A 61,128-nucleotide genomic window follows, 5' to 3' on the forward strand; every position below is an offset into this window, starting at 1 on the left:
TGAGATTTCATTTCCTCCTTTCGATAAAAAAGATTAATTTCAATGAGGGGGAATAAGCCAGATAGTGGCCTGGCTCCTAGCTCGGGCTTCCCGAACGGTGTCCTTTATGATCGCTCTCTCCACACTGACATTTGTGCACAGAGAATCCTTGAGCTCCCAACAAGCTCCTGGAGAAAGGCTCCCTGGTTTGCAAGCAAGCTCATGGTGAGGGCAGAGATGGATAGGAACCTTGCTTATCCAGTGCCAGAGGACGTGGGGATGTCCTCCAACAAACCTCATGGAACGAGTCACTGCCACAGCATCTGGACAGTCTCCACCCTTCCCAACAGCAGGCCTGGCTCCACTGCCCTCAGGCCAAGACCCTGAGTTTAGGATGGTGTCCTCTGTCTTGAGATAATTGCTTTCAGTCACTGGGTTCAGGTTTCCTGCCCGATCTGTGCCCAGAACAGGGTACAGAGCCTTGGAGAGACCATTAACAGGGCCTCTGGGGACAAGAGAAAGCCAGCCCCCAGCACCATGCAGTGAACCTGCAAGCTCTGGAGCGATTGTGCCAATTCCAGAGAGGTTAAGCAACTTACCCAAGGGCACACAGCCTATACTCAGAGGAGTAAACCTACACTACAGCTGTCTCACCTCCCGGCCACATGGTGCCGGTTATGACATCACTGGAGGCTGAATTCGATGTCTTCTTTTTCAAGGCCGCAAGGGTGTTCGGAGACAGTTCAGCTGTGCTCCTGGCTGCAGAGGTGGGAGGCTGAAGCCCAGAGAGGTCACAGAGCTGTGCAGAGGGTTCTGACTGCCAGCTCAGGGCTTTCCCACTGCTGCCTCTGTGCCAGGTGTTCAGTGTTCTCACCTTTCATGGGATGACATGGTGTCCGGTTGGGTTGGGGCCTGCAGTCAGCCTGCAGGAGGGCCAGTACCACATGTGTCTGTTACTGCCAGGTGTCATAACCTGTTTGCTCATCCTCCTCTGCTGCAAACGTGTAAAATAATAATGCCTGGTTATTTAAGAATTTATCTATGCAACAAATTATGATATCAGAATTTAATAGGATTTAAGAATTTAATAGATGCAACATTAGGTTTAAGCCTGGCACACAGTAAGTTACCAAAATATTAGCTATTACTTTATTATTATCCGTCATATTTTAGGCGATATTTTCTTACTTACAAACCAGTAAGACAGGGCTGCTGTGCATAGCTGTGTGTCCTGTGTCGTCCTCATCAATCATGTGAGCATGTGCCAACTCCCAGAAAGGGTTATCCTCTTTCCCAGAAAAGCGGAGTTGGCACTTTAGATATAAAGCCATGATCTAGACTGTCCCTGTCCTTCAAAACGTTGCAGGAGGATGCCTAGCATTTCTGCTGTCACCTGCACTAGGATTATACTTAACATTTTGTTTTTGTTGTTAAAATAAATTTATTTATTTTTATTTATTTTTGAGTGCAATGGTTCTTCGTTGCTGCACGCGGGATTTCTTTAGTTGCGGCGAGTGGAGGCTACTCTTCGTTGTGGTGCATGGGCTTCTCATTGAGGTGACTTCTGTAGTTGAGGAGCACGGCCTCTAGGCACTTGGCCTTCAGTAGTTGCGGCATGTGGGCTCAGTTGTGGCGCACGGGCTTAGTTGCTCTGCAGCATGTGGGATCTTCCTGGACCAGGGCTCGAACTCATTTCGCCTGCATTGGGCAGGCGGATTCTTAACCACTGCGCCACCAGGGAAGCCCAAGACTTTTTATATGTATATAAAGTTCTAAAATTTTCCTTTTCCTCAGCCACAATAGGTCTTTCCCAGGGCTCCAAGGGAAGTGGGTTTGCTGACCTTTCGTCAGTGGTTTTGGGATATTATTTTTTTATTTATTATTATTATTATTATTATTTTTGTGGTACGCGGGCCTCTCACTGTTGTGGCCTCTCCCGTTGCAGAGCACAGGCTCCGGACGCGCAGGCTCAGCGGTCATGGCTCACGGGCCCAGCCGCCCCGTGGCATGTGGGATCCTCCCAGACCGGGGCACGAACCCGTGTCCCCTGCATCGGCAGGCGGACTCTCAACCACTGCGCCACCAGGGAAGCCCGGGATTTTATTTTTTAATGGAGAAGTGTCTGAGCAGAGCTTGAAGCCTGCACCCTTGAGGCAGGTTTTCTCTCATCTTACTACCTGTTCCCAGTATTTCTCACGGGTCCCTGATAGAGGTCCATGAGAAGGGCCTGTAACAAGTGTGAATTCCCTGTGGGTGTGTGGTTTTTAGGATTTCACACTCTCATACTCACCCACATTTGGCCTCTAGCCCTTGATTCCAATTTTTAGAGTAATTGTACTCACACATATGGTGACTCCATCTTCCATCTGTCGCCAGATGGTAAGCCAGTGTTCACTTCCCACCTCTCCTCCAAAATGCCCGTCTTCCCTGAGATTTCAGGGTAATTGTTTGCCCTGCAGCCTCTTTGAATGAGTCAGAGAAAGTCATGATTTTGAGGATAATCCATTTTTTTCTTTCTGTTAAGGTGGGAGTGGCATTCCTTAGAGCTTTCTATATCCCTGGAGGCAGAAGTCACCCCAGGGATTCTGAGTCAGTTTTCAGGTGACACTTCAGGGACTCACTTCAAGGTGGTCACTGCTTGGACCTGATGTGGTCCAGGCTGCAGAAAGGGTTCAGAGGAATTGCTGGAAGAGATGGCCTCAGGGAGGGGCCTGGGAGGATACTATGTAAGTTGAAGAAAGAATTGTAGACCTGTGGGAGGGTCAGTAAGGGCCACACAACAGTGCCACAGTGTCACCATGGCAAGTCCCCCTCTTTCCCACTCCAGGTACATCCTCGGTCTGTGCCCCCTCCATGTCTACAGGCGGCTCCACATGGAGGAGAGGGACACTGCACTCTGGTTCCCTCACATCCACTTACTGGAGTTGTTGATGGCCCAGAGACATGGAGCAGATGCAGTGTCCCCCTCAGCCCCTCCCAGGTCCCAGCCTACTGGACTCTTCCTGTCCAGAGGCCAAGCCACAGCTGCCCGAGTCACCTTCCTGCCAGTGGTGCCCTCTCTCATCCTTCTCTCGCTAATGAGGATGACTTAATTCCAGCCCAAGACAAAGACACTGACTTGGTCTCCAAAAGAACATTTATTTCCAAAATTGAGGCCACAGAAACAGAAAGTCCCCCTCCCTGACCTCTGCAACTTCCATCAGATAATTCTCCAGCCTCCACAATAAGATGCCTCTTTGGCCCACAAACACCTTCTATAGAATACCCCTGTCTGGGGTCCCACAAGCCCCCAAGGCCAGCTGAGCCTCCCGTTCACAGCTCAGCATGTTTTAACTGGGGTGGCTTCTTTGCCGCCTCCTTGGACAGGAGCTCGTTCCAGAAAGCCACCTCCTTGTCTTTCAGCTTCTCGGCTGCCTGGGTGGTGACGCCAATCTGAAGGTACCCTTCTTTCTGGTCATATAGTGGCCAAGGGGGAAGCCCCTCCCCGTTGGGATTCCTGGGAACAGAATCACATAAATTCCCCAAAGCTACTGTGTGGCCCCAACAACCCTCAGAGATTGTCAGGGACCCTCTGGCTTCATCTCTGCCAAAGGCTCATACGCCTCCAGAGACAGGAGGCTGACCATCTCCTGGGCAGCCTGTCCACTGAGGGGGCTCTCACATCAGGGGTCACAGGGCGGGGAGTTTGCCCAGCACACGTTGAAGCTCCTCCCACCCAGCAGACATGCCCTGCCCCTTCCCAACCCTGCTCCGTCTGTGCTACCAGCTCACCCGTTCCGAGCAAAGTTGGCCCAAAATTTCATCACCATCTTGCTGAGATTGGTCTCCTCTTCTGAGGCACCATCTGTGGGGAGGAGACAAAGCCATTGCTACTCAAAGTGTGGTTCAGGGGCAGCAGCAGCCCTTGAGAACTTGTTAGAAATTCAGAAACGGAGCCCTTACTCCAGACCTACTGAGTCAAAACCGCATTTTAAGAAGATCTTGGGTAATTCAAGTGCACTTTAAGCTTGACAGTTACCGACCTAGGTCGGGGTCAGTGAAGGGCTGTAGTCAATCCATAAACTGGCTGGGTCACAGGGCCACACCCCAGGGTTTCTGCTACGGTAACCCCACCTCCCAGGGTACTCTCCTTTGGGTCTTTTTTCAATCTCCTACACCCACACACATTTCATAGAATCTGAAAAATAACCAAGCTGCAAGGCCCCCAAAGAGTCACCCAACCAGAAAATGCCCAGAGGCACTGGGTGTCATGAACAGCCCTGGGGGGTGTCAATCACAAGTTGTCTCTAACTGCTGAGGGTTAAGACATTAAACACATCTGTGAGAGGTATTCTTTAAAATATTATAATCCTAAACATATTTAATTTTAAAAGATATGAGTTTTAGATAGATAGATAGATAGATGGTTGGATAGACAGACACATATTAGTCCTGATTCAAGGTTAAGAGCAATTCTAACCTTACTCTCACGTACCTTCTGATATGCTCTTGTGAGTGCGAAGTGAGTGGTGGCATTCTAGCCCTGAGCAGGGCCCCGCAGGTGACCCACCTCCTGTCTTACTGATGCCCAGGTCTGGATTCTTAGAGTGACCATGGATGAGGGCGCAAGGATACACATTCTCCATCATGCACATTAGAGCAAGAGAAAGGTTGGGACTCTTTGTCCTTCAACTGTGTTATGGTGAATTCAGGAAACTAAAACCTGGAGAGAAGGAGGAACTTTCCCAAGGCCACCAAACCAAGACTTGAACCCAGATCCCCTAACTCCAAGTCTGTAGTCACCAAAGGGCCATCACCTTTCAAAAATGGAGCCCCGAAGACCGAGAAGAGCTCATCCCCATGGTCCCCTATCACCGTCTTGGGTTTCATCGCTGATGAGAAGCTTGGGCGATACTGAAACTCATACATGTAAGTGGGGGCTCCGGCATCTGGAAGACATGGATTCATGCACAGTTCACTTCAGCAGATGCACACCTGGATGGTATCAAGGGCTCCAGAGGTGGGTGGGAGGGGAGCTGTGAGCAATCAGGAAATTGGGGGCATGCCTGGTCCTGAGTGAACAACAATATTAACAGAAGTTGCCCGTTGTGAGAAGCAACTGTGTGCCAGACCCTGTGTGTCCCCGCAGGAGGCCTCTGGTTATCAGCATAACAGAGAAAAACAGTTTGGGAAAAGTTCTATGACTTGCTTAAGGATGTACTGGTGGTGGAGGTGGAACTGGATTTGAGCCAGTTATTGAATGAATGAATGTTGAAACTTCGGGGAAATTGATTCAAAATAACTATCGTTATAGAGGCATTGGGTCGATACATATAAACCTCTTTGCCTATTGATGCATTCACACACCAGAACATCTAGATACATAGTTTATGTACACAGAAATACCACGACATTTCATTGCTAACAGGTTAGTCTTCATTCCCTTGGAGAATACCTGCAGCCTGACAGGTGTCTTCTATTATGCCCATTTTTGAGCGTTTCTGGTGTTTTTCACACGTATTCCAAGAAGAGCGAAGTAAATCCAAGTTGCTAGTCTGAAAGTGCAGATATTTAAATACAAGCCTATGCAGAAAGGGGACAGTCTATTCTTTGTGTCTCAGGAAACCACAATTCAGCATTTCCTTTTCCTCTGTCATCTCACAGGTCTTGCTTCCTGCTTGGCCCAGGGAGTGATAAGGTAGTGGCAGAAGGAAGAAGGGGCCGAGGGAGGGTACAGCTCCTCCCTCCTCCTCTCCCCTGCCCCTACGCTCACCACCCCCTCTCTAAGCCCCAGGAAGATGTCAGTTTTCCTGCTGATGCTTCAGCAGCGTTGCCCATCTTGCTCCTTCAGGGCTAACTCACGGGCCACCTGCCTGTGGAGCTCTGTGCTTTGCACTGATCATTATGCCCAGAGCGAGTGACTCTACCCGGGAAGGGTCAGGCCCCAAGTCAGACTGGTGGGGAAATATCACACTTTTTCCCTTCCTGGGGACAGAATCACATTTGGAAAATGCAGAAAAAAGGAATAAGAACAAAAAGGTCACATCTAATCCCACCGCTCAGAGAAACCTCTGTTAATATTTTAGCACTTATCTCACTTATGTATATAAAATAAGGATACTATTGGATGTGTAGTTTTGTAATGACTATAATAATTTCTTCATATCGTTAAATGTTTGTCCACTACCTAGTGTAACAATATATGCCATCCTGACAGGAGGATGTAGAATAATTTATTTAATTGCCCCCCCCGCCACTGCACTCTTGGTTTAGCAGGAGGCATTGTTTGGAAGAAGCAATCCGTCTGTGGTTATTGTTTGGAAGAAGCAATCCGTCTGTGGTTCCATAATCCACTTGCTAAACAGCTGCTTCAGGGTCAAGCAGAACTCACTGAAAGGAGGGTGTTTACCCTTGCCTCTACTACTCAGAAGTGTTAGAAAGGAACTCAGAACCCAACCATACAAAGAAAGACCTAGTGTGAATGAGAGAACTTAATTATGGCAGCATGCTGCCCAAAAGATATTCTTCTTTTCATTCCTCTTCTTTTTTTTTTTTTCAGTGTTTTGCCTTAAACCACTGAGATTTATAAAAAAAATTCCTACGGGGGGACTTTTCTGGTGGTCCGGTGGTTAAGACTCCATGCTCCCAGTGCAGGCAGCCTGGGTTCAATCCCTGATCGGGGAACTAGATCCCACATGCCGCAACTAAAGATCCCACATGCTGTAACTAAAGATCCCGCATGCCATAACTGAAGATCCTGTGTGCCACAGCTAAGACCCGGCTTAGCTAAATAAATAAATATTTTTTAAAAATTCCTACAATCACAACATATGTCTTCAAAGGAAAGTAGGGCAAATATTTCAATAATAACAATTAGGAGCAACAAGAGAAGCAGGGGGAAGGAGAGAGCTAGTAATAAAAATATGCGAATTAAAACAGTGTGACGTTCTTTTTTTGGTGAGGTAGGACTTATATAAAATTGGCAGCATTATTTTTATTCTTTTAATCTGACTATCCCAAGTGAGAGAGCTAAGAAATCCACACTCTGATACACTAGAAAGCAATTTCACAAAATGTATCAAGAACTTTAAAATTCTACTACAGCCCAGCTTAATAATTTCACTTCTAGAAACCAACTCTAAGAAAATTATTTGAGACTTGGTTAAAGATTTATGCACATAGGGCTGAGTATGATGTTTTCTGTGGCATCAAAATGAGCAGCCAGGCTAAATACCCAATAGGACAGGAATACTAAAGTAAATTTTAATCCATCATACCATGAAATAATTGATATTTTCCATGAATTTTTATTGACATTGAGGAAATGCCTACAATATAGTTGTCTATGAACATAAAATTAATTTTAAAATTATGTGTAAGACATGGAAAGGCTAATAGAAAAAAAAAATGTCAAAACTTTATAGCTGGGGCTTCCCTGGTGGTGCAGTGGTTGAGAGTCCGCCTGCCAATGCAGGGGACACGGGTTCGTGCCCTGGTCTGGGAAGATCCCACATGCTGCGGAGCGGCTGGGCCCCTGGCCGCTGAGCCTGCGCGTCCGGAGACTGTGCTCCGCAACGGGAGAGGCCACAACAGTGAGAGGCCTGCGTACTGCAAAAAAACCAAAAAAACAAAAAAACAAAACTTTATAGCTGATACTTCTAGGTGAAGGAATTATGAGTAATATATAGTTGCTTCTTTAACATGCTCCCATATTTTCAAAACTTTCTACAATGGTAAGATTAATTTTATACTCAGAAAAATACTTTATCAAAAAGAGATTGAGAGAAATACGACGATGAAAAAATAACATTGATAAACTCTGGGAAGTGCTGGCAATAAGACCCTGAATTCAAAGTCACGGGATGTCAGATAAAAAACTCAAGTCCAGTATGGCTGGAAGCAGCATGGATGCTGAAGGGGATACTACAAATCAAGACACGTAGCAAGAGGCAAGACCAAATTCATGAAAGAACAGATTTGACCCCAGGCAGTCCCTGGCTGGTCATCAGGACCCTAGGGAGGAAGAAATGGTAACCAGTACCTCCAAATTACTGTACTGAGTGCTCGGGGACACAGTAAGTCAGCCACAGCTACGTTTTATCATGCTTATAAAGTCTCAAGGTTTACAACCCTTTTAGCACCGTTAGGCAGAGAGGTTTGGACCCCAGAACCATCTCCTGGCTTGCAGACTAGGTGAATGAGGTCTCCAAGAAGTGAAGGGTCCTGTGAGTAACTCAAAAGGTACCCAAAAGGGACACCTCCTCTCCAGGTGAGCTCATCCATCCCTGACCTCACACCCTACACACAGTCTTGGGTCAATGTTGGAAGGTCCTGTGGTAGACACAGCACACACTGGGAGAAACAACAGCCGGCCACAGACATTGACATTCTCTAGCCCCCGTGGCCCCACTCTTCCACTACTCACTCCTTTCAGCTTTCTTGGTCCCAGACAACATCCTGATCCTATGCTTGGCCTCACTCCACCCCCAGCTCCACTGCTTAACAAACTAGTTTGTAGATAGCTCTGACCGTGGAAACCTCCCAACACCTATCTTCCAAGATTTCCCCTCTAGCCCCACAGACCACCACAATTCAGGTGAGGAGCCCTGTGGCAGATGCTATCGGTGCCTCCCCATATGCCCTGCTTCCGGGCATGCCAGCCTGAGTTCCACCTCCTGCATCCGTAGCTCTTTGCCTGAGGTCTTTGGCAGCCAGAGACCACTCTGCCCACGTGTGCAACAGGTCAGAGCACCAGGGAATTAACTGCCCTTGGGAACAGTCTTCAACCAATGACTCGTCAAAGTTGGAGGATAAATACCCCAGCTCTCTTGCCACTCACTAGGGATAACCCTGAGACATGTGTTCTGCTGGTTTCCCAGAGCTCCCCGGGTCCAGGTGTCCACAGTGGATGCTTTCTTGACAGTGCAGTGTGGACTGGCTTCCTCTCCATTCATGTCACTTCTCCACTCTTCTACTGGTGTTTTCTGGGATCACCCCCCAAAGAAACTCTTTGCATTTGGATCCTTTTCTCGGAGTCTGCTTCTGGTGGAAACCAAAATAGGACAGTGCCCCACCCCAGGCCAAATGCAATCAGCCTTGGATGTACGACCCTCAGCAATTTGCACATGTGTTTGTGCTGAGGGCTGGGCAGGACAGTCAGTGAAGCTGGAGCGGTCAGTGTCCCTCTCCCGTCCAACGTCTGGGACTCACCTCTGTGGTGACGGGCCACATTCACAGATGGGACACCAAACATCCCATCTGCAATCAAGTCCAGGAACAGGTCTTTCTTTCTGGCAGGGTCGTCCGTCCCTCCTAAATACCTGTCAGTGGCCACCGTGGTCAGTTCCTCAGGGATGCTCTGAAATAGATCGAGTGAAAGTGACCACTGTTAAAGTTAAATATAAAATGGAGACCAGACTTATGAATTATCTGTGCAGACAAAACCATTTAAGCCATGTAAGCAAAACTAACTCTAGCTTATTTCATGCACATAAGCAAAATCTAACTTAGGTTATTTTTTGTAAATCCCTCTAACATTCACAAAATAAACTAAGTCATCTCCCGAAAATAGTATGAGATAATCACTTTTAACCAATCCCTTGCCACCTGAAAGCCTCTATTGTAATAAGCAATCACTGAAAATGTTAACAACTTCCTCATTTTTACTTTATAAGCCATCTTGTAACTTCAGGCCCCCGAGCTTCCTACCAGTCTTTGAAGTTGGAAGCCCCCAGGGCGTGAACTATTTTTTATGTACCGTAAACTCTTACTAAATACTCTTCATTCATTCGGTGGTTTTAATTTAGCTATTTCTGGATTTTTGACTTCACCACCCCTGGTGAGTGACACAGTTTTTCTTCTTGTGTTAATGGTGAACTTTTTGAGCCCAGTGCAAACTTTCACCCTCCCCCAACCATGGGTAGTGATAAGAAAAGCAGAAAAAGTGGGGCAAAACCCCCAGCCCCAGTCTTCATTCTGCCATTAGTTGCTTTGCAATTGGGGACAAGCCTCTTCCCCTCTTGAGGGCTCAGCCAGTTCCTGTGATTCCTAGACTCTTACAAGGATGGGGTAGGACTTCCACATGAGTGACGTGGCCGTCTTCTGGTCCAGCTTGCCTTCAGAGAATGAGTAGCCCATGAACTGTTAAAACAAAGGTTAAGCAATTGTGAATCATCAGGTAATGACAGGAAAAACCAAAGTTACCAGCAAACCAAACCAATGCAGGCTGAAGGTCACTGTCATATCTTGATGGGCATGGGTTTATTTTTTTTCTTTTTGAGTCTTTTATTGTTTATTTATTTATTTAACATCTTTATTGGAGTATAATTGCTTTACAATTGTGTGTTAGTTTCTGCTTTATAACAAAGTGAATCAGTTATACATATACGTATATCCCCATATCTCTTCCCACTTGTGTCTCCCTCCCTCCCCGCCTCCCCATCCCACCCCTCTAGGTGGTCACAAAGGGCGGAGCTGATCTCCCTGTGCTATGCGGCTGCTTCCCACTAGCTATTTTACATTTGGTAGTGTATATATGTCCATGCCACTCTCTCACTTTGTCCCAGCTTACCCTTCCCCCTCCCCATATCCTCAAGTCCATTCTCTACGTCTGTGTCTTTATTCCCATCTTGCCCCTAGGTTCTTCATGACCATTTTTTTGTTTGTTTTTTAGATTCCATACATATGTGTCAGCATACGGTATTTGTTTTTCTCTTTCTGACTTACTTCACTCTGTAGGGCATGGGTCTTTGATGAGTTGGGCAAAATCAATGAATCAAATGGACTTTTATATCTAGAAATCAAGGAATGCAAAGAAGATAAAGTAATTGTTAAGGGAAGCTGTCCCAGTCTTTGTGTGTGTGTGTGTATGTATATATATGTATATATATGTGTGTGTGTGTGTGTATATATATGCGTGCATATATATGTGTGCATATATATATATATATATATTTAGGCTAGAGTCTCCAGAGTGGTCATCAAGACAGAGAGGGAAGGTTTCAACCAGCCAAGTGTTCAAGTAGAGGGCTCTGGGGCAGATGACACGGACCTCACAAATACCCCACCTGTGTTAGATAGCAGAGAAAGCCCCAAATTCTGCCATTATGGTTTTGGTCCTTTGGTATAACCTCTGAAATCATTATGAAGAACTGCAGAACTCTGCACATAATGACTCCATCAAAATTCTGCACTAAGTGACTTGACCAAACTCTAGCACGGCTACAAGCAGCTTAAGGCCATGTCCCCAGGATGACCCCAGGCCCCCTTATAAAGCTCTGTGCTGCCAGGAGATTTTACTGTTTGTTCTAGCCAAAACCTGGTGATAGGCAGGTATGTCCCTGACCCTTTCTTAGTGCAGTTACTTTGGAAAGCTCGTCATTATAAATCCTTTTTCTGCCCTTTGGCATGTAAAACCACTGCTCCAACCTGTTTTCTCAAGGACCTGAGAGCCAACTTTTATGAAAAGCAAACATTCAGGGGATAATTCTTGCTCTCTCCCCCAGTCCCTGTGGAAAGATAATGCCTAATTTCAGTGGGAGCCTTGCTTCTACTTCCACCACAGTCTCCTGGCATACAGACAGAGGTTTGTTTCTTCTCCAGATAAATGCCAGCTAACAAATCCAGGTGGCCCAGTTTCATGGACAAATCCCCCCTCCCCACGCCCGCAGCCTTAGATAGGCTCCAGCCTTTTGTTTCAGGGATTTGGGTTCAGTTTACAATTGATCTTTTCCCTATAGCAAGAGTGTCACTGAATCAAACTTATTACCAATGCAACTAGTGTCCGGCTTTGTTTATTTTTGACTGAAGGGAAAGCTCTTCCTAACTTTTAGAAGTCAATTTTAACTCAGACGGAAGCAGGCTCCTTTGAATCTTTCCAGTTAGATGAATGAGAGCATGAGGTGTGGGTGGGTGGAATTTATGGAGAAACTATGAAAGCACCAAGCCCAGGGGAGAGGCTGCAGGTCTGAGGCCTCACTCTCCTTAACTCCCAAGCCCCGTCCCCTTTCCAGGCCTTGGGTTTCTCATCTGCCCAATCCCTATCTCTACCAGCCCTCCTGGCACTGACATTTCAGGATTCTTGGATGGGAGGACAAGCAGAGAGTGTGTGGGGATGTGGCTCCCCAGGGCCGCACCACCCAGGTGACAGCTGGGCCATCGTGGAGAAGGTTTCCACAGAAACGTCAAGGTGTACGAAGGTCCCAGAGGGGGGTGCGTAGAAGGAGGGGTCCTGTGACCAGAGATGGGAGGGGTGATGTGACGGGCAGGGGAGGCGAGTCTAAGAGGCCTGCACTTTCTCACCATTGGCAGAAGCCAGCCACACTCCTGCTTGTTGATTCCCACGATGTAGGGAACGGGGTGGAAATTCTTTTCAGCCAGAATCTCTTCGGGCGTCTTTGGCAGCAGCGCTCCGTCAAGCACGGTGGGCAGGAAAGGAAAGCTCTGGGGAAAAGTACAGCGTCGTGTCTGTGCCTCCCCTTCGAGGTCACACCCGCGTCCCCCTCTCCACGTGCCTGAGCTCACGGCCGGCATCGCAGACCTGTGTGCCCATGGGCGGTGGCCACACACTCAAGGTCCTAACAAAGGGGGCTAAGTCTGTGGACCCCAGAGGGCAGAACTCTGACGAGGGCCAGCGGTGGTTAGGTGATGCAGGCAAATCTTCACTCAAGTTGGTATAAACTATATAACATAATGTGTATTTAATTTGAAGGGTATGTATATCTATATGCAACTCTCGATCTATAGTCAGTTCTTGTAAGCATCTTACCTCTCTGGGGTCTCCATGTAAATCAAGAGCGAAAAATTTCTGTGAAGACAAAGGCAGAGGTTGTGGGTGAGAAGGCTTCCTGAGAGAAAAGCTGATCCTGGTGAGCTGTGCGTCAAAGGTACAAGTTCTCCCTCCTGGTGACACCCTGGCTGGGCTGAAAGGAAGCGGGCAGGGCACCAGCTCCCCTGGGCACGGGCACAGGGTGGAGGTATGGGACGGGGGAGGGGAGCTCTGGAGAGGACTGTTGCTTGTGCCTGCCCTGCCCTCCACCCATTTCCTCTTCTTGTTCCTCCAGGCAAAAACACCCCAATTTTCCTTTGGGGGACTCCCTCTTCCCCAGCCTCACTCCATGATTCCAGGAATCTATATGTGACCTGAGGTGCACCATCTCCCTGAAGACAGGGATTACTTCAGGGATGGACATGTGCCCATGGCAGTTCAATAGAGTTCACCCAAAACTTTTGCTGGAATTACTGGGAAAGAGGGTTTCTAAGCAGATGGGATGTAAGTCTAGAATACTGTTGTTGTCTAACCTCACCAGGGGACAAACCTGCCTGAGAGTGAAGCCAACACAGAGAGGTAAAAAGCTGAGGGACAGAGACAGAGCCTTAATGATATCATATGTGCATCTGGATCCGGACATGCCTGAAGCCATCAACTCCTGGACTTTTCAGTTAGTTACCTGAAGATTCTGTTACAACATACCCCTTTCTAGTTTTCTCATCTTGCATTAGAAAATCCTGACCCATACAAGCTCACTGAAATTCACCCCACCCCACGCTTCCCTTTGTTGTGAGTTCACCAAGATTGTGCTGATTTTATTGTGACACGGCAGCTAACAGGCCTGACCAGTATGCAGGAAGTCCCAGTAAGGGTCCCTCCGTTATGGGTTGTACCCCACAATCCAGGTGTGTGTGTGTGCGCGTGCGCACCCACGTGTGTTACTGGGGAGAGAGGATAATCATGGAAACACTTCCACGTGATCTCAGAAGATCTCAGAAGGATAACATGGGCTCTTGGGATCTCTGGATTCTCCCAAAGTCACCGACTCTCCCCTTATAAGCGGATCTCTTGTGCCACATGGAGAATTGCTGAAATAAATTTACCTCTTTCCAGGCATCAGAAAACAGATGTGTTTTTATCTTTGAACACATTGGTCACCTTATTTGAGCCTGAGAAACCAGGATCCAAGGCTACACTGGACTTAACCCATGGAAACAGAGCAGAGTCCAGTGCTGGAGGCTGGCCGCTGGGGGTCCAGGAGCATCCTCAGGGGTCCAGGGTCCAGACTCTCCCCTTATAAGCGGATCTTGTAAGTGTTGATCTCTGGGTATATGTTGTGCTGTAGCTTCCTCTGATGACCCACTACCATAGCCATCCACCAATCCTGAAATGTCACCTTCTCTGTGAAGCATCCCTGCTTACTATAATGAACGCGTCCCCTCTCTGTATTCCCACCACACTTAACCCACTACATATATGGGCGTGTTTCTCCTGGAATAGTTCCTTATGAGCAGGGACTATATCCAGTTATGTCTGCATCACCCACACTGTTACCTCCCCCCATACACTTAGCAAAGACACATGGATGGGTGGATGGAATTAGTCAATATTTGGAGTATTGAATTGGGGGGATAAGTGGATAGATGGATTATAGCTAGTGCATTAGGTGATGGATGGATCATTGATTTTAGAGAGATGGATGATGAAATACAGATATATGAATGACTGATAACAGATGAATGAATGTTATAGATGAGTTGATATTAGATTGATGAAAAGATACTGATGAACTGGATTCATTGGTGGATGGACAGATGTATAATAAGATGATGAATGAATGGATGGATGAATAGATGGATGGATGGTTGGATGGATGAATGGGTAGATATACGATTATGTGAGAATCACTATTGAGGCAGACATGCAGAAAATCTAGAAAACTGAGCCACCACTGGATTATAATTGAGGTGGTTTCTAAATTAACCAAGACAATTGTGGCAACCTTTCTGAAAAGCTTTGTTCTAAATAACCCCATTCCTAAAATTCAGGATGGTAATCACCTCTGAGAATGTGTAATGTTTAACTCCTTAAAAACCAATCAGATTCCACTTATATGAATGAATCTAGGATGGGCAAATTCATAGACAGAAAGTAGATTAGAGGTTTCCAGAGACTGGGGGGAAGGGGAGAAGGCAGAGTAACTGTTTAAAGAGGTAGGGATTTTTTGTCTGGGATGATGAAAAGTTTTGGAAATAGTGGTGATGGTTGCACAGTACTATGAGTGTAATTAATGCCACTGAATTGTACACTTAAAATGATTAAAATGGTAAATTATATGTGACATATATATATTTACAATAAAGAAAATAGTCACATATAAAAAAATCTATCAGAAAAACAAGATTGGAAAAAGTAAGTTTTGACAGATATGAGGAGTTATTACACAGTTGTTCATTATGTTATTTTTTATCTTTGCTAACATCTGAGATATCCCATAATAAAAAAGAAAGAAGGAAATTCCCCCTTCAGATCCAGTCTGACACTGCTCTTGAGAGGTGAGAAACTGTCCTAGGTAGTTTTTCCAGGGCAAGGGGACAGCTGAAATGATGAAGCCTGGGGCCATATTTACAGGGCGGGGAGCTTGTGTGGCCATGAGAGTGGATGTACTCACCATCTTCAGCGTTATCTCCAAGAGCTCGTCCTCTGTCTTCTGGCGCAGGCAGTGAACGAGGACAGCCGAGGTGGTGGTTTTACACCCAGCAAAGACAGCAATTTTCTGCAGAGATCACAGGTGACAGCAGAATTCAAGAGCCCTGTCTCTTCCCTCCATCAATAAAGAGGTGTTCTGTTCCAACCTCAATTTCTAAAGTCAACACATGGCAGCGGAAGATACTCTAGACCAGTACGTCCTGGATCCCAGACGTCCCAATTATACTCCTCAGCCTCTGCTGCCTTATCTCTGTTCAAGTGGACATAATGATCTCAAAGCTGAACATCTAAAGAGAGGCAGCATGGAGTGGGGCTTAAGAGCATGGAATCCAGAATCCACTGTCTAATTTCAAATCTCAGCTCACCCAATTAATAGCCTTTTGGCCTCAGGCTAGACACTTGCAAAGTGCAGCCAGAGGGGAAGATGCAGAAGGAGAGAAGTCAGGCTCCATGATGGCGGGACCATGGAGAGTGCACATGGGCTACCCAGAGCCTGGTCCAGTGTCTGACATACAATCAATGCTCAGTATGTATTTGGTGAAAAATTAAATAAAAAGGTACATGAAGAAGTAGAGGGGAGAGAGGGAGAGAGAGAGAGAGGGAGAGAGGGAGAGAGAGCGCACAAGAATATGAGTCTTGGATTCTTCATTCTGCCAATTTCTGGTCCTGTGTGATAGCAAAATCCAGCACCATTTCTGCCACCTTTGTTTCCTTTAAATAAACTCCCCCTTCTTGACTTAAGCCTGATCAATGGGCTTCTGCTGTTAATAGCCAAAGAATTCTGAAAAACAGTCTCAACAATTTTTAAAATTCTTGGTGTCTTATCTCCTCCCCTCCTGCTTACCAGTGGCTGCTGCCCCCACCCGTCCACCTAACCAGCTCTCACAGCCCGACGAAAATGCTCCACATCAATGACTTCAGCGCACACTCCTCAGCAGAGCCTCCCTGTTGCTCACCCTTCCTTGGCTTCCTAACACTCTCCAAATAAAGACAAAGTCCTCACCAGGTCCTATGCAGCATGGCCCTGCCGATGGCTCCATCCTCACTTCGCTCCAGGTTCCGTCTGCTCTTTCTGCTCTGGCCACAGCAGCCTTTCTCACTCTCTCTCACTTGAGATACCTGCTCCTGCCACAGGACATTTGCACAGGCTGTTCCCTCTTCCTGGATATTCTTTTCTTGTCAAATAATTTACTGCTCATCCTTCTCATCTCAACTCGTTGATCACTTTTTTTCATGAAGCCTTTCCTGAAAACCTCCCCCTATCCACTGGACTAAGTGCTCCTTTTGGATTCTGTTATAACATCAGGTATCTCTCCTCTATTGCTCTAGTCACAGTTGACGTTTTGTAAGTTGTGCAATTATATAATTATTAATCTGTCTCCTCAACTATAACAGAAGCTTCACGAGGTTGCGAGATGTCAGATTATATCAAAACTATTTGTTGAGTGAATGAATGAATCAATGGATGAATTCTTCAGGAACCCACCCCAGTCACAAGCCCCCAGGGAGAATCCACTCCAGGCCCACATAGTACCAATGAGTTCATCAGATTTCAGACCCTGAGCGAGGCAAGATAGGATGACAGTTCACTGACCACTGTCCAGGCCAGCACCCCACCTGGAACACTTTGGGAAGCGTGTTCAGTGGAAAGTGCATGGGGCTGGCAGTCCAGAGTCATGAGATTGAGTCCGGCTCTGCTCTGATCACTCGCAGACCTTGGCAAGTGCTTCTGCTCTCTGCCCCAGTTTGCTCAGCGGTAGAAGGTGGAGGTGGGATGAGGTGTGTCCTTGCCCTCCCTGCTCAGCCACGCTCACTTCTGTGATTCTTTGAGGATGTCAGCTGGCTCCCACAGCAAGAAAGACCCTGACAACTCCAGGAGAGCACAGCAAAGGGTGTGGGGACAGTCCAGTGTGAGACCTACCTTAGCTACGGCCTTCATGTCCTTCTTGACCAGGATAGAAGTGAGGGCCACACCACTCTCAGAGATGGCCCGGTGGAAGAGATTCTTGGCCAGGGGAGATAACACCTGGGAGGAGGGTGGCGAGAAAGGGAGTTTACGCTCACGGGGAGGGGTCTTCAAGAGCTACCCCCATCCACAGCCCTATCCTGGGCTGTTCCCCTGGAGACCATGGGGCCTGGCTTCTGCAAGAAAACCTCAGCTGGAAGGAGCCAGGAGCAGAGTGAAGGACAAAACAGGAAGTGTGTGGCACACACTGATTATAACAATCAAAGTATCTGAAAGGCAGCTCAGCAATTCCTAGCAACACTTTAAAGGCACAGTTCTGATTCCCCATTTCCATTACTTAGGATTTATTTTAAGGAAAATGATCATGGAGGCACATAAAAATCTCTAAAATGTTCGTGTTATTTATAACAGTAAAAAGTGGAAATAACGCAAGGTTCTAATATATGACATTGGGTAAATAAGGTATTTTTCATTCTTACAATGAAATACTATACTATACTCGACTATACACACAAAAAATATGAAAGAATAACTAAAGGTTAGGGAAATACTTGTGTTATAATATTAAGGAAGCTTTTTTGTTTAAAAATTCATAGATACAGATAGATAGGTAGATAGATGACAGATGATAGATAGATAGATTCACGGAAAAAAGACTAGAAAAAAAAACTGTCCATGGTGACAATCCCTGGCTAAGGGGATTGTGGATGACTTTTTATTTTGGGGGAGTTATCTATGCTTTTCTTTTTTCTCCATTTTATAAACTAAAAACATTTTCCTCTGAATATTCAACTATGAACCCAACATATGTTTTAAAAAGACAGTAATAGTGTTAACCTTCTGCTCAACTGTGAGGCAGCTGGAGGGTTTCTAACAGCTCCCAGCACCTCTAATCTGGTTTTCCACCTTTGCTTCCCTCGGTGTCTCCCAACTCCCATTCCCACATCAGCCTCCCAGGTCGTGTCTGTGTTCCATTTCCCGGGTCCCATCCCCCCTTCCATCCTCCTTCCTCTCTCTACCCCTCCTCCCCCAGCCCAGCTCCATCCTCAGTCCCAGAGGCTGCTGCCCTCCTTCCTGAGCATGAACAAGCCATCAGACCTCCTCAGAGGAGGCCTCTGACCTGTTCTTAGTGCTTGTGTCCCCTTGAATTGTAGATCTGGCTTCAAGCCAAATAATGACATGGCACCCAACTGCATGGTTGCCTCTTTTTATTCAGAATTTACACCCACTCCTACTCCCCAAGAGGAGCAAGGTGGGTACTAATGGTAAAATGATTAGGAAGGAGAGTAAGAGCTCAACCAACACAGGACAGGAGGAATGTCTCCGATGCAGCCGTGGCTGGAGATATGGTCCCAGGATGCTAAGCTGAGCTCTGAGCTCCCTGGGGACCAAGGAAAGTTTGGCCATAACTTTTCACCATCTGACGCTGCACATAGTAGGGTCAGCCTTGAATCCAGGTCCCATGACTAGACTGGCTGGTCTGCAAGGGGTCCCATTGGTAGCCACATCAGGGCCAGGAATACTTACAAGAATAGAGACACTTTCCCCTCCTGCTGACTCTCCAAAGATGGTCACAGAGCCTGGATCCCCTCCGAAGTTGGCAATGTTCTCCTGGACCCAGTGCAGTGCGGCCAACTGGTCCAAGTGACCCCAGTTCCCCCGGCTGTGTTCATCCCCCGTGCTGTGAGTAAGAGGACAGGGTGGGGTTGAGAGCAGAGATGTCACAGCAGGGCCCTCAGGACCACAGATGGGGCTGGGGGGTCTGGGTGAGGCTTCTGGAAAAGGCTGGGCTTCCACAGCCCTGACACTGGGGTCTTCACCTGCCTCCCATCCTGCAGCATTGTTCCACTGTAGCGCTCTATACATCCATCCCACATCTATTTATTGAGTATCTACTATTCTACAGTTCCAAAGGGAATTCCAGGCAGAAGAAACAGCACATGCAAAGGCCCCGGCGTCCAGTGAACAAAAGTGTGAGTCTAGGACATACAGCTACAGAGGGCCCTGAGGGCCTTAGTAAAGATGTCAATGTCATCTTGAGTAAGTTAGGAAGCCATTGCAGGGATGACATGATTCCATTTATGTCTTAAATGATCACTTTGGCTACTGTGTGGATCAGACATGGTGTAAAATAGCAGGGTTATAAAAGTAGGTGTTATTACAACAATCCAGGGGAGAGACACAGAGTGCTTTGAACAGGGTGACTACAAGGGAGGAGGTGAGAAGTGGCTGGATTCTGAATATATTGTAAAAGTGGAGCCAAGAGGACTTGCTGGTGACTGGATGTGGGGTGTGAGGAAAAGAAAAGAATCCAAGTGCCCACAGGGTTTTATCCTGAGTAACTGGAAGGGTGGAGCTGCCTGCAGCTGAGCAGGAGGCCCTGTGGAGAAAGGAGGAGGGTCTGGGGGGAGGGGCATTGGGAGTCAAGGGTTAAGTTTGTCCGTGGAAGGGAGAGGCGCCCTCAGGTGTCCCAAGGGGATGGCAGGAGGTAGTTAATGATGTACCTGCGGGTTTCAAAGGAGAAATGGGCTAAAAATAGGGAGCTTGGAAGTACCCCCTGAGGTCACTTAGGGAACCAGTGGGACAGAGAAGATGCACACAGAGGCTGAGACGGGGAGGGGGAGGGGCCGGGAGGGGCCGAGAAGGAGCAGCCATGAGGGAGGAGGTGGCCAGGAGCCAAGAGAAGGACATTTTTCAAAAAGATTTGAGGGGTGACGTGCGGTTGCTGCCAAGGCTGGGCCGCTGGTGACCTGGACCAGAGCAGTGTGGTGTCTGGTCGGGGTGAAACCCTGACATGGTAGAGGAGAGCCTGGGGGAGAGGAAGGGGGAGTGTACGCAGTTATACTGTAACTGGGAGAAGCCGTGGGCCGTGGGGGAGGGAGATGAGGAGTCTCAGTGAAGGTGACACATCCCGGGACATGACTCGCCTGGGACAAGCCTCCTCCAGCCCATAGGTCTTTCCAGTGAGATGACCACCCCTCCCCCAGCCCACCCACCAGCCATCTGAGGGTAAGAGGTCCTGGGGCTGGTGCATTCAGAAAAGGCTCAGTAACTGTGCCTGCAGGAAGTCCGGTTCCTGTCCCCACGGAGACTCCATGGAGGAGACTCGAGCCTTCGCTCACGCATGTGCCAAACTCCACGAAGGAAATGGGGTGAGTGGGCCCTACGCTCCTCCCCGTAGACGTGTCCACTGGAGTCAGGTGCTCGTTACAGCCTCCAAGTTCCAGCCGCCCGTTCCTCCACCTACAAGACTTTACGGAGCTCCCACGTGAGTCCGCTCCTTCTTTACTTCCCCGTGAGGTAAGACGTATAAGCCTCTAACTGCTGCGCCGCATGTTAACTGTCATCTTACAGGTATGCAACATGCTGGGCAGCACAGGTGAAAAAGAGATCAGCATTTCAGACGAGGTAACATTTGGGTTGGGCTTTGCAGGAATAATAGGAGTTTGTCAGGCAGATTAGGCATTTTACATGCAAGTAAGTGGACCAGGGTGGCTGGGGAAGGAGAAGGTAGGTAGAGCCCAATTACGAGGGGACTTGCATGTCTTAGTAGGGAACCTAGCAAAGATCCCTTTGGGGGCTTGCAGGACCAGAGTGGGGTCCTAGCACTCCCACACTGAGGGTCAATGGGCCATGAGGAGAGTCCAGTGTCTTACCTGAAGAATCCCCAGATGCCCAGGCGGTACTGAATGGTCACCACCACCACGTTTTCATGGGCAGAGAGGGCCAGCCCATCATAGGTTGATGCCCCGCCCAACATCAGACCTCCTCCGTGGATCCACACCATCACCTGGATGGGGAGGAAGCAACCGTACAGGGCATAGGAAGCAGAGCTGGGAAAGACCTCAAGAGGCTGTCTGGTTTGGTCATCTACCCGTTCTCCCAGCTGTGGCCCAGGCCACCACCCCACTCAGTGCACCCTGGCTGCCCTCGCCGGTCTCCCCTGCCTCAGTGCCACCTCCTGCCAGTGCTCTTCATGCTGAGAACATCATCACGGGAACAGCCAAGGCTAAGAGCATCATCTTCTCCCCAACACTCCCACCGTCCTCACTCCTGGACCCCTCACGCAGCTCAGCACACTCCGCATGCAACAGCCCGTGGTTAGAATCTTATTTCAGCCTCACCTTAGTTACTTTTTGTGTGGTGAAATAAACTTCTCACGTGAATGGTGACCATGTCAAGAAGCACACGCCCCGGGTGGTACCTCTTCTTAATAGGCCTTTCCGCTGCCTCCTCTGTTCCCCAAATCTCACCCATCCTCCAAAGCCCAGCCTAAAAGCCACCTCCTCTAAGAAGTCTTCAATCATCTGATGAATATGATCTGAAAACCTACTAGGTGCCAGGGACTGTGGTAAGAATTAAGGATGAGAGTGGACATGACAATTCATAATGCATGGCCCTGAATTTAAAGAGTTCACATAGCAAGAAAGTGAGAATGGCTAAAATAACAGTATAATGATTTTGTTAATAAAAAAATCAAAGAACTCATACATGAACTATGTGTCAAGTACTGCTCTAAGCATTTAAAAATAAACCATCCACGAGATAGGGACTACTATTGTCCCATTTCACAGACAGGAAAGCTGAGGCACTTAACCACCCTGAGGTCACGCAGCTAATAGGTGGTGGAGGCAGGACTTGAACCCAGGCAGTCTGGCTCCAGAGTCCACATGTTGAGCTGCCCAGCACATGGCAGCCAATGGCCACAGTGCAGTAGGCTGGCTGTTGGGGCAGGAGGAATTTCTTCCCTTCAACTCTAACTAATGCATCAGCAAGACTTGCCTTGTGTGCTGTGTCAAATACTGACATAAATCTTGATATTCATCATTGAACACTTGTGTGTGATTATCCCTGATTTGAGGAAACAGAGCCAGGTCTCTCAGCTAGTAAAAGGCGGAACCAGGACTTACACCCAGACCCTGCGGTTCCGGAGCCTGTGTCCACAGTAGAGGTTCTCCAGCTTCAGGTTCCTGGAGCCCCTGCTCCTCCTACATCTCTGATCCCTGCCTACCTCCGGGCAGAGGGACTGAGTGTGCAGTCACCTCTGAGTCCAGGCTGAGCCAATGGCTGGCCAGCAGTGATTTGCTGAAGAAGCTAGTCCAGCTCTGTGCAACCCAGATGCTAAGATCCTCGAAGGCAGGGGCTGTGTGGTCATGGTTTTATGTTCCTCCTTTCTCTTAACCTCCAATTCTAGCTATGCATATGGGGGCACTGAGTATGTACTAGGGTAATGAATGAATGCATGAATGAATGAATTAACAATTGTCCCCACCTCTTTGAGCCCAGCATGTGCAGGGCCACCTTCTAGTCACAAGTTCACAGATGCCCTCCTCCACATCTGGGCACCATGCCAGGGGTGTTCCTGGGAGATGGCTGGGTGCTCACACCCCTCCTGTCTCTACCCCACTGACCCCTCCTTTCCCAGCAGACCAGCCCCACCCTCCAGCCTGAGTCTGGAAGGCTGCCCCATCTCTGGGCTTCCATTTATTCTGGAAATGCTGACTCACTGGGTCATCAGCTTGTGTCAAAGCAAATTAGGAAGTGAAATTATCTACAATAACATCTTGATAGTTGGCAAAGGCAAAGGAAAGTGCTTCTCTGTTGCTCCAGGCTCAGCACCCTCCACCTGTGACACTGAGACACTGAAAGTTTGTCAGAGAAGGTCTTTGTGTGCTGAGGAAAGGCCACACACAGGCTCCACTTGCTAGTGTGTGTGTGTCAAAGAGCGTGACTTGAAGATCAGGAGACTGGTGCTCTAGTCCTGCCAACCCTACTCTATGACCTCGCCTTCCCCTCACTGGGCTTCAGTTTCTCTATCTGTAACACAAGGGTTGGGTTGTTGGCTTATCTCCAAGATTCCTTCCAGCTCTGACTTTATTGGAAATTATGTCTTAGCCACCCTGGGTATCAGATTCCTAATCTAACAATTAAGAGTAATCCTCTTGTCCATCTATTAGCATGAGAGACCTTAGACAAATTAAAATGTTCATTACAGACGTACAGCAAACTCCCCCAGAGGCCCTATGTCTGTCACTATGGGAAACTGAGGTGTGGAAAACCTGTGTTCCCTGATGTCAAGTTTGGCTGTGGTGGTAAAGAAAGCCCTGGGGCCCCTGGGGAACAGCCTGGGGCCCCTGGAACAGCCTTGGCCCAAGACGCCCCAACCCAACACTGTCTTCATCCCCTTCCAGTCTACACCAGCCTTGACCATTTGTTCCCACTGCTTACCGGCAGCCTGCTTCTCTTCCTCAAGTCAGCAGGAGTGTAAATATTTAGGTAAAGACAGTCTTCGGAAAACGTGAGGTTAATGTTCTCCTTTCTGTTGGTAAAGAGCTCTGAGATCCTCTGCCCCGCCGCTGGGTCTTGGGAGCACCTGGGAGGGGCAAGGAGAGAGAAGAATTCTTGAAGTTCAATCAGAGCTGACCAAGGAGCTGTCTCCTGCGGTCAGGCCAGGTCTTGGACTGGCAGGTTTAGGGCAGTAAATAGAGTTGTTCTCACCAGACTCAAGACACTGGGTTAGGTAGGAGGCTACCAGGGGCATCTGATGGGGGCTTCTCAGGCTCACCAAGGTCTCCCCAGACCAGGTATGGTGAGGCCTGACCCTCTTCCCTTCCTGGGGCCTTTGGGATGTCCTGAGTCAAGGAAGGAGGCTGCCTATATGCTGATGGGCCGGGGAAAGGACCATTTCCTGCATGCCCTGGGTCCAGACCAGCTCTCTGCAGGGCGCTGTATGATGCCCGCTATAGGGTGACCATATTCTGCCAACAGGGAAACATGTTCTAGTCCACGGGACACTTCCATAAACCAGGAGAAATCACTCAAATGGCAGTTATTTACGGCCTACAACAGGTCAGGGGTGAAATATTTGTGGGGCAGCTTTAGGAGAACTATGTTCTAGTCCTGCCTCAGCCTAATTTGCTGGGTTTCCTTGGGTGAATTCTTTGCCTGCTCTGGGCCCCAGTCTGCTCCTCTGTGTAAATGAGGGGAGTGATTTCCATAACGGTCCTGCAGCACTGACATGCTAAAATTCTATCATCAACCCATCACAGGCAAGAACTACTGGTTGCCCTATTGGAGATTCTCTTTTTATCATTTTAATTTAATTTTATTTATTTTTTTATACAGCAGGTTCTAATTAGTTATCTATTTTATACATATTAGTATATATATGTCAATCCCAATCTCCCAATTCATCCCACCACCACCACCACTCCCCACTGTGCTTTCCCCAGATCACCAAGGCAAGGGGCATAATATTCATAAAAGAAGACAATCAAAAGTTTAAAAAGAGAAAAATAAGTCAATGTCACTAGTATTCAGATAAATGTAGAATAAAGAGAATAATATATATATAATGACGATGATAATAAAAATTACTGTTATTTTGCCTATTCAATGGCCCAAAATCATTTTTAATAACCCAAAACATTGTTAAAAATTCAGTTAATGGAGGTTTTCATATATTAATTAAAGGGGTGCAGTTGGAATATTTCTGAAGGGAAATTTTAAAAATACTCTTACTCGGAAATGTTATTTCTTAGAACTTATCCAAAAATATTTATGAACATGCATGAAGATTTAGCTACAGGATATTCATCATAGTGCTACTTATATTATCAAAATCATCAAGAACAGTTAATAATCCAAAATAAGAGGTGCGATAATTATGATTCAATATGCAATGTAATGCAGCTATTAAATGTCGGGGTGTGATATTTAATGACATAGAATGATGTTCATGATATACTTTCATGAGCAAAACAGGCATCTAAAGTATCTGTCTTGGGGTTTCCCAGGTGGTGCAGTGGTTGAGAATCTGCCTGCCAATGCAGGGGACATGGGCTCCAGCCCTGGTCCGGGAAGATCCCACATGCCATGGAGCACCTAATCCTGTGCGCCACAACTACTGAGCCGGCGCTCTAGAGCCTGTGAACCACAACTACTGAAGACCGCATGCCTAGAGCCTGTGCTCCACAACAGGAGAAGCCACCGCAATGAGAAGCCCACACACCACAACGAAGAGTAGCCCCCGCTGGCCGCAACTAGAGAAAGCCTGCATGCAGCAACGAAGACCCAGTGCAACCAAAAATAAATAAATTAAAATAAATAAATTAAAAAAATAAAGTATCTGTATCGTGTAATATGATATTGTGATATAAGAAGAAATATGTATATGATCTTTGTCCAGTTTCTGCTGAAGAGCTCTTAAAACCCTTGAAATCTCCTGAGTGGTGTATACTGTTGGGTTAATGAGGTCACTTTTGGACCTCATCTAAGAGCAGGAACTGGTTGCCAGAGGAACAATCATGTGATTAGAGGGTTGGAACTTTGTGCCACAGGCCCGACCTCTGGAAAGGGGAGATGGGCTGGAGAGGAATCAATCACCAGTGACTAATGTTTTCAATCATCCTGCCCATGTAATGAAAGCTCCATGAAACCCAAAGGACAGGGTTCAGAGGGCGTCCTGGTAGGTGAACCAGAACTCTTCTAATTGCCACCGTGCTGGGTCCCAAACTCCAGAAGGATGGATGGATGCTCCTTTGTTAGGGACCTCACCTTATGGATATCTTCATCTGGCTAGTGGCTTGTATCCTTTTATATCCTTCATAATAAACTGGTAATCCAGTGAAAAAGCTAATTTCCTGAGTTCTGTGAGCTGCTACGGCAAATTAATAGAACCTAAGGAGGGGGGTCACAGGAACCTCTAATTTATAGCCAGTTGGTCAGAAGCATAGGTGACAACTTGGACATGGAACTGGCATTTGAAGCAGAGGGAGTTATTGTGGAGCTGAGCCCTTAATCTGTGGAATCTGATGCTATCTCTAGGAAGAGAGCGTCAGAATTAGCTAAATTGTTGTACACACATATGGTGTGTGAGAATTGCTTTTTGGTGCGGGGGAAAAAAACACACACATTAGAATTGGGTACAGAAAATTATGTGATTACATTTTAAGGGAGAAATTATGCAACAGATAAAAGACTGGAAAAATAGAATCTAAAATATGAACAACAGTTCTTGCTAGGTGGTGTATGATTTTCATTTTCTTACCTTTACTTACCTATATTTTCTCACTTTTATGTAATAAGTATGTATTACTTATTACTTGCAATCAGGAAATAAAATGTATACTTGCAATAAAAATAAATAAAACATATTAATTGCAATCAGGAAATAAAAATAATGAATATTATTTTAAAAGAACGGAAGAAGTAAGGAAGGAAGGGAGTAAGGAGAGAAGAGAAGAAAAGAAAATTCAGCAAGAGGCAGGACCCTGGAAATTATTAGAAATCTCTTGCTGAGATAAATAAGGTCTGAATCAATGCTTGTAGACAGCTAAGGTGCCTTGGGGGAGAGTTGTGAGTCTTCTTGCCCAACTTGACCAGCTAACTAGAACACCTCAACCATTGTTCTGCTTGTGACTAGGTACCTAGACACATTTGGGAGTTGAGAACTTGCCCAGTCAACACCCCAAAGCACTACCCATCCACACATCTCCTGGCCCACCTCACTTTCCACTACGGTAAAGTTCAAGAAGGAAAATGAATAGAACTGTGAAAATTAATAAAGAGAACCCTCACTAAAATGGAATCTGGAGGTCAGGAGGGGGAGATCTCAGGAAGATATCACTCCACCTCAATACAGATCCCCCTAGGAAGAGACATACTGTGTACCTCTGACCAGAAGTGACACGACTTTACTACAGGAAAGATTTCCTTCTTGCCTGGCAACAGCTCAGCCAATCAGAGACTACCATTACTCAGCCAATTAAAAGCCACTACATAACAAACTCCCAGTTTCCTCCAATGGACTTTTTGTTTATAACAATGCCTCCTAATTTCCTCTTTGCCTCTATAAAAGAGTTTCCTTTCCTTTTACCAGAATTGCATGTGGTTTGCCATAGTTGTATGTCCCCAGTTGCAATTCTTTGCTGCTCCCAAATAAATCTCTGGTTTTGCTGGTAAAATATCTGGTTGTTTTACTGTTTTAGGTTAACAGAATCATTACTTTCGAAACCCCTCACCTGCTCAACTTTCTATTTTTTTCCACAGCACTTATCATATTCTAACATACTGTATAGTCTATTTATTAATTTGCATATTGTTTACTATCTATCTGCCCCTGCTAGAATGCAAGCTCCATGAAGGTGGGATCTTTGTTCTGTTCACTAATAGATTCCAGGAAACTAGAAAATACCTGGCAAAGTTGCTCAATAAATAGTAGTTGAATAAAGGGCTCTAGAATGCTATGAGAGCTCTGGAATTTTTTTTTTTTTTTTGCGGTACGCGGGCCCCTCACCGCTGTGGCCCCTCCCGCCACGGGGCACAGGCTCCGGATGCGCAGGCCCAGCGGCCATGGCTCACGGGCCCAGCCGCTCCGCGGCACGTGGGATCCTCCCGGACCAGGGCACGAACCCGCGTCCCCTGCATCGGCAGGCAGACTCCCAACCACTGCGCCACCAGGGAAGCCCCTGGGATGTTTTTAACGATCTACAGTATCTTGAGGATTCCAGGATGAAGTATGAGCCACTCAGAGGACTGCCTTGGCTCCTTCCTGCGTCCCTTTGAGGCTAACATCCCCACTGGAAGATGCCAGAGTCACACCTTGACTTACATGGGAGGGTAAGAGGTGGTATTCTTCACGAAGATCCATGGTTCTGCAGGCTGTGGCGGAGCAAACCTCAAGGATCCAAGAGGGGGCTTGGCAAAAGGGACTCCCAGGAAAACGGCCACAGGCTGTGCAAAACCTTCTAAGCTGACATATTTCCCCAGGACTCTGCCCTGCGCGGTGTCCACAACAGGCGGTGAGGGTGGTTGCCCTGCTGGACATTGAGAGGAAATGAGGACATGTCAGTGGTGAAGGTGTGAACTGGACTCTGGGTGAATTTTGTTACTTTTGCCACGTGATCTTGAATGTCCCCTCAACTCTCTAAGCCTCAGTTTCTTCTTATGTAAGAGAGAGTGAAGCTAACTGTCCTTCTTAACTCACAGCGCTCTCTGAAGGAGCGAATTGGAATTGGAGGTATAACAGCATCCAATAAGACATAAATGCAAAACGAAGAGCCACTGGGAATGAAGAAGGCATTCAGTTTCCACTTAGGAGCATCTAGAAACAATCACTGGATGCTGGTGCCGAGCTGCACGCTGGATGAGAGGATGAACAAGAGCAGGCTGCTCTTCTCAGAAATCTGGCCTTATGTGGAGGATGAGCCACAAACATACCTGACCCTACTGCTGGGAAGAAAGTGGTCCGTGTCCTGAGAGAGGTACCAAGTAAGGTGCCATAGGAGACAGAAGAGGGAGCGAGGCCTTCTGCCTGGTGGCTTCATGGAGGCAGTGACCTTGGAGCTGGGACTTGCAGTAGTGGAAGGAGTGACAAGGGGAGGTGGAAGAGGGTGCTTAAAGGTATAAACAGAGATGAGATTGTGCAGAGGTGAGGCTCTGCAACAGCAAAGTGCAAGACCTGCTTGAGGAAGAGCGATTGGCCCATTTGGGTCAGGAAGAGTAATGGGGGAGGAACATAATCCTGGATGAGACAGGTTCATGTCTGGGAGGGTCTCAAACGCCAGACCAGTGATTCGGGCTTTATCTAGTGGGTAAATGAGCAGCGGTGAACCGTCCTGGAGTAAAAGAGAGTGACACAATCAGCTTGAAGAGGCTCCTTCTGCTGGCTCTGAGCACGGTCATCCAGAGGGAGCAACACTGGGGCTCAGATTCCATCTGTCCCCTTCTCATGGAGCAGACAGTTCTTTCTCACTGAGCTGAAATGCATCTCCCTGCAGCTGCCACATCAGTCCTGGTCCTACCTGCTCTGGGACATCCTGCACCTTCATGTGACAGGCAGCCTTAGTGACCCATGTTCATACCCATCCCTCAAGTCTTCTCTTGTCCGTCCTCAACAGCTTCAGTTTGTTTAAGCATCCTAACAGGAAACGATTTCCAGCCTCTCATCCTCCCAATTGTTCCCTTTTAGATATAGACACAAGGTCAACCTCTCTCTCAAAGTATGTGGCCAGAACAGAAAAGAATAACCCAGATTTGGTCTTACAGACAAATCCGATGATAACCTTCAAGAGAGATGAAGTGGACAGATGTCCAACTGGCAAGGGTGAAAAAGAGGGCGATTGGCTGAGAGGTAACAGCAGCAGTTACCACTTGTGTTATATGTAATGTTAGTATATTGAGCACTTACTATGTGCTACATGGGCATTCCACTTCCTTTAAACTAATCTTCACAAAAGCCTTGCTAGGTAGACATCAATATGCCCATTTTTCAGAATAAGTAACTGAGAAAATGGAGGCAGCCAGTATGGACTTTCTTTTTTTTTCTAATTTTATTTATTTTTGGCTGTGTTGGGTCTTGGTTTCTGTGCGCGGGCTTTCTCTAGTTGTGGCAAGCGGGGGCTACCCTTCATTGTGGTGCGTGGGCTTCTCATTGGGTGACTTCTCTTGTTGCAGAGCATGGGCTCGAGGCATGTGGCTTCAGTAGTTGCAGTGTGTGGGCTCAGTAATTGTGGCATGCGGGCTCTAGAGCGCAGGCTCAGCAGTTGGGGCGCACGGGCTTAGTTTCCACAGCATGTGGGATCTTCCCGGACCAGGGCTCGAACCCGTGTCCCCTGCATTGGCAGGTGTATTATTAACCACTGGGCCACCACGGAAGTTCCCAGTATGGACTTTCTAAAGGTGGAATTGGCATGGCCCTGCCAGGGGGTAAACAGCAGTAAGGGAATAATCTGCCCCTAATTTGGTTCTTACTCTGCTCTTACCCTCAGTTCCAGGCCTCTCACAGTGTCATAGGCCCAGGAAGAAGATAAAACCCAGTGGAGCCTGGGCTGTCAGTGCACTGACAGCCAGAGCACTAGCTCTGGACTCAGGAGATAGAGAATTCAGAGCATGATTTTCCGGTTGACCTTGGGCATGTACATTTCCCTCTCTGAGTCTCAGTTTCTCCATCTATAAAATGGCACAGATTCATTCTGAGGTCCCTTGCCGCACCTTTGTATTAACCAGGTCTTTTATGTTCTGTATTCTGATGCCTTGACATCTGGGGCCTTGCTGATTCTGGAGGGACTGCCCCTCCCAGAGCTCGCCCATCCCTAATGATAGGAATGAACTTCCCCTTCAAGCGTGCCAGAGCCTGTACCCCAACTACCTTCTTTACCAGGCCCTCCACATCTGGCCACTATCATCCTGCCCTAATCACTCCACGCCAAGTACCTGACAACTGTGCAGTCCCTAAGCCCCAGAACCTGTTGAAATTGGCTACTTTGCCAATCCCAAACCTGCTTATCCTGCCTCACCTCTACCTTCCCCCCAGCAGCCAAGATAAAGCCCCTCACCCCCAGTTCCTCCTTCTTCCCTGTGTCTTATGACCCACCCAGGGCTTCACCTCCAGGCCCACCATGGTAGTTCTGTACTCCTTCCTGTGGGGAAGTTGACTCATAAACCATCTTTTCAATGACAGTTGGTTCCTGATCTGTGGGCCTTAGAATACCCCAAATTGTCTATTAATACACTGTCATTTTTTTCTGGCTGCCCTGCGAGGCATGCGGGATCTCAGTTCCCCGACCGGGAATCAAACCTGCGCCCCCTGCAGTAGAAGTGCAGAGTCTTTAACCACTGGACCGCCAGGGAAGTTCCAGTACGCTGTCTTTATTTAATTAATTAATTAATTAATTTTTTTGCTGTATGCGGGCCTCTCATTGTTGTGGCCTCTCCCGTTGCGGAGCACAGGCTCCGGACGCGCAGGCTCAGTGGCCACGGCTCACGGGCCCAGCTGCTCCGCGGCATGTGGGATCTTCGCGGACCGGGGCACGAACCCGTGTCCCCTGCATCGGCAGGCGGACTCTCAACCACTGCGCCACCAGGGAAGCCCAACACTGTCTTTTAAAACAACTTCTTTATCCCTTTTTTGCACTCTCTCCATTCCAGGCACTCTCTCAGAAACAACAGCCCATTTCAACCTCACAACAGCCTAATGATGTAGATACAGCTTTCACCCCCATTTTACAGAGGGGGAAACTGAGGCACAGAAAAAGGAAGTCCTTTGCCTAAGCTCACAGTGCTAGTAAGTGCTGAGCTGGGATGCAAACCCACACACTCTGCCTCCAGAGGCGGTATTAATATTTTGGTAAAGCTAACCTCCAGGATTTGGCCACGTCCGTATTAGTAATCAAGAGGAAAAGATACGGAACTCTCCAAAGTCCTCAACTGGAGGGTGAGGTTAGCTGGTTGTCCAACCAGGAGGTTAGCTGGTTGTCCTCCTCTGGTGTGGCGGTGTGCAGCCGAGTCTAGGGTGTTTATAGTCCACTGTGTCTCCTGCTGCGCGGAACCGGCTGGGCTAGAGGGTCCAAGTCCACAGAGCGCGCACTGCTGCAGAACCATGCCTGTCACTCCTTCCCCTTGTCCCACACAAGGATTTCCAAAGGTCCCCCACTATTTGAATTTAGGAGGACTCACCCCAAGCCGTGAAAGTGGTGAGGGAGGACAAGACCAGAGCGAAGAGCCACATCGTGGAAGGACAGCAGCTCCTGTGCCCGCAGGTCTCGGCCCTGCTCAGAGGGGCTGTTCCAGTCCCCGCCCCCAGTCCCCGCCCCCAGCTCTCTGCACAGGCTCCCGCCCCAGTTGCTCAGTAGCCTAATCTGGAAATAACAGAAAAGCTCTCCCACCCTTCCCTGTGGGCTGCTGTTTAGGGCTGTAAGCCATGCCCACCCAGAATTTACCTTCTTTTAAATCAAGAGCCCAGACTTTACTCTCCAGTTACAGGTAGTCACCTACAGGTTCAACGATTTGTTTCATAAGTGTTTTTCCCTTCCTGGACTCTAACCTTAGTGTGCTGTGGGCTACGCAAGGTAGACACCAGCACACAGAGGCCTTTGGACGAGGGGAGGCTTTGGCCTGGGGTCCTCAGAACAACTCGAAAACTTTCAGAGCAAATCCCAGACCCACAGCTGCCCAGCTGGGGAATTAAGGGCAAATCTTTTCATTTCCCTGGGCTTCTATTTCATAGAGTTCCATGCTCTTATTTTGGAAACATCTTAAATCTCATTCAGTCTCCCTTCTGATGCCTAAATTAACTTCACAGTACTCCTGCTAAGTGACTCAGCCTCCTGTTGCACACCTGCAGGGTCAGGGAACTCATTACCTCTCCAGGCAGGGATCTTTGGACAGAATGTTCTTACAATAAAGGGACTCCCTCTCTCCATAGTCTTTGGCTCTATTCATTCATCCATCCCTCCATATTTCCTTCCATTTATTCATTATTTCACGCATTCATTCATTCTCCAAACATTTACCAAATACTTGGCACTATGCTAAGTGCAATGGATACAAAGATAAATTCAAGACATGTTCCATCTCCTGGAGGAACTCACCATGTAATAAATAAGACAGATGCAGGGAGAGGTGATAGGTAGATTGCAGTGCAGTCTGAAAGCACCAAAGTAGAGGGATACAAAGTGCTCTGAGTCCACCTGTGAAAGTGCCACTTACTCACTAGGGACACAAGGAAAATGCTCAAAGCCTGTTTTACAGAATTATTAAATGTTGAACAATAGGACATTCTCTAAATACATTCTGGTACAGCTCTCTAAGGAAATACTATGCTTCCACTCAAACTAGTGATGCACACCTCTATTTATTTATTTATTTATTTATTTATGGCTGTATTGGGTCTTTGTTGTTGCGTGCGGGCTTTCTCTAGTTGAGGCAAGCAGGGGCTGCTCTTTGTTGCGGTGCGCGAGCTTCTCACGGGGGTGGCTTCTCTTGTTGCAGAGCACGGGGTCTAGGTGTGGGGGCTTCAGTAGTTGTGGCACGCGGGCTCAGTAGTTGTAGCACATGTGCTTAGTTGCTCTGTGGCATGTGGGATCTTCTCTGACCAGGGCTCGAATCCGTGTCCCCTGCATTGGCAGGTGGATTCTTAACCACTGAGCCACCAGGGAAGTCATACACACCTCTATTTATTGACAAGGAAAGACAGTCATGATCTATTGTGAAGGGGAAAAAACCAGATTATAATATAGTTATGACTGCTTTAGGAAACAGTTTGGCAATTCCTCAAAAATCAAACACAGGGACTTCCCTGGCAGTCCAGCGATTAAGACTCCATGCTTCCGCTGCAGGGGGCGCGGGTTCGATCCCTGAGGGTCCTGCATGCCATGTGATGAGGCTAAAAAAATTTAAAAATTAAAAAAAATCAAACACAAAGTTACCAGATTTCCCAGCAGTTCCACTCCTAGGTATATACCCACAACAGCTGAAAACATATCTATACAAAAACTTGTACACAAATAGCTGCATTAGTCACAATGGCCCGAAGTGGAAAGAACCCAAATATCCAGGAACTGATGAATGGACAAATAAAATAATATCTATCTATACAACGGAATATTATTCAGCCATAAAAAGAAATGAAGTACTGGTACACGCTAAACATGGATGAACCTTGAAAATATTATGCTAATGAAAGAAGCCAGACATGAAAGGACATATATTGTATGATTCTATTTGTATGAAATGTCCAGATTAAGCAAATCCATAGAGGCAGAAAGTAGTTTAGTGGCTGCTGCAGGCCTGGGGTAGGGGAATGATGTGTGGCTGCTAATGCGTAGAGGCTTCTCTTTGAGGTGATGAAAATGCTCTGGGATTACATAGTGGTGATGGTTGCACAACTCTGTGAATATACCGAAAACCACTGAAGTGTACGCCTTAGAAAGGTGAAATTTTATGGTGTGTGGATAATCTTTCAATAAATAAATATTTTTTAAAATCTAGGGCTTCCCTGGTGGCGCAGTGGTTGGGAGTCCGCCTGCCAATGCAGGGGACATGGGTTCGAGCCCTGGTCTGGGAAGATCCCACATGCCGCAGAGCAACTGGGCCTGTGTGCCACAACTACTGAGCCTGCACGCCACAACTACTGAAGCCTGCGAGCCTAGAGCCCATGCTCCACAACAAGAGAAGCCACCGCAATGAGAAGCCCACGCACCTCAACGAAGAGTAGCCCCCACTCACCTCAACTAGAGAAAGCCCACGTGCAGCAACAAAGACCCAACGCAGCCAAAAATAAATAAATCAATAAATAAATTTATTTTAAAAAAATTTTAAAAATAAATTAAAATAAAAAATCTAGTCATGTACAATATCCCATTATAATATAAAAAATATCTTTCTTTGGGGAGGAAAAATTTTGGAAGGTTATATCTCTAATTTGTGTTGCAACAGACATTTCCTGGCTATAATACTGCGAGTGTTTTTATTAGTATTTTCCACTTGTATTCACTCAGACATTCATTTGACAAATATTTACGAGCACTCACAGTGTGGGAATGACCGTGCTGAGGGCTTTGTATGTAGGATCTCACTTAGTTCTCAAAATAAACCTGTGAATTGATACTGTGATCTCCCAGTGCCCAGTGAGGACAAGGAAATGGCCCACAGTCACACAGCAAGCAAGAGGAAGAGCTGAGACTTGAACAAAAGCTGCACAGTGTTATAGACCTTACTCTAAACATTGTGTTAACCGGAGCCGTGAGATGTGAAATTTGTTCTTGTCCATGGAGAGGGAGCAGATGTGAAGGGGTTGTCTCTAGGGCAGCAGACTGAAGAGGCAGCTGTGCCTTCTCAATGCTTGCACTGTTTTCCAACTGTCATCTGTCAAAACTGACCTTGTCCAGGCCAGACCAATATTAACATTAGGAAGAATTGGGCAACCATAAAGCACATGACAATCTTAGAAAAGCTCACGGGTTCTTGGCCAACGTCATAGGTTGTAGCTGAAATGAAGCTTTTGGAGACCCACATTCTAAGAGTGATGCTCATTTGCACCCATTCTAGCCACTGTGGCAGGCTGGTGAGGGCTGAGTTTGGGACAGCAGTAGAGTCAGGCCCCAGAGGTGACTGCTTCTACAAAGACTGACCTGGGCTGGGCTCCTCCCTTTTACCAGGAAAGAAACATGGGTCCTAAAGAACACCCTAATAAAGAACACCCCTATCTCTATCCACAATGAACAACCCAGGCTGTCTTCCCAAGCAGAAAACAAAGCTGTTTCTAATCACTTTGCACTCATACACTCACACACATGTGCGTGCGTGCACACACACACACACACACACACACACACACACACAGCTGTTAAGGCAAAAACATCCTGCCTTTTGCCCTGGCCAGCTGGCCTTTGCAACTTGAGACAGACCTGGCTCTTAGACTATGAAGACTGCAGGATGCTGTCTTAGCAAAATATAAAAGGTAAGGATGAATTATTCTCCCAGCCCCACTGTTCCATCACATGCCCTCTTGTGACACCCACAGTTCCGCAAACACGCGCAGCTACGCCCAGACCTTGAAGTGTCTGCAGCCTGCATGCCCACTCCTGGCTCATGATGACTCTGCAGAAATGGGTGAGGCATCAAGCCAGACCTCAATTTGCTTAACCTGTGCCCCATCCCTGGGTCGCACCAGCTGTAAGTGATACAGCTCTTGTTTCAGTGGCATTTGATAGAGATTACAGCTTTTAACTTGGGAAACTGCCATATGGAACTAGTCTGAAGAAGAAAATCCTATACTGGCCTTAATGCCTAAGTAGCTGGGCAGGTCTTGGGAAAGAAGACACCTCTAAGCTCCAAATCAGACCCCTGCCGTCTCCATCAATTCACTCAACAGATACATGGCGAGCACATACTAGAACAAGCACTGGACAAGTCTGAGCCCAGGACCATTCAGCTGGACTCTGTCCATTAATCATGGGATTAATCAGGCAGAGTCTTCGTGGTGGAGAACGCTGCGCTGGGGGACCAGAGGTCTGGAAACCCACAGGGTGACTTCGGACGTCCTTTTTGGAAAGGGAGTGGTGAGAGGAAGGGGTGGTGAGGGCTGAGGGGGTCCCTCATGTGCCATCCACCTTGGATCAACATTCTATGAACCCGGAATTCTATGAAATTTTTCAATGCAGCCTAGACATATACAGTGTTTCTGGAATCTGTTACTCTCATGCTAACATCACATTTTTAGCCATATCAGCATACCATCTGTACTATTATGAGCAGTTTTCTTTTTTTTTTTAATTTATTTATTTTTGGCTGTGTTGGGTCTTTGTTGCTGCACGCAGGCTTTCTCTAGTTGTGGCGAGCGGGGGCTACTCTTCGTTGCGGTGTGCGGGCTCCTCATTGCGGTGGCTTCTCTTGTTGTGGAGCACGGGCTCTAGGTGTGCGGGCTTCAGTAGTTGTGGCACACGGGTTCAGTAGTTGTGGCTCATGGGCTCAGTAGTTGTGGCCCATGGGCTCAGTAGTTGTGGCTCATGAGCTCTAGAGGGCAGGTTCAGTAGTTGTGGCGCATGGGCTCAGTTGCTCCGCAGCATATGGGATCTTCCCGGACCAGGGCTCGAACCCATGTCCCCTGCATTGGCAGGCGGATTCTTAACCACTGCGCCACCAGGGAAGTTCCTATTAGCAGTTTTCTTAAATGAATTAATTCTTTTTGTTTTAATGCAATTGTTCAAAAAGAAAATTTTACCCATTTCCATAAATGGAAGTTTATAAATTGACATGAATTAAAGGTGTTAAAAAGGTAAAAATTCAACTGAGTAAAATTTAAAGATCTTATTGGCTCTATTCAATAATTCATGAATCGGGCAGTATCCCATATAGCAGAAAGAAAGATGCTCAGAGAGCTATACAAAATGAAAGACTCTTATAGGCAGAAGGAGGTGGGACAAGGAAGTTACTAAATAAGAGTGGATTTTTTGTGGCATGGTCACCTTACATTAAGGGGTGGCAGGGGTCTATCAGGCCAATGACCTCACTGGTTCTGACCAGGCAATTCCGGATTGACATAAATTGCAGCAAGATCTTTTTTGACCCATCTCCTAGAGTAATGAAATAAAAACAAAAATAAACAAATGGGACCTAATTAAACTTAAAAGCTTTTGCACAGCAAAGGAAACCATAAACAAGATGAAAAGACAACCCTCAGAATAGGAGAAAATATTTGCAAATGAAGCAACTGACAAGGGATTAATCTCCAAAATATAACAACAGCTCATGAAGCTCAATACCAAAAAAACAAACGACCCAATCAAAAAAAGGGCGGAAGACCTAAATAGACATTTCTCCAAAGAAGACATACAGATGGCCAAGAGGCACATGAAAAGATGCTCAACATCACTAATTATTAGAGAAATGCAAATCAAAACTACAGTGAGGTACCACCTCACACCCGTCAGAATGGGCATCATCAAAACATCTACAAACAATAAATGCTGGAGAGGGTGTGGAGAAAAAGGAACCCTCTTACACTGTTGGTGGGAATGTAAATTAATACAGCCACTATGGAGAACACTATGGAGGTTCCTTAAAAAACTAAAATAGAATTACCATATGACCCAGCAATCCCACTCCTGGGCATATACTCAGAGAAAACCATAATTTGAAAAGATACATGCACCCCAAGGTTCACTGCAGCACTATTTACAATAGCCAGTTCATGGAATGCCTGTCAATAGATGAATGGATAAAGAAGATGAGGTACATATATACAATGGAACATTACTCAGCCATAAAAAGGAATGAAATTGTGCTATTTGCAGAGATGTGGATGGACCTAGAGACTGTCATACAGAGTGAAGTAAGTCAGAAAGAGAAAAACAAATATCATACATTAACACATATATGTGCAATCTAGAAAAATAATACAGATGAACCTATTTGCAAAGCAGAAATAGAGACACAGACATAGAGAACAAAGGACACCAAGGGTGAAAAGGGGGTGGGATAAATTGGGAAATTGGGATTGGCATATATATCCTACTATGTATAAACTAGATAACTAATGAGAACCTATTGTTTAGCACAGGGGGAAAAAAAAGAAGGTACAATCTGTTTGTAGGACATATATTAAGTTAACCTTAAAAATGCATTCCAATATACAGTAGGTGCAGGCAAATACTGTTTGGTTCCACTTATACAAGGTACCTTGAATAGTCAAATTCATGGAGTATGAAAGTACATTTGTAGATGCCAGGTGCTAGGGGGTTGGCGGGATGGGGAGGGGGAATGGGGAGTTAGTGTTTGATGGGGACAGTTTCAGTTTAGGAAGGTGAAAAATGCAGTAGATGGATGACGGTGAGAGTTGCACAGCAATGTGCCACTGAACTGTACAGTTAAATATGGTTAAAACAGTATGTTTTATATTATGTGACTTTTACCACAATAAAAAAAAAATTTTAAAGGAGGGGATGGCAGGGGTCTATCAGGCCAATGCCCTCACTGGTGCTGACCAGGCAGTTCCAGATTGACTGGTTTAACATTTTATTCCTGGGAGAAGTTGAACTATAATTAAGTTAGATATTAAACCTGTTTGGTGATGTGTGCTTAGTGCAAGTGATTCCATTTTGGGACTGTTGTCTCTTTTGACAATTTTCTGCTTTTGGTCAGAGTCTCAGCTTAACTGAGAGACGTGATAAAAATTTAAGGCATCAGTGCCACTCCCAGCTACCACTCTGAAGTTTTTGCTGATCTTCTGTGTCGTCTTCACAGGTCATGATGTTCTTTGCTGAATCTCTGTTGTATTCAGAGGTCATGATTTTCGATTCACATTTTTTTTGTTGGTTATTCTCTTTGTTCCTTTTCTGATGTTCCAGTCTTAGGGAGATTAGCTACGAATATGTATTTAAGATTTTGAGAGGCTACAACACACCAGGGAGATTACTATGATTATTAGAAGCAGGATAATTCCCAATGTCTAGAGTGTACTTTAAAGCTGTGGTCCCCAAGACCTAAAATCAATCAAAATCAAATAAGTTAAGGAAAGACCCCATTGAAAGAGTCACTTTCTTAAGGCATGTGGCTTGCTCAGTGATCTCATGCTCAACTGATGTTCAGCTTCCCCAGAAGTGTTAATCCAGGTGCCTCAAGTGTCGTGGTCCACAGCAAAGACACCTACTTGTTCATCTAAAAGATAATCAATGGCAGTTTTATTATCAAAAACAACCTGTCCAATATACACACTACCAAATGTAAAACAGTTAGCTAGTGGGAAGCAGCCGCATAGCACAGGGAGATCAGCTTGGTGCTTTGTGATCACCTAGAGGGGTGGGATAGGGAGGGTGGGAGGGAGGGAGACGCAAGAGGGAAGAGATATGGGGATATATGTATACGTATAGCTGATTCACTTTGTTATACAGTTATATATTCACTTTGTTAAACTAACACAATATTGTAAAGCAATTATACTCCAATAAAGATGTTAAAAAAACAAAACAAACAAACAAAAAACAACCTGTCTAGAGAGTCTAAGGATTTTTGTTGGGCAACCATTATGTTAGCAGAAGATCCTGCAATACTTTTAACAGTTGAGGAGAGGTTTCAGATCACAGCCTCATTTGCACTTACTCCTACCCGGGAGAGTAGTAATCTGCCAAAGGAAGCTAATTTTTTTTTTGCGGTACGCGGGCCTCTCCCTGTTGCGGCCTCTCCCATTGTGGAGCACAGGCTCCGGATGCGCAGGCTCAGCGGCCATGGCTCACGGGCCCAGCCGCTCTGCTGCACGTGGGATCTTCCCGGACCGGGGCACGAACCCGTGTCCCCTGAACCGGCACGCGGACTCTCAACCACTGCACCACCAGAGAAGCCCAGGAAGCTAATTCTGAATAATGAATGCCTTCTGATAATTCCCACTTGAGTCTGTGTCTCAGGGCTGGAAAGGCATCAGCCATGGAGGTCAATAAAATTTGAGGGTTGATAGACCACACAGGCGTATTTATTCCAGTTATCCTTGCCTTGTGTCCATCTTTTTGTACACAGTTTGGGATCACAGGCAGGGAATCAGAGACAGGGAAATGGACCCCCAGGGTCACGCTGTCTGACACAGTACAGAGGGGACTGAGTTTGTTCCAGAGAAACTGAGGCACTGGAAATCAGGGTAAGTTTGTGACAGGAAAAACTACAGAATCACCACCATCGTGGCAAATCTAATGGCCATTTGGTGGTTGGATTACCATTATTTGCAATGGTATTTGAGCAATGGCATTATCTTTCCAGGCCAGAGCAAGGCAAAAGGTGGACAAAAGAATCATAAAATATTTTCATGGTGTAAGAATTAGGAAAAGAATGGTCAAATAGCAAAGGAGAAATGGAATGAAACTTTCTGGATCCAATGTCTTGGTAGGAAGTAGTCTACCTCAATGTTGGCTACTTCTTTTCCTAGTCAATTTGATTTTGAGGTCTCCAGCAGGTGTGCAGTTCCTAGCGTCTAGAGGAATCCTTTTAAGTTGAGAAATGAGGACCCAAAGGACTATCCTGGTGGCACAGTGGTTAAGAATCCGCCTGCCAGACTTCCCTGGTGGCGCAGTGCTTAAGAATCTGCCTGCTAATGCAGGGCACATGGGTTCCAGCCCTGGTCCAGGAAGATCCCACATGCCGTGGAGCAAATAAGCCTATGAGCCACAACTACCGAGCCTGTGTGCCACAACTACTGAAGCTCGCATGCCTAGAGCCCGTGCTCCACAACAAGAGAAGCTCCTGCAATGAGAAGGCTGCACACTGCAACGAAGAGGTGCCCCCTGCTCTCTGCAACTAGAGAAAAGCCCACGCGTAGCAACGAAGACCCAACGCAGACAAAAATAAATAAATAAAACAAATAAATTTATATATTAAAAAAAAGAACCTGCCTGCCAATGCAGGGGACGTGGGTTTGAGCCCTGGTCTGGGAAGATCCCACAGGCCGTGGAGCAACTAAGCCCATGTACCACAACTACTGAGCCCACGTGCCACAACTACTGAATCCCGTGTGCGTAGACCCCGTGCTCCACAACAAGAGAAGCCACTGCAATGAGAAGCCTGTGCACTGCAACGGAGGGTAGTCCCTGCTCGCCGCAACTAGAGAAAGCCCGTGTGCAACAACAAAGACCCAACGCAGCCAAAACTAAATAAATAAATTAATTAATTTAAAAAAAAAAAGGAAATGAGGACCCAAGGTGTAAGTCCCCGATACTTGGCTGTCATCTGGGTAGTCAGGAGGACCTGTTATAATGGGTTCCCTTCCAAGGAGATTCAAGGACAGTCTTTGTGCTTAGTGATTCCAAATCAGAAGGGTGGGAAAAAACTTGAAACTTTAGTTTGGAGAGTCATAGCCAGATACTTGAGGAAACTAGAAAAATTCAGGATCCAGTCCAGTTTACAGCAACATGTCTTGGATTTATCTTTGTATCCATTACACTTAGCATAGTGCCAGGCATTTGGTAAATGTTTGGAGAATGAATGAATAAATGAAATAATGAATAAATGGAAGGAAAGATGGAGGGATGGATGAATGAATAGAGCCAAAGACTATGGAGAGAGGGAGTCCCTTTATTGTAAGAACATTCTGTCCAAAGATCCCTGCCTGGAGAGGTAATGAGTTCCCTGACCCTGCAGGTGTGCAACAGGAGGCTGAGTCACTTAGCAGGAATACTGTGAAGTTAATTTAGGCATCAGAAGGGAGACTGAATGAGATTTAAGATGTTTCCAAAATAAGAGCATGGAACTCTATGAAATAGAAGCCCAGGGAAATGAAAAGATTTGCCCTTAATTCCCCAGCTGGGCAGCTGTGGGGCTGGGAGTTGCTCTGAAAGTTTTCGAGTTGTTCTGAGGACCCCAGACCACAGCCTCCCCTCGTCCAAAGGCCTCTGTGTGCTGGTGTCTGCCCTGGTAGCCCACAGCACACTAAGGTTAGAGTCCAGGAAGGCAAAAACACTTATGAAACAAATTGTTTGAAGAATCTCTGGCTACCTGTAATTGGAGGGTTTAGTCCTGGCTGTCAGTATAAAAGAGGGCAGACTCTGGGGAGGGGAGGGTGTGTCTTAGAGGTGGCCGGGGGTGTTCGGGGGGTAAGAGCTTGCAGCCAGAGCTGGAGAGGGCAGGACTGGAGGGGGACAGAGCTGAGGGGTGGGACCGTACTGCCTCTCCAAACTCCTAGAGACCTGCAGGCATGGGAGCTGCTCTTCTGTACTGTGGCTCTCTGCTCTGGTCCTGACCTCCCTCTCCACTTCCACAGCTTGGCATGAATCCTCCTGAAATGCAAATAGCGGGGTGACATTTTGAAATCTGTCTGGGACGAGGTGCCAGAGATGCATACAGGGCAAAAGTTCCCTAGCAATGGCTCACCCTCTGGACTTGGAGCTTTGAGCCCAGCCAATCTGGTGGCAGGAGACACAGGGGAGGGTAAACACCAAGAGACACAGCTGCACGGGCCACGTGCAGGAGGGAAATCAGCTGACCTCCCGCCTTGCTGTTGAGAACTTTGGAGAGTGCCTACTATTTTCCTCTTGATTATTAGTATGGATGAGGCCAAAACATGGAGAGTGGCATACCAGAATATTAATACCGACTCTGGAGCCATAGTGCATGTGTTTGCATCCCAGCTCAGCACTTACTAGCTGTGTGTCCTGAGGCAAGAACCTTCCCTTTTCTGTGCCTCGGTTTTGTATTTCTAAAATGGGGGTGACAGCTGTTATCTACCTCATTGGGCTACTGTGAGGTTGAAATGGGTTGCTGTTTCTAAAATGTGTCTGGAATGGAGACAGTGCAAAAAAGGAATTCATAAATAAAAGGGTTGTTTTAAGATATAGTGTATTAATAGACAATCTGAGGTGTGGTAAGGCCACGGATCAGGAGCCAACTGCCACTGAAAAGATAGTTTGTTACCCACAGCTCCCCAGAGGAGGGGGCGTGACACCACCATGGTGGGCCACAAGGTGAGGCACCCGGTGCATCAGGAGGCAGAGGAAGGAAGGAGGAATTGGGCGCAAGAACCTTTATCTTGGTTACTGGGGGGAAGGCAGAGGTGAAGCAGAATAAGCAGGTTTGGGATTGGCAGCCGATTGCAATGGGCTCTGGGGCTTAGGGAGTTCCCACAGTTGTCAGGTACTTGGCCTGGAGTGATTAGGGCAGGATGACAGTGGCCAGATGTGGAGGGCCTGGTAAAGAAGGTAGTTGGGGTACAGGCTCTGGCACGCTTGAAGGGGAAATTCATTCCTATCATTAGGGATGGGCGAGCTCTGGGAGGGGCAGTCCCTCCAGAATCAGCAAGGCCCCAGATGTCAAGGCATCAGAATACAGAACATAAAAGACCTGGTTAATACAAGGGTGTGGCAAGAGACCTCAGAATGCATCTGTGCCATTTTATAGATGGAGAAACTGAGACTCAGAGAGGGAAATGTACATGCCAAGGTCAACCGGAAAATCACGCTCTGAATTCTATCTCTAACTCCTGAGTCCAGAGCCAGTGCTCTGGCTGTCAGTGCACTTACAGCCCAGGATCCACTGGGTTTTATCTTCTTCCTGGGCCTATGACACTGTGAGAGGCCTGGAACTGAGGGTAAGAGCAGAGTAAGAACCAAATTAGGGGCAGATAATTCCCTTACTGCTGTTTACCCCCTGGCAGGGCCACGCCAGTTCCTTTAGAAAGCCCATACTGGGTGCCTCCATTTCATCAGTTACCTCATCTGTAAAATGGGCATATTAATGTCTACTTAGTAAGGCTTTTGTGAAGATTAAAGGAACTGGACTGCACAGGCAATAATTTAAAAATTTTTAAGAATTTCAAGATGGCAACAGCCGAGTACCACGGAGCCTGGAGGCTTCTGAGTGGGTACTGTGTGACAGCACAGGTCTCACACCCATGACAGAGCTGGTGACAGAGCTGGGATATGACCCTTGCCAGTTTGGCTCTAGAACCTGAGTCCTTAGGTGCAAAGTAATCCTTCCTTCCTACACAGAACATGGTTTAAAAATCTTTACCTGGGCTTCTCATCTTTAACATCATTGCCTGATTCTGGAGAAAGGCACCCATTTGACTGGTGATTCTCTGCTGTCCTCTTGTCCATATAGCCACACCTCCTTCAGGGATGGAGCGGGACGACAACCCCAGGGCCAGACTCCCAGCAGTTTTCCCTAATAATGGTGACTATGCCTGAGCTGACACTTGCCTGAGCTGACCATTCGGACTGATCCCTTGGCTCTTGCAGCCTCTAGAGCCCCAACCATGCAGCGGCTGCTTGGGTGGGAGCTTCCCAAATCTTATTCCTCCTCTTCAAACTGAGATTTAATGCCTTCTGGTCAGGTGGACTCCCCAGCCTCCAAGATGGAACTAATCCAGTACCTGGCACCTTGGAAGTGCTAAGGAGACTTCACTCACAGAGCATTTCTCAGAAGAATATCTATCTTTTGCCTCTTACCTGGGTTAATCTAACTAGTTCTCCCTGCTGCTGTTCTCCACCCTGCAGACCCAGAGAGATTCATCTCAATGGCCACAGTCGTTTTCACATCTCTCTGTACGTGTCCTTTGCCATGTGATTTTGCAGCTGCACTCATGAAGAGTCTGGGCCAGCTGCTTGACTCACTTTGATAGTAAAACACAGCAGACATGATGGTGTGCCAGCTCTCAGCTCTGGATATGAGGCCTTGCATGCAAACACTTACTCTCTTGCGCCCCTGTGACCGCCATGTGAACAAGCCCAGCTGAGCCTGCTGGAGAACGAGACAGCACCTGGAGGCAACAAAGACCAGCCAGCCTCTGGCTGACCCACAGATGCAGACACATGGGTGAGCCCAGTCAAGATCAGCAGAGGCTGGTCCAAATCAGCAGTACTTCCTAGGTAGCCCACAGACTCGGGAGCCAAATATATGGTTGTTGTTTTCAGTTTGGGGGTGGTTTGTTATACAGCAATTGCTCACTGATACACTATATAACACCCAAGTCTGATCACATTATTCCACCAATCTAGAGCTTTTCAGTGACTCCCCACCGCCCTCTGGAAGAAGTTCCATCTCCTTATCCAGAATAGGAGGGCCCCTGTCTTCTGGATTTTATGTCCCTCTGCAGCCCTTTCACTTAGACCCTTCAAATCTGCAAATCCTTGTATTCCTTGTACTGCTTCATACTTCTGTGCTGTCACTTTTGTGACTCTCACGACCTGGAATTTCCCTCATGACTCAGCTCAAGTGCCATCGGTAATGGGGAGCCCTGTCTCCCTAGGTGGGATTCTGTGCATGATTTCACTGCCAGGTCATGAAATGGCCTTGTCTCATTCATCTGTAAACCCAACCACCCACTGAGGGCCAACCATGTTCCAGATACTTGTCTAGGCACTGGATATACAAATAAAAGTAAGTGGTTGTGACCTCCTGGCCCCAAAGTTGTTGGTCCCCTGAAAGATCAGTTTGACAAATTGTGGTAAATGCAGTGACAAGGATAGGTTCAGAAAGACTTTTTTTAGAGGTGACACCTTGAGGGACAAATAGGAATTAGTTTCAGAGAAATGCACAGGTATGAGGCCCAAGGGGCTGGGTGTGCTTGGGGACACACCTGCAGGTAGTACAGGATGACTGGAGCAGAGAGGTAGGGTGGGCTGAGGAGGGGGAGTTTGGATTTACCTTGAAGGCAATGGGAGCCACTAGAGGACTTTAAGAAAGCATGCAATAGGTGCTCAATAACTGTTTCCTTATTAGCACACCGTCTGTTTTCTCCATTAGACTGAGAGTTCCCGAGGACAGGGTTATTCCTTCTTTGTATTCTCTATTTCCTTCCTGGAATGGCTGGGTATGATTTTGATCAGTGAATGAAAGAGTGAATAATGCCACCCAAGATATAACAATACAAAACACAATGGGTCTTTTCATCCAAACAAGAACCGCTTTTCACTCCCCTGGTCAGGGAGGTGTTGAGGGTTCAGAAAGGCTCTGAGACGGGTCCAGAGAACAAAGACCCCGAGTCCTCTGGGCTTCCCTCAGCCTTTGCTTGGCAGCAGGAGTGTGTGCTGGTGCTACCTGGTGGCCACAGTGCTCATGTTCTATTTCTTTTTTTTATTAGTTTCTGCTTTATAACAAAGTGAATCAGTCATACGTATACATCTGTTCCCACATCCCTTCCCTCATGCATCTCCCTCCCTCCCACCCTCCCCATCCCACCCCTCCAGGCGGTCACAAAGCACCGAGCTGATCTCCCTGTGCTCTGCGGCTGCTTCCCACTATCTATCTACCTTACGTTTGGTAGTGTATATATGTCCATGCCTCTCTTTCGCTTTGTCACAGCTTACCCTTCCCCCTCCCCATATCCTCAAGTCCATTCTCAAGTAGGTCTGTGTCTTTATTCCCGTTTTACCCCTAGGTTCTTCATGACATTTTTTTTTTAATCCCATATATATGTGTTAGCATACGGTATTTGTCTTTCTCTTTCTGACTTACTTCACTCTGTATGACAGACTCTAGGTCTATCCACCTCATTACAAATAGCTCAGTTTCGTTTCTTTTTATGGCTGAGTAATATTCCATTGTATATATGTGCCACATCTTCTTTATCCATTCATCCGATGATGGACACTTAGGTTGTTTCCAGTTCCAGGCTATTGTGAATAGAGCTGCAATGAACATTTTGGTACATGACTCTTTTTGAATTATGGTTTTCTCAGGGTATATGCCTAGTAGTGGGATTGCTGGGTCATATGGTAGTTCTATTTTTAGTTTTTTAAGGAACCTCCATACTGTTCTCCATAGTGGCTGTACCAATTCACATTCCCACCAGCAGTTCAAGAGTGTTCCCTTTTCTCCACACCCTCTCCAGCATTTATTGTTTCTAGATTTCTTGATGATGGCTATTCTGACTGGTGTGAGATGATATCTCATTGTAGTTTTGATTTGCATTTCTCTAATGATTAATGATGTTGAGCATTCTTTCATGTGTTTGTTGGCAGTCTGTATATCTTCTTTGGAGAAATGCCTATTTAAGTCTTCTGCCCATTTTGGGATTGGGTTGTTTGTTTTTTTGCTATTGAGCTGCATGAGCTGCTTATAAATTTTGGAGATTAGTGCTTTGTCAGTTGCTTCATTTGCAAATATTTTCTCCCATTCTGAGGGTTGTCTTTTGGTCTTGTTTATGGTTTCCTTTGCTGTGCAAAAGCTTTGAAGTTTCATTAGGTCCCATTTGTTTATCTTTGTTTTTATTTCCATTTCTCTAGGAGGTGGGTCCAAAAGGATCTTGCTGTGATTTATGTCATAGAGTGTTCTGCCTATGTTTTCCTCTAAGAGTTTGATAGTTTCTGGCCTTACATTTAGGTCTTTAATCCATTTTGAGCTTATTTTTGTGTATGGTGTTAGGGAATGATCTAATCTCATACTTTTACATGTCCCTGTCCAGTTTTCCCAGCACCACTTATTGAAGAGGCTGTCCTTTCTCCACTGTACATTCCTGCCTCCTTTATCAAAGATAAGTTGACCGTATGTGCATGGGTTTATCTCTGGGCTTTCTATCCTGTTCCATTGATCTATCTTTCTGTTTTTGTGCCAGTACCACACTGTCTTGATTACTGTAGCTTTGTAGTATAGTCTGAAGTCAGGGAGCCTGATTCCTCCAGCTCCGTTTTTCGCTCTCAAGATTGCTTTGGCTATTCGGGGTCTTTTGTCTTTCCAACCAAATTTTGAAATTTTTTGTTCTAGTTCTGTGAAAAATGCCAGTGGTAGTTTGATAGGGATTGCATTGAATCTGTAGATTGCTTTGGGTAGTAGAGTCATTTTCACAATATTGATTCTTCCAATCCAGGAGCATGGTATATCTCTCCATCTATTTGTATCATCTTTAATTTCTTTCATCAGTGTCTTATAATTTTCTGCATACAGGTCTTTTGTCTCCTTAGGTAGGTTTGTTCCTAGATATTTTATTCTTTTTGTCGCAATGGTAAATGGGAGTGTTTTCTTGATTCCATTTTCAGATTTTTCATCATTAGTGTACAGGAATGCCAGAGATTTCTGTGCGTTAATTTTGTATCCTGCTACTTTACCAAATTCATTGGTTAGCTCTAGTAGTTTTCTGGTAGCATCTTTAGGATTCTCTATGTATAGTATCATGTCATCTGCAAACAGTGACAGCTTTACTTCTTCTTTTCCAATTTGGATTCCTTTTATTTGCTTTTCTTCTCTGATTGCTGTGGCTAAAACTTCCAAAACTAGGTTGAATAAGAGTGGTGAAGGTGGGCAGCCTTGTCTTGTTCCTGATCTTAGTGGAAATGGTTTCAGTTTTTCACCATTGAGAATGATGTTGGCTGTGGGTTTGTCATATATGGCCTTTATTATGTTGAGGAAAGTTCCCTCTATGCCTACTTTCTGCAGGGTTTTTATCATAAATGGGTGTTGAATTTTGTCGAAAGCTTTCTCTGCATCTATTGAGATGATCATATGGTTTTTCTCCTTCAACTTGTTAATATGGTGTATCACATTGATTGATTTGCGTATATTGAAGAATCCTTGCATTCCTGGAATAAACCCCACTTGATCATGGTGTATGATCCTTTTAATGTGCTGTTGGATTCTGTTTGCTAGTATTTTGTTGAGGATTTTTGCATCTATGTTCATCAGTGATATTGGCCTGTAGTTTTCTTTCTTTGTGACATCCTTGCCTGGTTTTGGTATCAAGGTGATGGTGGCCTCGTAGAATGAGTTTGGGAGTGTTCCTTCCTCTGAAATTGTTTGGAAGAGTTTGAGAAGGATGGGTGTTAGCTCTTCTCTAAATGTTTGATAGAATTCGCCTGTGAAACCATCTGGTCCTGGGCTTTTGTTTGTTGGAAGATTTTTAATCACAGTTTCAATTTCAGTGCTTGTGATTGGTCTATTCATATTTTCTATTTCTTCCTGATTCAGTCTTGGCAGGTTGTGCATTTCTAAGAATTTGTCCAGTTCTTCCAGGTTGTCCATTTTATTGGCATAGAGTTGCTTGTAGTAATCTCTCATGATCTTTTGTATTTCTGCAGTGTCAGTTGTTACTTCTCCTTTTTCATTTCTAATTCTATTGATTTGAGTCTTCTCCCTTTTTTTCTTGATGAGTCTGGCTAATGGTTTGTCAATTTTGTTTATCTTCTCAAAGAACCAGCTTTTAGTTTTATTGATCTTTGCTATCGTTTCCTTCATTTCTTTTTCATTTATTTCTGATCTGATCTTTATGATTTCTTTCCTTCTGCTAGCTTTGGGGGTTTTTTGTTCTTCTTTCTCTAATTGCTTTAGGTGCAGGGTCAGGTTGTTTACTCGAGATGTTTCCTGTTTCTTAAGGTGGGATTGTATTGCTATAAACGTCCCCCTTAGAACTGCTTTTGCTGCGTCCCATAGGTTTTGGGTCGTCGTGTCTCCATTGTCATTTGTTTCTAGGTATTTTTTAATTTCCTCTTTGATTTCTTCAGTGATCACTTCGTTATTGAGTAGTGTATTGTTTAGCCTCCATGTGTTTGTATGTTTTACAGCTCTTTTCCTGTAATTGATGTCTAGTCTCATAGCATTGTGGTCGGAAAAGATACTTGATACAATTTCAATTTTCTTAAATTTACCAAGGCTTGATTTGTGACCCAAGATATGATCTATCCTGGAGAATGTTCCATGAGCACTTGAGAAAAATGTGTATTCTGTTGTTTTTGGATGGAATGTCCTATAAATATCAATTAAGTCCATCTTGTTTAATGTATCATTTAAAGCCTGTGTTTCCTTATTTATTTTCATTTTGGATGATCTGTCCATTGGTGAAAGTGGGGTGTTAAAGTCCCCTACTATGAGTGTGTTACTGTCGATTTCCCCTTTTATGGCTGTTAGTATTTGCCTTATGTATTGAGGTGCTCCTACGTTGGGTGCATAAATATTTACAATTGTTATATCTTCTTCTTGGATCGATCCCTTTATCATTATATAGTGTCCTTCTTTGTCTCTTCTAATAGTCTTTATTTTAAAGTCTATTTTGTCTGATATAAGAATTGCTACTCCAGCTTTCTTTTGATTTCCATTTGCATGGAATATCTTTTTCCATCCCCTTACTTTCAATCTGTATGTGTCTCTAGGTCTGAAGTGGGTCTCTTGTAGACAGCATATATATGGGTCTTGTTTTTGTATCCATTCAGCCAATCTGTGTCTTCTCGTGGGAGCATTTCGTCCATTTACATTTAAGGTAATTATTGATATGTATGTTCCTATTCCCATTTCCTTAATTGCTTTGGGTTCGTTATTGTAGGTATATTCCTTCTGTTGTGTTTCTTGCCTAGAGAAGTTCCTTTAGCATTTGTTGTAAAGCTGGTTTGGTGGTGCTGAACTCTCTCAGCTTTTGCTTGTCTGTAAACGTTTTAATTTCTCCATCAAATCTGAATGAGATCCTTGCTGGGTAGAGTAATCTTGGTTGCAGGTTTCTCTCCTTCATCACTTTAATTATGTCCTGCCACTCCCTTCTGGCTTGTAGAGTTTCTGCTGAGAGATCAGCTGTTAACCTGATGGGGATTCCCTTGTGTGTTATTTGTTGTTTTTCCCTTGCTGCTTTTAATATGATTTCTTTGTGTTTAATTTTTGACAGTTTGATTAATATGTGTCTTGGCGTATTTCTCCTTGGATTTATTCTGTATGGGACTCTCTGTTCCTCCTGGACTTGATTAACTATTTCCTTTCCCATATTAGGAAAGTTTTCAACTATAATCTCTTCAAATATTTTCTCAGTCCCTTTCTTTTTCTCTTCTTCTTCTGGAACCCCTATAATTCGAATGTTGGTGCGTTTAATGTTGTCCCAGAGGTCTCTGAGACTGTCCTCTGTTCTTTTCATTCTTTTTTCTTTATTTTGCTCTGCAGCAGTTATTTCCACTATTTTATCTTCCACCTCACTTATCCGTTCTTCTGCCTCAGTTATTCTGCTATTGATCCCATCTAGAGTATTTTTCATTTCATTTATTGTGTTTTTAATCGATGCTTGATTCATCTTTAGTTCTTCTAGGTCCTTGTTAACTGTTTCTTGCATTTTGTCTATTCTATTTCCAAGATTTTGGATCTTGGAAATAGAATCTTGGATCATCTTTACTATCATTCTGAATTCTTTTTCAGGTAGACTGCCTATTACCTCTTCATTTGTTAGGTCTGGTAGGTTTTTATCTTGCTCCTTCACCTGCTGTGTGTTTTTCTGTCTTCTCATTTTGCTTATGTTACTGTGTTTTGGGTCTCCTTTTTGCAGGCTGCAGATTCGTAGTTCCCGTTGTTTTTGGTGTCTGTCCCCAGTGGCTAAGGTTGTTTCAGTAGGTTGTGTCGGCTTCCTGGTGGAGGGGACTAGTGCCTGTGTTCTGGTGGTCGAGGCTCGATCTTGTCTTTCTGGTGGACAGGTCCACGTCTGGTGGTGTGTTTTGGGGTGCCTGTGGCCTTATTATGTTTTTAGGCAGCCTCTCTGCTAATGGGTGGGGTTGTGTTCCTGACTTGCTAGTTGCTTGGCATAGGGTGTCCAGCACTGTAGTTTGCTGGTCGTTGACTGAAGCTGGGTGCTGGTGTTGAGATGGAGATCTCTGGGAGATTTTCGCTGCTTGATATTATGTGGAGCTGGGAGGTCTCTTGTGGACCCGTGTCCTGAAGTTGGCTCTCCCACTTCAGAGGCACAGCACTGACTCCTGGCTGTAGCACCAAGAGCCTTTCATCTACCCGGCTGGAGGCAGGTGGCGAACGCCTCACCCACTTTCCCTGCCCAGCAGCCAGAATGATGGTAGATCAGCTTACATCCTCTGGGAAGAAGAATGGAAGATTCCTCTCTTCGACTTTCCTGGAGTGTCTTGCTGCACTTATTTCTTCCCGGCTGATTAGATGGGGGCTGTTCCGGGTCCGTGGGGACCTTGGCGAGCGCCAGGAGGGCGACACCTCTGGGATTAAAACATCCCGCACTGTGGAGGTGGGGGAAGCCTCATGTTCTATTTTGATTGTCTTCCTCCATTGCCAAGGGGCCCTGTCAGGACAGAGGAGGGGAGCAGGAGCCTGGAGTGGGCAGAAATGCTCTGTTCAGCATGTAACCAAAATTTTGGTCCCCGTTCCCAATGCCAAATGATAATGAGGACAAGGTTTTGAGAATAAAGGAAAGAGAGAAAAGATTTAAATATAACAGCACTTCTTTTAACGTACACACATCATTCTCCTGTCATTGCACTAGCAAAACCAGGGTCTTCAGAACTCAGTATTAATTACAATACCATCCCACATGGCTATCTATAGCCTTAGAAACACTTTGTGCTCTTTAGATGTGGGGGCAGCAGGAGAAAATGGAAAAGAATAGTGGCTTCTCATGATAGCTTCACCAAAGTGCCAGTTGACCCAACCCAATTGTTTGGAGTGAGAAAAATTTCTTATCAAGTAGTTCATCATCCTTTCCAAAGTTTCACAGAAAACCCTGTACTCTTCTGCTCTTGGTACTTAGAAACATTCCAGTCGTTTAGCTCTTTGATTATTCCTTCATTCAACAAGCATATGTTTTTCACTCACATCACAGTCCAAATGAGTTTTGCCAACTGCAACTGGCCTTCCCTCGTGATCTGGTATCTGGCTTCTCCATCTTGTGATGCTGAGATCTTCCAGGGCCTCCTGAGTCACCTCTGCTGTTCTAGAAGAGTCTCCTGGAGAGGCGGGAAGCAATTGGAGCTCACCCTGGGGACACAGTTGCTGGCAGTAGCCATTTTTGGTAGCTCATTCTACCACAAGCACACTGGTGCTGGCCAGTGTCATTTTGGAGTCCTTGAGACATATATATATATATATATATATATATATATATATATATATATTTTTTTTTTTTTTTTTTTTTTTTTTGGTTACCCCACATGGCTTGTGAGATCTCAGTTCCCTGACCAGGGATTGAACCTGCGCTCTCTGCAGTAAAAGCGCAGGGTCCTAACCATTGGACTGCCAGGGAATTCCCTTGAGAAATATTATTTTGCCAGCAAATGAGGAGGGTAGGAGACTAACATCTTGAAAACTACTGTCTTACTCTCTGAAAGAGGGCAGGTCTATTTAAGGAGAATTTTGAGGGTAGGGGTCACAGGATTACATGACCAAGACCTCACTGGGCTGGTGCTGTTTCTTTCGATATATCTGTGATTCATGGCCATTGCAGTGGTCTGCCTCTGGTCAAGATGTTCTGTTTTTCTTCTGCTTGATCCTACACACCTGTGACTCAAATTAAGAAGAACTAGCCAAACAGGCTAGAACTTATCAGCATAGTTAGCAGACAGAATCAGCATGTGTACATTATTTGATTTAATGCATGAGTTAAAAGAGAAGGTCAGTTGTTAAATTTTTAAATCTATATTCAGCTACATATTCCCCACTGTCAATTATAACCCTCCATATCTATGGGAGTGAGGACTAAAATGTCATCTGGCTACTTTCTGCTGAACAGGGGCAGTGTTAAAATTGGGGAGGATTAGAAGAGAGAAAGTTCTGGACTTTCATTTTAAAGGATTTGCTTGTCCCAAAAGATGCTCTAGAATCCTGCAAGATAAGCAGAGAGGCTTTTTCTTTCTTTCTGGCCTGATGTCACCTTTTGTTATATTAACACCTCGGAGGGCATAAGGTTGCAGTGAGCCACCAGGTTCTCAGTAGTACAGAAACATGTCTGAAACCACATCCATAACAGCCATCCAGCTCTGTATTCAATGCCTGAACCACAGTTACTCTACTTTGATTTTTAAATGTATACTTTTTCTTAATGGTTAAAGCAGATGTACAAAGTATATATAACAGGACATAAACAGGCTGTTCTGGTTAGCCTGAAGTTCAAAATAATGTATAAGCCAGAATGACTTTCCCATACCTCAATATGTGAAAATTTCCTCCATCATTTTCCCTTTAGTTGCAAATCTCTCCATAGAAAGCATTGATAATCAATACATTTTTCCATTGTTGTTGGAGTGGTTTAGCTGCCTGCTCCAGGTCCATTCATGTCCCTCAGTGCTAGGCTTACTCTTCATTTATACCTTTGCCTAGTTCTCCATGTTGGGGGAAAACTAATCAGATAGGACAAACAAATATAGTGAGGTATGCTGACAGGGAAACACTTTATAGGCTATGCATTTAATCAATTGTACCAAATTGTCATTCAAACATTGTATATGTGCTTTTAGCAGTACACTCAAAGCAAGCAATGATATATGTCATGAATAGTTAGACAACTTCACTAGAGAATTTTCTTTCCATCCTGAACATTGGGGTTAAAAGTATGGTCAGAAGTAAAACAATAACTTTCCATTTTGATAGGAAGACAAACATTTGGTAAACAGTTCAATTAAATTAGTTGGATGGTTCTTCAAGGCTGATACAGATTCTTGGGTCAGCTGCCTACCACTGCTGTTGTCTTCTTATCCTGGTGGGGTCAGCAGTCTTTTCTATAGACAGTTCAATGCAGAGGTCCTTCTTAATTGGGAAATACGAATTTAAGAGTTGATTCCCTTCAGTTTCCTTGTGCATGAGGTACTTGAGAATACCTGATAAGAAGCCTTTCATCTAGGTTGGACACAGTCCTTTAAATGATGCTTTTTCCAGTATGCATAACCCCTTTGTTATAGATCATGGGGCACCTGATCTTCATCCAAAGATAGATTACAGTGATCAGCTTCAGAAATAAGCTTAGGATATCTTCTTAATAATGCAGTTAAACTTTACAATAACGTAACATAGTAACAAAGAGCTATTTGGGAAGAGAGTTTTAGATGGTAAATACTGACCTCAATTAACAAAACTAGAATTTAACATCTATTGAAACAATCTTTTCTCTCTAAAAGTACCCTCATTTTTACCAAATATAGCCAAATTATGATTGTAGAAAGAATATCCCAAGTGGAAAACACATTTTCTAACCATTTCTTTTTTCATTGTGAGGGCATCAGCCTTGCAGTCAGGGAAGGCTTTAACCCATCAAATAAAAAATGGGGTTTGCCAGGGAGCTGGGACAATCCAAGTGGCTGTCTTGGGTTTCCCATAGCCCTGACTGTTTAACTCACAGCTATTGTTTACCTATCTTAATTTCTCTGATTTAGGAGCAGACTGTTGCCATGTTATAAAGACATCAGGATGGCAATGAGGGGTTAAGTTTCTTTGTAGAACCAGAATGGAGTTTATCTACATGTGCTATAATCTTTATAGATTCTGTTGTTGCCTTTGCATGAAAGTCAGTTAGGGCATTTCCCTAATACTCAGGTTCAGTCCCTTTGGTGTGAGCCTCAATTTTGATGATGGATAACATTTTATGTCAGGTATATAAGATTTTAAGGAATTTCATATAATTTCTGTAACACCCACAATATATTTATATAGACATAACAAAAAGAAGGCTTAATGTTACCTTTTATTTGACAATGCTTCCCCTCTAATTTAATCTACCAAATAATCCTAGTTAGTTTAATATTTTTTCTGAGATGCATCAGGGGCCCTCTGAAGCACCTCAAAGTTAGCTGGAGGTCAGAAGAACCTTAACTAGAATTTGACTTTTGGGAATTTTGTCAAAAATATCAAAAAGTTTCAAAACACTTGGTGAACGGAATTATAGGTCATTTTGAAACAATACTTATTCACTCAACCAAAGTAATAAAAGATTTCAAAAGCAAATACAAGTCACTTAAAGGCAAAGAGATTCACATAATCTGTTATCAAAAGCAGCATTTCAAGAAAACTTTGTTCTTTTAACAGAGAGAAAACCAAATTCTTTTTTTTTTTTGGTACCACCTTACTGTTAATAACAAAATCCATTTATTTAATTAAATTCAATCTAATCTTAATCAATCCTGACCATTAAAAAACCCTCCTTTTTTCAAGGTTCTTTTTCTGTAAACCTTCCATAACTTTCTGTGTCCATGTTAATTTGTCCCCTTTTTTAAAACTATAAACAACCATCTCTAGGACAAAATTATTCTTCTTTTTTTCCCCCATGAATATATTTCCAGTCTTCATGTCTTCTGTCACTGACAACATATATCCTACTATCTTTACATATTGAAATGTTTCCCTTATTATTTTAGTAGCTTTAGTTATATATAATAATTTTTAAACTCTTAGAAACCTTAACAAAACCAAGAAACAAGTAATTTAACTGGTTGTGATATCAGCATTCCTTGATTAGCAAACTTAAGAATTTATTTCATAACCTCCAAAAACATACAGTTTCCTCATAGCATGATTTCTCTTGCATGTGGTGCAAGATGCATGTCTAATAAACCCAAACATCTTTAGTTTCCCTCTCGTAAGAAGACAAAAGTAGGTAAACTTAGATTTGTTCAGCAATCAATGTTCCAGTATTTTACCTTAAAAATGATTTTGACATTTAATGTTATCATTTAATTTAATTTAGCGAAACTCTTAAATTTCAAGTTACCAGAAATCTGGAAAAACTATTTTTAAGTAGACATTTCTAAAACATAATTATTCCCAAAGTGTTCACCCAAAAGCTTTTATCCCATACCAAGTTAATTTTCTTGTTGACAAATTTTGCAATAGATATACTGGACTGGCCAAAAGGTTCGTTCGGTTTTTTCATAAGATGTCTCTAGTAGCACTTAGTTTTCTTTAACTTCATTCGAAACAATTTTGTTAGACTGTATGTGACAGCTGTCATATCAGCATGCATTTAAAAAAAGACATCAAAATTGGTGAATTTTTGTATAGCCATTTTAATATTGAAGATGGAAGGAAAAAAGCAACATTTTTGGCATATTATGGTTTATCATTTCAAGAAAGGTAAAAACGCAACTGAAATGCAAAACAGATTTGTGCAGTGTAAGGAGAAGGTACTGTGACTGATCGAACGTGTCAGAAGAGGTTTGCAAAGTTTCGTGCCGGAGATTTCTCGCTGGACGATGCTCCATGGTTGGGTAGACCAGCTGAAGTTGATAGCAATCAAATCGAGATATTAATTGAGAACAATCAACATTATACCACGCGGGAGATAGCCAACATATTCAAAATATCCAAATCAAGCACTGAAAATCATTTGCACCATCTTGGTTGTGTTAATTGCTTTGAGGTTTGGGTTCCACATAAGTTAAGCTAAGAAAACCTTCTTGACCGTATTTCTGCACGTGATTCTCTAATTAAACGTAAGGAAAACGTTCTCTTTTTAAAACAAATTGTGACGGGTGATAAAAAGTAGATACTGTACAATAATGTGGAACGGAAGAGATTGTGGGGCAAGTGAAATGAATCACCACCAACCACACCAAAGACCGGTCTTCATCCAAAGAAGATGATGTGTATATGGTGGGATTGGAAGGGAGTCCTCTATTATGAGCTCCTTCCAGAAAACCAAACGATTAATTCCAACAAGTACTGCTCCCATTTACACCCACTGAAAGCAGCACTCAACGAAAAGCATCCGGAATCAGTCAATAGAAAATGCAAAATCTTCCATCATGATAATGCAAGACTGCATGTTTTTTTGATGACCAGACAAAAACTGTTACAGCTTGGCTGGGAAGTTCTGATTCATCTGCCATATTCACCAGACATTGCACCTTCGGATTTCCATTTATTTCGGTCTTTACAAAATTCTCTTAATGGAAAAAAATTCAGTTCTCTGGAAGACTCTAAAAGGCACCTGGAACAGTTCTTTGCTCAAAAAGATAAGTTTTGGGAAGATGGAATTATGAAGTTGCCTGAAAAATGGCAGAAGGTAGTGGAACAAAAGGGTGAATACGTTGTTCAATAAAGTTCTTGATGAAAATGAAAACTGTGTCTTATTTTTACTTAAAAACCGAAGGCACTTTTTGGCAATCCCAATAGTATGAACTTATTGACTCTCAGTAAGCCCAAGTACAATAAAAGTACTATACTTAACGTTGATGATTCTAAAGATGTGCCTTGCTAATTAACATACTTAAACAATGAACTTAAACTGACTTTATTACTAGATATTAATTTAATACTTAATATTCCTCAGATCATGTGAACTTGAAATTTATTTAGCTTAATTTCTCTTGTATTTAGAAATGTTTGATTTGTAAGTGCTTACTTTAAGCCAATTAAATTGAGCTCATTTACAAATTAACCTCAGCAATATTATCCAAAGACATGTAATGAGACATACATGTATCCAGACAGACACAGAGATCTCATAGTTTCTGCTTGAGGTTAAAAATGCCTCTTTGCCTTTTTTTCCTCCTTGGCTTGATGTTCTGTTGCAGCAAAAATAGAAGTGAAGTTTCCCTTCTCCTGAGAACAAGGAAAATAAAAGGAACAGTGAACAGGCTAGAGAAGAAACATAATCTTGCCTGAAAGAGTTAATCACTCCTAGTTTTTTGTTTTTTGTTCTGTTACTAGCATCTGTAGTTTCTGTAACTCGATTTGTACTTCACAAAGCTAACCTATTACTCTTTAACACTATATGAATTACATCCTGCACTCCCTTGTAGTAAATCACCCCTTGTAGGATTTGCATTTCAGAAAAAAGGTCGCAGACGGATAACCCAGAGACAAACGGACCCAATTACCCGACCGCCTGACGCCAGCTGTGACTGTTTTGAAATAATGCGGGAAGAAGAAGAATGCAAGACCTTCACTACTTTGATCCTTATCATATACCCCCCCCCCCCGACTGTAGCCCCACATATAAAATCTTCTCCGATTCCCGAAGGAGGGTGGGGGGCACAGTCCTTGAGGCGCTAGCCTGCTGTGTCTTCCCTTGTGCCTGGCAAAAAAATCAAGTCATCTCTCTCTTCCTCCAAAATCTCTGGCTCCAAATTTCTGTTCCGCATCGGTGCACAGAGAAGCCGAGATTTCGTCCACAAAATGGGGGCTCCTCCGTGATCTGCTTGCAGGCAGGCGGCTCCGCAGTGCCCCTCGGCTTGATCGGAAGCTTGGGGATCTCTCTCCACGCCCTTCAGGAGAGCGGAGGGTTCGAGGATATCCCTGAGTCCAGATCGCCAGGGACTCCCTGCCCCAGGGCTGTGCCCCGATCACACCCGGCCCAACGACTTGGCTGCGGAACTCCGAGGCTGCGGCAGAGAACGCGGGAGAGGCTGACCCAGCAGCTGCCAGGCTTCTTTTGCCTTAAGGACACCTTCTCTTCTCTTGCCCGTGCCGGCCTGGACTTCCACTCTGAGAAAACACTAAATATTGGAGGATCAGAAAGAGGGCATACGGAGGTCGCGACACACCCCGTCTGCACCTACGGTGAGTCTCCAGGAGTGCACTCCGTGACCTCCGACCGTCCCCATAGGGGAATTTCGGTTCCAATTTGGGGGATTTTCCTGCAAAGGGAAATCCTGACGTGGAGTTCTCCCTGCAAAGGGAGATTCTGATGTAAGGTGCCGCTTTGGGGCAACCGTCCAGGTCGAGTGGGACTCGGAAGTCACGTTTGGGCAGGTCTCTGCCATATGTTTCTCTTTTTTCTTTTTGAGCATCCCTTTGCTGTTTCCTTTTATGGTTTATGTTTATGTGTGACTTCCAGCTGACGAGGTGAAGGTTTATGTTTTGATTTGAGCACGCTAACATCTAATGTCTGTTACCAACTGCTCTAGACAAAATGGGAAGCGCTTCCTCTAAGGTTCCACCCGCATCTGGGAACTTTTAGGGAAAATCTTAAATGACTGGTCGACCTGTAGCTATGATCCAATGACAAAGAAAAATGGCCTGAAAATGGGTCTCCTACAATTAGATCTTTATTGCCACAGGATGGGGAAAATGGACTGAGGTTCCCTTATGTTCAGGACTTTGTGCCCCTTTTATTATAATTCTGCTCTAGGTGGCTCCATAATCAAAAGCCAGAGGAGGGCTTCCCTGGTGGCGCAGTGGTTGAGAGTCCGCCTGCCCATGCAGGGGACACGGGTTCGTGCCCCGGTCCGGGAAGATCCCACATGCCGCGGAGCGGCTGGGCCCATGAGCCATGGCCGCTGAGCCTGCGCGTCCGGAGCCTGTGCTCCGCAACGGGAGAGGCCACAGCAGTGAGAGGCCTGCTTACCGCAAAAAAAAAAAAAAAAATCTTTTATCGTCACTTTGGCTAAGTGAATAACTACTGTTTCCCAGTGATGTATGATCTTATCTGACTGAGTGTTCTAAACGCTTTTGATTTTTTTGATAAAACTTCCCAAACCAAATGTAATGAAGTTTCTTTGACCTCTAGATAACTTTGGGGTGCTTCAAATGGCCCCTGAAACATCCCAAAGAGAGAGATTACACTAATTATGTTCATTTGGTATGTTAAAAGTATGTGGGAAGTATTGTCAAATGTGTAATAAATCTTCTTAGGTTATATTGTACGGTAATTGTTACTAATATAGATAGTCTAGAAATCATACAGAGTTTCAAAAAAATTCTGATATGTCCTGGTAAAATGTTATCAGTCATAATTCTAGTTATTATCTTAAGTGTCATATGTCACAACAGTAACCAAGTTACCTTGTTAATTACATTGTAATCAGATTTTAAATTTGCCTTAAGTCTTTTGTCTCTATAGACACAGTTTCACTCTGATGCCTTTGCAAAAATGCTTCCTCTTCAAGATTTTTATAAAAAGGACTTTTGGATAAATACAAGTTTCTGACTTTCAGACCATAATGCTAAATTGGATATAAAGAAGCTCTTCTCCTCAAGCTACTTATGGTTTACAACAATTTGGTGATTTACACTTATGGGTAAAATTAAAACATTTATCTTCTCTATCTGCTCCCTCCAGAGACTGGAAACTCTTAGGTCTCCAGCAGCTTTATCAGATAAATTAGGAAGGCTACCTCACTAACAGGTATAGGAATCTCATGGTATTTTGGGGACCTTGAAAAGGGAGGAATTCACCTACATCTGGTAAGCGAAATCTGTGACAAGCCCTTGGTGTGACTTCCCTGAGAGGTCTTTTAAAAGTTCAATCTGAGACTCCTTATAAAAGTTTCAGCAAGCAAAAAGCCTATATGATCAATTACAGTTATATAAATCATCAGGCCAAGTTTATTGATACCAGACTAAAATT

General features: G+C 45.1%; 1 protein-coding gene across 2 annotated transcripts; it reads right to left on the minus strand.

Moving 5' to 3' along the window:
• Positions 1-3,291: 3,291 nt before the first annotated feature.
• Positions 3,292-31,911, minus strand: LOC307066436 (liver carboxylesterase-like; the record flags this gene model as incomplete). 2 transcript variants are annotated; one of them, XM_079723590.1, is made up of 14 exons in its annotated part: positions 3,292-3,475; positions 3,751-3,823; positions 4,776-4,907; positions 9,169-9,316; positions 10,018-10,098; positions 12,259-12,399; positions 12,725-12,763; positions 15,399-15,503; positions 17,358-17,462; positions 18,930-19,083; positions 21,059-21,192; positions 23,631-23,775; positions 28,015-28,219; positions 31,860-31,911. In XM_079723590.1, the coding sequence occupies 14 exons, from the start codon at positions 31,909-31,911 to the stop codon at positions 3,292-3,294; spliced, it is 1,698 nt and encodes a 565-aa protein (XP_079579716.1). The 2 variants fall into 2 exon arrangements, with proteins under 2 accessions (XP_079579716.1, XP_079579715.1); XM_079723589.1 differs by having other exon boundaries at positions 28,015-28,222.
• Positions 31,912-61,128: the final 29,217 nt, after the last annotated feature.

The sequence above is a fragment of the Hyperoodon ampullatus genome (assembly GCF_949752795.1).
Source record: "Hyperoodon ampullatus genome assembly, chromosome: 18".
NCBI lineage: Eukaryota > Metazoa > Chordata > Mammalia > Artiodactyla > Ziphiidae > Hyperoodon > Hyperoodon ampullatus.